This window comes from Notechis scutatus, chromosome 1 (genome assembly GCF_049901735.1).
Source record: "Notechis scutatus isolate UNSWTSFEM ecotype Mainland chromosome 1, rNotScu1.2, whole genome shotgun sequence".
Lineage (NCBI taxonomy): Eukaryota > Metazoa > Chordata > Lepidosauria > Squamata > Elapidae > Notechis > Notechis scutatus.
Window position 1 is genome coordinate 99,242,849 of NC_142009.1, and position 72,089 is coordinate 99,314,937.

Sequence of the window (72,089 nt, forward strand, 5' to 3'; positions counted from 1 at the left end):
ATCATATTGAACAGATTGGGACATCCTATAAAGTGTAAAAAGGATATATATATATATATCCTTTGTTGATTCTTTGTATTTACCACATGTATACTTTATTATTCCATTTTTAAATATATATTTACCTTAGGATAATCAATTAATAAACTTCAATAGTGAATTGGAACAAGGCTATTCAGGTAATTTTGTATCTCCTTTTCACTTAATATAAAGCAAATGCCCGAATTTGGAACATAAAAAAAGAACATGTCTTCAATTTACTTCAATTGTCTATTTTTGGTACTGCTATTATTCAGTTACATCATTAGCGGAGAACACAAAGAAGAATCTGACATTCCTCTGCCAAACCAATTAATTCTCAAGTACCAACTTGCATATCTTTAAGACATTCTTGATTGCAATTATTCTGTAATTTCATCTCAATGGCAAAATAAAAGGAATAAAGATTTAAAGTAACTTTCACACATATTCAAAAATTTCTCTTTATCAATATGAACAGTTTGTTCTATTGTGAAAAAAAGAGTTCAATTTATGGAGTTCCGGTTTGCAGCGCTTTGGGGCAGGCAGGAATCCGCGATCGTGTGCGGTTTCTGCCTGCGCTCGCCGCTGGAGTGCCCCGAGCCACCCGGCTTCGGGGCTAAGCCACCCCGTAGAAGGTGGTGAAGACAGGGGAGATCTGGCAGGGTCGAGAGGAAACACACCTCTCCTCCCCAGCCGGCTAAACTCCCTTTTCCAAAGGCGGTAGAGCGGCGGTCAGAAATGGCCGCCTCAAAGAAGCACTCAGGCGGAAAAGAAAGTGCAGGAGGAAGTTAAGAAGTGAAAGTTTTTGGCTGGCCAGGACAAAAAGCAACAACTAAGGTACCCTGGAATTTAAAATTTGCAAAAGATACATCGCTCCCAAAGACTTGCAAGCGGCGAATGAAAGTTAAAAGGGAAAGTTCTTTTTTTTCCCCACTCTCCTTCCTAACGTTGACAGCGAACAGAAATGAATGAAAAGTAGGAAAAACCCGCTTTGGCATCAATAGGTAACTAAACTGGATAATTAAAGGTCAAGGAGATAATAAGGATTTCTGAACATTTTAAAAAAAATTTTTTTACTGTAAGTGGGAAGGGAGAGGAAAAGAATAGGAGCAGGATTTGGAAGGCAGGAGGAGATTGCCTAGAACTTAAAAGAATCATTAAATACTAACAAGACTTCTAAAAGATACATTTTAACTGGAATGTTGTAACTAAACAGTAACCCCAGGAAGAGAAAGTGAAGAAAGAAGAAAGTGTTAAAAGAAAAAGGTTATTTGGACTGTTTGGTGACTTTGGGACTTTTGGAAATTATATTTGAAGGACTAAAAACATTTGGGTGGTTGTTTGGAAAAAAGTTTTTTTTTTCTACAATGGCATCACTTGTGGATGAACTGAAAATTGAATTCAAAAATACAAAGAAGAGGAACAAGAAGGGAAGGGCTCTCTTGGCTCTCTTTTTCAATTCTTAGAAATGGCGATTTGTACCTATGAGAAACTGACTGTGCAACAAGATGATTGGGACAAAGAAGAAGCCATCTTTGATGAACAAGTAACTTTACTTGGGGAAGAAAGGGGAAAGGAGGAAAAGAAAATGGAGACTTTAAGATCTAAAAAAACAACCAAAAAGGGGAAAAATAAGGTGAAAAGTGGATATAATGTTAGAAAACAACAGAAAGGGGGAATACAGAAGAGGGAAATGGAGGTGGAGAGACAAGGGAGTAAAAAGGGCAGGGAGAAGAAGGAAGGAAGGAAGGGATGAGAAGTTTCAATGGTGTGGAGCAAGATGTAAAGAAACAGGATTTATTTAGAGATAATGGGTAAAAACTTAATTGAAAAAGGGATTCTGCAAAGGTACATAAGATTGTATTGTTATATTTGTATTAGAAATAATGTTAGAAAATTGGAAACAACGTGTGATTAAAAAGTGGGATAAAATATTCAGTGTAATTCAGTGAAATTTTTGTGAACAAAAGGAAGGCAATGAAATAAATGAGAGAATTGAATTAGGAAGGAATGGGAACATTTTAATGACACAATGTTTTAAAATATAAGTGAAGTGGGGGGGAAATAACTATGGAATGTTTATAAGTGTTCCCCCATAAAGTATTACTGAAAAGTAATGTGTAAAATGTTCAAGATTTAAATGAATATTAATATTAATGATAGATTTGAATTGGTATGGATTGTTGTTTTAATTATATTACATATTTATAATCTTTTCTTTTTAAAAAAATATAGTGTGTAACTTTAGAATGTACTAAGCAGAATCCAAATGGAAGTTATGTACTATACTAAGTGTTATAAATTTAGGGGAAAGAGATAAAGGCGTCATACTCCAATCAGTGTACAGGAGAAATTTTGTTTAAAGGGAAAAGATAATAGATAGCTGGAAAAATGACAGACAAAGAATAATAAGTATAATGATCTGAACTGAGATGAGATAAATAAAATAAAATTAAGAAAGTTAAAAGAGGGGAGAAGCTATATAGAAAATGTAAAATGGCAATAAGATATGGAATGGTATATAAAATCAGCATGAATTTGAATTTGTGTCTGTACGAAGAGATGTAACCCGGGATCAAGCTGCTTTCAGAAAAGATGTTTTATGTTTTTATGTTTTATGTTTTGTTTGTTTGTGTATTGTTTTTGAAAATCAATAAAATTTGTTTTTTAAAAAAGAGTTCAATTTATATTTCAACCAAGTGGAATTGTTAAAACAACAAAATTGAACAGATTCCAACACTCTTCTGAAAGTAAAGATGTAAAGAAACCCAAAACTCAGTTGTGAGGCATTGGTAATTGATTCATTTAAATCTCAGATAAACATTTTTTTAAATTCCCAATTTCAGACTTAACCTTTGAAGATAATGGGCAGTACAATATGATTGATATCTACAAGCATGACCTAAAACATTAAGATTTATTTTTTATTTACTTAAGATGATGTGATTTCCTTCTGACTCAGCAGATTTATGTCTCTGATTTTAGAATTGGATATGACACCAGATATAATGAAAATGAAATACAAGCTTTGAGTTCCTGGAAGAAAAGCAGGCTATAAGGCTAACAAACATTTGAGAATAAGACAAGTCAGTAGCCCTTTAAAATCTTACAGAAAGGGGATGATGTGTCTATATGCAAAGTAGAATATTTTTGTTTAAAAATTTGGATTCCACCTTTTCCCTTTTACTTGCTATGTGTCATCAGCTGTGATTCAAAATTTTATTCTGGGTGAGACTTTACAAGAAATATATTTCCTAAACTCAGTAGTAAAGGTAGATGATGAAATTAAATGTAAATTTGGAAATACACATCCTCTCTGTAAACCAATTCATGTTGTCCTGTTGGGCAATTATATTTAGAATGATTCCACATCTGAGAGAGCCAGTTTGGTGTAGTGGTTAAGCATGAGGCTAGAAATCAGAAAACCCATCAGTTTCATTCTTGCAGTTTCGCTCCTGAGAGAAACCAGCTGGATAACCTTGGGCCACTCACTGTCTCTCAGCCCTAGGAAGCAGGCAGTGGCAAATCATTTCTGAAAATCTTTGCAAGATAACTATAGGATTAGCCCAAGCAGTCGCCAGGTGCTAATACTGACTCAAAGGCAATCCCTCTCCAAAATGCATAATTAACGTTCAGTTTTCTGCATTTCTCTATAAGTTATGTTGAAATGTTCCTTTTTAAAAAAAAAAAATCCACAGAATGATTTCTTGGTTAAAAAAAAGATCAGGTGAGATATATATCTATATAAAGTAAATACATTGGGAAAAATGGGTACATAAATAGATTTCCAATTTTGTGCTAAATGTATATTGATATTAAAATATGTATGTTTTCAAAGAAGACAGAAGCAATGCTCATTTCAAAAACATTATAGACAATTATGCATCATGTTGAATGCTTTGATGAGCTAAAGCAAGGGCATGCTACTCTAATAAAGCCAATGGAAACAGAAACAATTCTGTGAATCCTTTCTGTGGGGTCCTTGGTGCTCTTTGAGCTTGATGGTTGTCTTGTAGATTACCAAACTAAGTAACACTGCCAGTGCGTCAGTTGATGTTACCTAGTTTGGCAAAGAAATGTCTGCAAGAAAATCACTAAATTCAGAGAGCCCCAAGGACCCCACAGTACAACCCTGAGCTACAAATATTCTCTTCTATCAGTAATCCTTTCAGTGTAGAATTTGGTCTTGTCTATTCATCATTCTCCACAAGCATTTAAATGCAGATGCTACTGCAATAATGTTCTTCAGTTCAGTCAATTTAGGAAATAGGTGGACACTTGTCTGATATGAAATCAAAGAGTTTGCATTTTAAAAGCTACATTATGCAATGCTGAAAAAATGAAGAATACAATGTATTTGTCCATTCCTATGCATTAAGGGAGCTTTGCAGAAGTCTTCAAATACGTAATCATTTTTGCTTGACTTTGTCATGTTTTTATTCTCTCCTGCTCAAAAAAATATATATATAATTTACCCAACGTAGACTTCATCCCAAAGCTCACTTGTTTTATTGATCTGTTCCCTACAAACAATTTTAATATTTTAATCGACCAATCTACTTTTTTCCCTCTCACAAAAATATTTCAAATGTAATAGCTTCCACTTACTAGGTATTTCAGAGATTTGTTGGCCATTAAATTTAGGCCTGCATTTTGACTAATAAGGTTTAGTACTGGAGAACAGCCATGAACCAGAGTCAAAAATTAAGAAAGTCAAAAACAATTTGTTGCTTTTTGCTTCAGTTCTTCATTGTAATGGATATTTGAAAATAATGTTGGCTTACTCTCCATCTTCATTTTAGTGTACCAGTGTTGTTGAATCAGTCAATTTATTTAATGATGCTCAATTTTATTTCAGAATTTTTCTCCTGTCTCTTTTTTGATGCCAAGATAGTTTGGAATGGGGAGGTCTATAAAAGTCCATCATCATCATCTTCATCATCAAAGAGTGCCTTTGAATGGTATTGACTGCCACTGAACAAGCACCAAGGTGGTGATGTCAAGAGATTTTTTAGTTCACAAAAGATAATCTCTGGACATTTTTGATCTTTAGCTGATTTTAAAAATTAAGCATAGTTTGGAGACATGCCAAATTATCCTTTTGTCTAATAGGGGAAGGGAAAGTACTATACACACAGACTCAGAGCTATCTCACTAAGCAGGTATTATCAGAAATTGTTATCCAATAAACTGATTACTGGTCAAAATGTCACTTCTGATTAGACAATATCATAGTGAATTCATAGAATTTTTGCAAAAAATACCGAACATGCATTTCATGCTGCAAATTACATACATGTTCTGCAGGCACCTTTGTAGAGCACCTTTGTAAGAACAACCAGTTTAACATAATGGTTCTGAATTGGGACAACTCCAAAATAAATTATATATTATCATACATTACATTTCTGTTTAGAGGAGTCCCATTTATTTAAATGTGATACTTAGAATTGCACCTGAATAGCATTTTGATAGAACATCCACCAGGAGATCTGAAAGCTATAAGCAGGTTAGATTGGAAAGTCAAACCATGTGCACATTGCTGCCAAAAATCCCAACACAGACTTGTGAAGGAAATCACCAAAATTATGTGCCTTTATCTTAAGCCCTAGAAGCAATTGGAAGAATGACAGAATATGAATCAAAATACTAACAGCAATAATAATGTAAAATTAAAAGAGAAGAAACAAGAAAGTATAAATTGGAGCCATTTTGAACTAGTGGTTAAGGTACCAGGCTAAAAGACTGTGAATTCTAGTTCAGCCTTAGGCATGAAAACTGGTTGAGTGACTTTGGGCCAATTACTTTCTCTTGGCCCAACTCACCTCACAGGATTCTTGTTGTGGGGAAAATAGAAGGAAGAAGTATTAGGTATGATCACTGACTAGAATTAGGTATAAAAATAAGAAAGGTGGGATAAAAAAATCCTTTTTAAAAAAGTATTGCATGGCTAAAGACAACCATTCCCTAAATTATATCAAGTCCAATCATTGGTCCATCTAGAACAGGGATGTCAAACTTACGGCCTGTGGGCCAGATGTGTCACATGCTGGCCCCGCTCCTCCCAGTTTAGTGAAGGGGGGAAACGTCTCAATACATCACGTGATAACGCTGTGATGACACGACTTTGACACCCCTGATCTAGATCAGTGTTTCCCAATCTTAGCAGCTTTAAGATCATGGACTTCAACTTCCAAAATACTCCAGAAACATCCTGACAGGGGAATTCTGGGATTTTAAAATTGCAAAGGTTGAAGAACACTGATCTAAATTAATATTGATTTCACAACACCTAACAATGGCTCTGCAAGACTCCAGATAGGAATAATTCCCAACCCTACTCAGAGTTGTAGGCGAACCACGGGCTGGTTATTAAGCTATGGCAATCTTTCTTTACTCCATATAATTGTACGATAGGTCACAGAGAAGTATGGCAGTGGAATTTTCCAAGTCAGCATTTTCAAAATCCCAAAGCTATAGCACTTGTTTAAACAGATTTTTATCATGTAAGTTCAGAGCTTTGCCAAACTGAGAATACACGTGTAGACGGAAAAAGTTGTACATTTTTTTCACCAGCTACTAAAATATAACTTGTCAAGCAATGCCAGTATATTACTGAGCCATGTCTTATCAAATGTTGGAAATGTTTATTATGATGGAATGAAATATCAATCCAAAGTGAACCTCTTGACTGCACTCAAATCACATTTTTCATATCACCAACAATTTACCTTCCCTTTTTCCCATCTGCTCCTCTCTTCTTATTCTAGTCAGTTTGTATTCACTGTGTTATTTGAAATCTATATTAAATGAATAATGCCCACATTGAGATAAAATATGTATCTAGTGAGAGCAGCTTACACTTATCTGGATAATTTCAGGATGACGGGAATAACATATAAAGGAATTTAAGACTTGATTTAAATATGAAACTGGGTGACATTTGCATTTATGGACAAAAATTATAAGTGAGTAATGGTACAATTAATGACAGGTGAAATCTCATATTTCTTACAATTCATACCTGTTATTTGAATACCAGATATCAACGGGATACAAGTGACTGACAAACTATCCTAATTTATTAGCAGGATTGTTTCAAAATGTTACAAGGAAGCAACATTTATCCACAACTCTGTATTGCCTGGTATTTTGTAATGGGTGGAGTAGGACCTTTCCCAGCATTGCTCCATGACTAATGAAAGTCCCTTAGATGTGGTTTAAATAATAGCTTTTGGGGAATTTAATAAAGCAGCATTCTGCAAAAATAGCCGAGTTTAAGCCACTATGAAGAGACTAGCTAATTAAAGCAATGATAAATCCCCAATATTATTTCTTTGTGCAATTAGGCTGGGATCAGATTAACAATGTTTTAGTCTAATATCCAATTTTGACATTAAACTGTCCACTTAGAGAAGAGGTGGGGAACTACAGCTCCTTTATGACTTGTGGATATCAACACCCAGAATTCCTCAAGAAGACCACAGGTCATAAAACTTAGAAAATCAAGCTGAAGAGCCCCATGTTATTTTGTGCTTAGGAAAAGCAGAACTCCTATTCATTGGGGTTATTTGCACAGGAAAAATATCATTTAGAGATGTACTCATCAATGCTGTATGGTGCACATACACCCCTTTGTCTATTTAAACGTTCCTATAAGTACACATCCCCAGATTTGGAGATAAATGAAGCATGGGAACACTCAACCCTGCCATCACATAGGTTATTCTGACTCATTATTGTCCTCTAGGGCAAATAAACTTTGAAGTAATAGAACAGAGCGCTTTTGTATAATTTTATATACACAAAACCCTTTTTTAAATGAAAACAGTCAAACAGCAATGAATCAGGAATAGGTCAGGATAATGAAGACTTAACTGTTAAAATGACAAATTGCAAATACTTCATAGGTTTCCATATATCTCAAACAAAGCATGCATTTATTGTAACGTGTTACAGAATCAGCAGACCAATTTAGATGATTTTTAAAATAACCACTTTCTTTTTTAAAAGCTTCTTTATATTGGTAGTATGCAGTTATTTCTTAAGATATATGTGTATATTTAGAGCTTTGGCTTATACTGCTTTTGGATTAGAGTACTAGAGGAAAAAAAATGTTTAGAGGTAATTTAAAAGCTGACCAAAACTCATTTATCTGAGCCTTAAATTCACTTCACCTACATTCATAATTGAAGCACATGCATGCCTGAGCTTCTAATATAATCCAAGAGAATGAATGAATGCAGCAAAAATGTTATCACAGGTATCAGCTCTTCTAAAAATCAAGAGTGCAAGAGTAATCCAGATTTTTACCTCCTTCCCTCAAAACAAAACAAAAATTGATATGAAATTTATGTCAGTATCGGATTTAGTCTCAGCGCTGCTGCGGATTCCTTGTCATTAGATGGTTAAAGCCTTCAAGAGGCATCATATAATGTGATCATTATTATTGCTGAATTTAGATTAATTTAGATTAATACAAGTTTTTGTATTCAGGAGTATAGGAATAGTTTTTCTTTGGTTTGCAACAGTCTGGAATTTATTTCAGCAAAGTAGAATGGAATGAGATGCTAAAAATATATTTTCAGAACTTCTTTGGCTGCTTTATAAAAAAACCCACCACTTTTGATACAAATCCAGCTGATATGGGTCATAGCACAACATACACTTTTGGGTGTGAGCATAAAAATACATACCAAATTAGGTCATGTAAGTGAATGAACTTTAGCTGATCTCTGCTGCTTCTGTCTATTAAAAAAAAAAGCCTTTGGCAGACCCAGAATCAACAGTTGGTCACTAGGATGTGACTTACACACTTTCCTGCTTTCCTCCCTTATGACCACAAAACCAGATATTTAATTTTTTTATAATTTCCAGTGCCAGATTAAAGGTTTGTTTTTTTTTAGAAAAATCGTGTTCTATTCCTGCACAAAGTAAATTGTGTATCCCTAACAGAATACATCAAACATGTCTCCCAATTCCATCCTGTAATATACAGGATTTTAATAAGTCTGACTATCTCATCCCTCACAATGATCCTATCATCACTGGTAATAATTCACTTTATTATATAAAAAAAACCTGGAGTCAAGAAGGAAATTAAATCCATTATCATTGTCTATTATGTATGTATGTACAGTATATATGTATGTATGTACAGTATGTATGTATAACATATCTATGCATACCCACCACCGATAAACAAAATAATTTGTTTCAAACACATAATAGTGTCCATATTGTGTAGTATTGACAATAAGGTACAGATATATTAATAATACATAAATAACATATATGTTACTGTTTTAATATTAAGACATTTGGATGACAATATTGAAATTTATTCTTAACCTGAGTTCAGAAAAATACCATGATAAACGATAACAACTACTGCTGAGTAATCAAGGAAACCCAGGCTGGATAGACCACCATTATCCCTGTCCTGCTATAGGTAATTTACAACAATGAGTACTGTGCCTAGTTTGAAACCTGACTGGAGAGGTTCCAGATAATCTGCTGTCTCCAGAGCCTCTGAAATTGTGCAGAAATATGACAATTAGAAAATAAATAAATTGCACCTTGGCTATCTTCTCAACAATTTCCCCCCCAAAATGTATATGACACAGATGAATCATAAACTAGCTCTTTGTTGGGTTGGACATAAGGAAAGAAGCCAACAGCCACCAGCCAAATGTAGTGTGTGTGTGTATGTGGGGGGAGGGGGGAGGAACAATGGATGGAAGGGGAAGCATGCAGGAGGTGTGAGACTGGAATTTCTGAGAAGCGATGGGGAGGCCTGGACTCAGAGGGACTAGTTTGTGGTGTTTAACATCTTCAAGGCTAACCATCCAACTGTCCTGGGAATGGCTTGCATGAAGGAGGAGCAATGCATCTGGACCATAGACATTCCCAAAACATTCCTGGTCATGACTGAATTCTGGTTGCCTGGCTACTGTGAGTAGGCTCTGGGGTCAGTTTCATTTTGTTTGTTCACATACGTTTTGCTTCAGACCTTGCCTGACTTTCACTGTAAACAGTTCTTTCCTGGTAAAACTACCTTTTCTCTGAATCTATGGAGTCAAGCATTGTCTTTCCTAGGGATTGATCAGAGGCAGCCCTGACAACAGCATTGTAATGGTGTGTGGGAAAGACCTTGGGAAAATGGGCCAAGAAGCATTACCTCAAAAGCGATCAGATAAGGGACAGCATAGCCTGAAGCTGCATAGTGAGTGAAGCAAGAAGTTCATAAGGGACCTTCCCTGGTTCCTCAGGTTGTAAAGGAGAAGGCAGGAGAATTGCACTTTCAGATTTCTGTTAATGTAGCTTTACAATAAAGTAAACTTAGCTCATCTGGTCATGTTTCCTGTCTGGTCTACCTAGTAAGTTTGACAAGCACAGTGACCAAGAAACTGCAGCCATAAATGCAAGTAGGAGAAAGGTCTTGTCCCAACTTTTTGTATTGAGAGCCAGAAAAAAATATGAGGGGTTACAGTGGAATTCCACATTTCTGCTTTGAGATGCCTGTGTAAGCAGGAACCCCTAGCTAAATGTGGAAGTTCTTCATATTAGCATTCCCTCAAGATATTCTTGGAAGTCCTAATCTTTGCTCTGTGTGAGAGAAAGAGCCTGAGAGAATCTCAAAATGCAGGGAAAGCACATAATATGCTAAGCCAGAATGTTATTTTTGGTTTTGTCTTAAGCCATTGTTTGAATCTGCCCATTACAGCTGGTAAGTAATGCTTTATAGTTTAGTACAATATAGGATCCCAGCTTGCCAGGAATTGCTTCTGTTAAATTCATTCTACATCCTACCCAAAATGAGTATGATTGGAAATCTAAAGAAGTGTCTTAGTAACCCTATTCTCCAACTGGAAGCCAGCGCTGACAGCTACAAATTCCTTTCTCCCATATTATAAGGATTTTTTAAAAATAGAATATTTGGGGAGAATGTGTGTTAACTTTTGCAGCTTCATTGTTGGCACCTGAATCTCTCAATTGTGTGGCGAAATCCAAACAGAATTCACTCTGCTTTGAAGGAACCTCATGTTATTTTGTATTGGATTTTGCTGAAACTGATACTATTAGTCACTAGATCCCAAGTATAACAGTGTTTCTCAACCTAGGCAAGTTAAGATGTGTGGACGAGCTGGCTGAGGAATTTTGGGAGTTGAAATCTACCCGTCTTAAACTGCCAAGGTTGAGAAATACCAAATAATACAGAAAGTAGTATGTGTATAACAAAAAAAAGGGGGGGGGGTAGGGAAATGAGGGGAAATTTTCCAAGAAAAAAAGAACTTTTTAACAAAACAATATATTAGGAATTTTTTTTCCCCCTGCACTGTTGTACTTGGTATTTCCAATGTGTGACATGAAGAATTGGGTATTAGCGACAGAAGACATAAAATAGTGACTCTTTTTCCCCAGCTAGATATAAATCTTTTAAAAGTAAAAGTGTTTCAATTCTAAAGCAGGAAGCCATATGCAAGAATGTAAATGAATTATTTCTAGGTTTAAAAAAGTAAGATGCAGGAATTTTATGTAAAATAAACTTCCAGTCAGCTATGTTTATTTGAAAAGTGTGAACATGTGGTCTTTCTCTCTTTTACCCTGAAAGCTTATGCAAACATTTTGGCAAGTGTCATTTGCTTAATGTGGCTTGTAGAAGCTTGCTCTTATTCTCCAGTGTAGATACATTAAAGACCATGCTATATCTTAGCATTTCCATTGCTAGAAAAGAAATTTGTTTGTAAACACTGAGCTGTACCGGGTTATTTTATTCTGCAGAGGAATGCTATGCTCTGATTTCAGTTGGTTATGAGAACAGTCTTTCTAAATCTGTTGTGCTCAAACCTTCTGTGAATATTTAGCAAAGTCAATTAGAAATGTTTACGACTCTCTTTTCAGTTGTTTTGTTTGAGGGTGGTGTTGGAAGAGATGTTCATCTGGGTTCAGTTCCAAGTGGGGAGAAAGACATTGGAAACATAGAGGCTATTTGGAAAGATGGTTTAATGGTGGACAGGACCACATGATTTGAGGACTTGGGCAATTGAGCACATGGGTGAGAGAGGGAGAGAGATTTATACCCACTCTTGGGCTTTGAACTTGCTTCCTGTTCTTGTGACAAGGGCATGTATTCTGACTGGTTGTCAGACTCTCATGGGGCCATGCAGAGGTAACTTTGTAGGTTGTCTGGAGTCCCAGGCTTGGTTGAATCTTGCTGGGTGATGATGTAATGAAGAGGATTGTGTTCTGAAAGGATGTTGGGCAATTCTTATTATGGTTTAATGGCTTTGTCCTCATTTGGATCTTGAGTGAGGGCTAATCCTATCATCCTGGAGGTGAAGGTCTTTTATTTTGTAGATAAGCTGCCCCAGCCTTTTATCTTGTAGATAGATTGGCACCAAAATATCTGTTGGGAGGGCAGGCGGGCAGCGGGCTGAGGCTATGAGTTTATGTCTTTAGAAACATGTTTTTCCTTTAGGGAAAATATAATATTCTGCCTTTTTAATATTTTCTAGAATATTTCATTCTTCTAGGAGAAGGGTGGGTGCTAACATTCTACAGTGGTGATAGCCAGTGTTTTATGGAGTTGTTGTAGTAAGATTTAACCATGTAAACCAGTTATAGAGAATAGATGGCTCTCCAAATGTTGAACCATAATTCCAAGCAACCTAACCAATCTAGGAACAGTAGGAATTCAATAACATTTGGAAGGCTACAGGTAAATCCATCCTAACCCCGCCTATTCAGGTAAGTGGTATGTAGTTACCAATGGTATATGCTAAGTGTTATTACTTGTTATTGCGTTCTCATAACATAATCAAGGAGCTTATATTAATGAAATCACAACTTGATCAGGAGTGGGACAAGAATGTATGTTGGCCTCCTTGTTGTTTAAACTATATATTCTCTTGGGGCCACAATGCTGCAACTACATTAGAGCACCAACCCAAAATTAGCCTATAGGCATATTGCCACTGTGTTACATGCAGACAAGGTAAGATTTCTGCACAAGCATCAACTGAGCTAAAATGAGCCCCAAGTACCCCACGTAGACAGATACAGATAATCAGAGTTGGAAGGGACCTTGTAGGTCATTTAGTCCAACTCCCTGCCCAAGTGGGAGACCCTACACCATTTCTGACAAATGGCAGTCCAATCTCTTCTTGATGGTCTCAAGTGATGGCACTCCCACAACTTCCAAGGGCAAGCTGTTCCATTGATTGATTGTTCTCACTGTCAGAAAGTTTCGCCTTATTTTCAGGTTAAATCTTTCCTTGTTCAGTTTCCATCCATTATTCCTTGTCTGGCCTATAGGAGCTTTAGAAAATAGCTTGACCCCTTCCTCCCTGTGGCAGCTCCTCAAATATTGGAAGACCGCTATCATGTCTCCCCTGGTCCTTCTCTTTACTACACTAGCCAAGCCCAGTTCCTGCAACCCTTCATTGTATGTTTTAGTCTCCAGTCCCCTAATCATCCTAGTTGCTCTTCTCTGCACTTTTTCTAGAGTCTCAACATCTTTTTTATAATGTGGTGACCAAAACTGGATGCAGTACTCTAGGTGTGGTCTTACTAAGGATTTATAGAGTGGTATTAGTACTTCCCTTGATCTTGACTGTATCCCTCTGTTAATACAACTTAGGATTGCATTAGCTTTTTTGGTGGCTGCTGCACACTGCTGGCTCATATTTAGTTGGTTGTCGACTAAGACTCCAAGATCCCTGTCACAGTTACTGCTATTGAGCCTCGTTTCACCCAGTCTATATGTGTACTTTTGGTTTTTCTTGCCTAGGTGTAGGACTTTACTTTTCTCTACATTGAATTTCATTTTATTAGATATGGCCCAGGGTTCTAGTCTGTCAAGATCCATCTGAATCTTGAGCCTATCTTCTTGGGTGTTAGCTATTCCTGCCAGCTTAGTATCATCTGCAAATTTGGTAAATTCCCCTTCTATTCCCTCATCTAAGTTGTTAATGAAGATATTGAAGAGTACTGGGCCTAAGACAGAACCTTGTGGCAGCCCACTGCTTACTTCCCTCCATGTAGACTTAGACCCATTAAGGACTACTCATTGAGTACTGTTTGCCAGCCAGTTGCAAATCCATCTAATGGTGGTGCTATCTATTTCACTTTTTTTTCTAGCTTACTAAGAAGTAGGTTGTGGTCTACTTTATCGAATGCCTTGCTGAAATCTAAATATATTATGTCCACAGTATTTTGCTGGTCTGACAATTATTGTTTTGAGGAAACACTTAAAATCAACTATTCAATCAACTAAAAACCATAATTTTTGCAAAATGCTTTAGTCTTTGGCAATTAAATCGACAAAATATAGAACAAGGGCCCAACTCATCATCTCCCATTTAATAAAATTTCCAGGCAGCTCCAATTTATTTTGCTGACATAAAGTTCTTATTATAACCGTAAAAGCCTCTCTTTCTGAACATGGCCAAATTTTGTCACACTGTCTGCAAAACTGGAATACTCTTATTGCATCAATCAAGTAATCATAAACTGTTTTATTTTCTTCCATCTGCTGGTGATTGTTGCATTCTAGTTAGTAACCATAATAAAGATATGCATGTATGCACTTTCTCATAGAAAAAGGGGAGAGAGAAGAAACACGTTAAAAATTTGTGTACGCCCCCCACAAGCAAAGTATTTGTGGATTATTAAAAATAAACTTTGAAACTGCCTATAATCCACAGATATTCATTCACTGAAGAAGTTTTCATATAACCGCCTACCCCCATCCCCAGGTCCCCAAATCATCCAGAAAAAAAAAAATCTTTGGAATTTATTATTTGATTTTCACTCCAGATTTGGCATAGTAATCATTATTTAGGCAGAACTGAGCAAATTTTTAAATCTGGATCTATACCAAGATTCTCCAAAGTGGTCAATATGAATCCTCAAGGATGGATGGGGCTATCAAGGGATTGATCTTATTGTGGTTAGCCAGATGTTTAGTTTGGATCTGGCAATTTTATCTACCTATCGAGTCCTTCCCAAGGATCTGGGACAGGCAGAAGTTGTTTTTTAAGGGTGTTAAAGGTATCACTGAAGGACATAAGCTATTCCAAGTAAAACTCCCTTCTGCAATTGGCTAATAGTGATTTTGTAATTTTAGTTGATGCTGTTATTATTATTCATAGAGCTATTAGGTAAAGTAATCCAGCCACAGTTACCCTGTGGTAAGACGGGCAGCCATTAAATTTAATAAATAAGATACAGTAAAATATAAAATAAAATAGTACTTATGAAATTATTTTCATATAATAAATATTTAGGGTGGTACTGAATAATCTGAAACTTCATGAAGAGTTGATAAGGTGGATAAACAGAAGTAAAAATGTGAACTTCAATAAGTTTGGATAAATTTGCTAATGTGAGTTAAAGCTTCAATAGAATCTATTTATACAGTGCCTATAAAATCTGATCCAACATATATGAAATTAGATTAAGGTATAATGCTAGGAAAAGTATGTCTATTTAGGGGAGGGAGAATTACACCTTTATTTTATTTTTATCCAATTTTTATACCCACCCAACTCAACCAAGTGACTCTGGACATCTCTAGAATTTAATCAGTTCTAGACTTGTATCTAAGCTTGGAGAGAATGTGCAGTTTCTTCTACCAAATTTATCTGTTTTTCATTTCTTTTATTACATTGTAATAAATTGAATGAAAAAAAAAAAATCAAGTGACAAAAAGTTAGTGCATCCATAAAAATACTAAACCATAATGGTTACTTCATGTTCTTCACAAAATCCTGAACAAACACACTACATTTCATATACATAAATGCAAATAAACATAAATGAGATAACAGGAAGTGCTTCCTGAAACCCAAGCATAAGAATAAACTCAGAACCAGGTTCCCTTCTATTGGAACTCATGCTGCAGTAAGTGTTGAGTGCTGAGTTGATTTATTTCTACATCATTGGGCAGAGTATTTGGAATGATAGCAAAATTAACCTTTTTCTTGAAATGGAACATCTCTTTGACATAATTTTTTTTTCTGTTTCCATTTGTTGCCTCTTGGTTCCTTGGAAATTGAATAGGTACAAATGTAGCTCTCTCTCATAGAAATGAGATTTTTATACTTTGGTGATGCAGCGTTTGACTTTTTTCCCCTTCTATGTTATTTTGCCTCCCAGATATTCAGTTTTAACTGCAGCTGTGCTGTGCATCATCATCATCATTGTTATCCCTTTATGTTTAAAAAAATATTATCTATGAATAAACATATAATTACTGACATAATTCCCTTTTTTAAAAAATTGCAGAGATTTCTCCCATTTTCTTGTCATAAAAGTTTCTATGGAGAAAGAAGAAGAAAAAGTAAATTATCAATTTAAATTATTAAAAATGAATCAAATTGAGTTCAACAATGCTTTAAACTATTTATTTAAATACTTAATATAAATTATTAAAGATGAGTCAAACTGAGTTCAAAAACTCGTTTAAAATATTCCCAAAAATCTTAACTAGCCCTTTCAGTTTTCCTTAAACTAATCCACAAATGAGCTGGGCAGATGGCCTACAAATTTTTTTCTTCCGAGGCTGAGGAAATTTGAATCCCACATTTTCTTCAGCAAGTAATTGTTGCTGACATACTGTTCACTATCCATACCATTTTCTTTTTGTGGAATATTCTTCCAAAATCCCAGCCAAATGTTTCCAATCCAGCCCCCTCTCCCCCCACAAAATATGTTTGCTTATTCAACAGTAAACATTTTAATCCAAAAAAGTTTGGTTGTTATAAATTATCCCAGAACTCTGTAAGTATAGGAGTAGACTGGAAATCTGAATAATGATAATAATTTATTTTGCAGCAAACCATCATATTTGCCTCTGGACAGCATTGAAAACAAACTGGAGCTGACAGTGTCAGGCCTATATAAACTAAATTCAGGATGTTTCATTGCTGATTGATCCCACTGTGTGCTTTTAGTTATGCAACTAAGTAAACCTAAAAATGGACAAAACTGCAAAATGTGTTCAGAGCCATTTGAACACGTGTCCTGATACCGCATGATGAGCTGGCAAATACTTTTCAGGCTCCATAGTGCTGTATTTTGTTTAGCATAATATTCAGCTTGAAGAAAAGGACAATCACATAGCTCATTTGGATTGCAGCAATAAAATGTTATCATTGCTTTAGCTATTTTATTAAAACAAATTAACATGACTGCAAACATGTATAACTAGACCTAGTCACTTTCCTGTGTAATTTTCCTAGCTTTTTTATTGCAATTTCTCTTGTGAGACTGTGTTTAATATATACAACACCTTGATGGCTTTTACTTTATTTTACTTCTCTTTGTTAGGTTTTTTTTTTTACATTTTGGCTGCCTGAGTTATAGTTAGAGGTGATCATGGCAATATGGTATGCATATGCACTGAATATTTTGAATCTGTAAATCAGCACTTTAGGTCCTTATTGTGCTTACACTATTGTTGTAATATGTTCTTTTTTACAATCGAGATCAAGTGAGGTACTAATACCACTCTATAAAGCCTTAGTAAGACCACACCTAGAGTACTGCATCCAGTTTTGGTCACCACGCTATAAAAAAGATGTTGAGACTCTAGAAAAAGTACAGAGAAGAACAACCAGGATGATTAGGGGACTGGAGACTAAAACATATGAAGAATGGCTACAGGAACTAGGCGTGGCTAGTCTGCTGAATAGAAGGACCAGGGGAGACATGATAGCAGTCTTCCAATATTTGAGGGGCTGCCACAGGGAGGAAGGGGTCAAGCTATTTTCTAAAGCTCCTGTAGGCCAGACAAGGAATAATGGATGGAAACTGAACAAGGAGAGATTTAACCTGAAAATAAGGAGAAACTTTCTGACAGTGAGAACAATCAACCAATGGACCAGCTTGCCCTCAGAAGTTGTGGGAGCATCATCACTTGAGACCATCAAGAAGAGATTGGACTGCCATTTGTCAGAAATGGTGTAGGGTCTCCCGCTTGGGCAGGGGGTTGGACTAGATGACCTACAAGGTCCCTTCCAACTCTGATTATCTGTTATCTTATCTGTTATCTTTTGTCAAACTTGTGCACATGGAATTCTGGGTACAGGAAAATAGAAGCAAGTAGATCAGTTGCCTGAGCATTTTTACAATGTTTTCTCTGTTCATTAATATAATTGCAGTGTGTGCCAACACATAGATCTCTGGTTCTATTCAATGTATACTTCCTTCCCCAATAATTAGACCTTCCCCGTAATATAATTCCTATGATAGTTATTATGTCATTGATGGCTCTTTTTCATAGTGACCAAAATCGGCAGAAAACCCAGCAATGGACCAGGGCTGAGATTAGCTCAGAGTATTCTTGTAGAAAAATAATACAAACATACCTTTCTCTATTATAAAATGAGACTTCCCAATATGAATGTGCTAGTTTTTCAAATGGAATGGTGAAAGCAGAGAGGTAGGGTTAGAGACTCACTCCAAGTTGTCTAATATTTGTATTAGAAAATTCACAACATCTCATTCTCTCTTGAGGCAAAAGAGAGAAGCTAATGGAGACCTCCCTGAAAAGGCCAAAATAGATTTCAGAGAAATATTTTTAACAGACAGTGGCAACGAAGAAAAATATGTAAGCTTCTCTTGGCACTTCATGCCCCCATTCCTGAGGCTGTTCAGTATTTCCTATAGTTATTCTTTGCATCGTCACCACCACCACCATCATCATCATCACAATAAAAGATGTATGTTAGCGTATTACTGTGCTTGTTAGTTATACAAGTAGTCTTTGACTTGCAACAGTTCATTTAGTGACCATTCAAAGTTACAACAGCAGTGAGAAAAAGTGACTTATGGCCATTTTTCCACAATTACGACCAAAGTAGCATCCCTGTGATCACATAATCAAATAGGTAAATCAACTCACTTAGCCACTATGTCACTTACTTAACAATTGCAATGATTCGCTTAAGAAGTGTGGCAAAAAAAGTCACAAAATGATGCAAAACTCAGTTCACAACTGTCTTGCTTTGCAACATACATTTTGGGCTCAATTGTGGCCATACGTTGAGGACTACCTGTACTGTACATTAATTACATTGACATGAAAACTGACCTCAATATCTTCTGGGAACAATTTAGGCATGACATGTATGTCTCATGACTAAGGACTAAAGTGTGAAATCGTTTTAGTTGATATGCATGAAAATGTGCTGCTGCTTGTCTTCCCGGGCACATCTCTGCGTGCATCTACTTGCTAATAGAAGATCGCAGTGCCAGCTCTGAAGCACGGCCTGCCTGGGTCACGGAGGCAAGCCTGAATCATTTTCCCTTAGGATGAACCTCGCCTAGCATGATGCAACATGTTCAATTTGTATGGAAATGTGGGATCCCAACATGATTGTGCTTTACTTTTGAATCTCATTGCTTTAAGATATGTATGCTGGGAAAGCACAAACTGGGAGTCAAGACTAGCAAGCTGCCTTCCACACACATACCCCTTTCCCCCAGAAAAAAGACCAATCTTCCAGAGGGAATATTGTCTGTATCAACAGCTGGGATTGTGGTTGAAAGCCTACACCATAGGAAATATTTACTGAGATTGACACCAAGTTCTTAAAGTTCTAAGTAATGCAGGATTTTATTGCATTTCTACAGTGACGTGGGTTGTTTGGGAGATTGTTTAGTTTTGAAATAACAGTTTCTCAAAGATTTGACTAACTATTTCAAGTAAACCCTGCTTTATGAAATATATCTTCAATGTTTTTAGAAGAGCAGCCACAGATTATAACCTTTCCTTTTCAGTTTGTGATTATTTCTGTTTAGCAAAAAGGACAGTGGTGAACAGAGAATGTGAGACAACAGAGTCAAATATGATGAAATGTTTGGTCCTTGAAATTCTTATTTCTAAAGGAGAGACATATTATTCAGTGACATGCTTAAAAAATGTTTTCATTGTGGCTAACAAATTTCCAAAGAGCAATACCTACTTTTTTGATCTTTCAATGAAACTGCATATTTGATGATTAGGGTGTTGTCTGAATCCCTTTGTTTTTATTGTTGTTTTGTTGTTGTTGTTTTTGAGATACTGGCAGAAAGGAAGAAAAAAACCAGTAAGTGATTTATATCTTACACAAAGCATCTTCACTGCGACTGCAGTTCCCAATGAGGAAAATTGACGATTTTCTAATAAGTAGATAAAATTTAAATTCAACAAAATCTGGATGATTGCACAGAAACATAAAATGCAAATAAGACTACAATAACAAAGCTCTATCAAGAGAGAGAGAGAGAGAGAGAGAGAGATGTTTTATTCAGCTATTTGGCCCCAAAACAATATAATTACATTAGGCAACACCTGCAGGCTTCAGCCAAACCTATGCAGTTGGAGACAGACTTAAGTATTCATTTGCAATTGCAAAAGGGGAAAAAAGGTTATATTTCACATGGCACTGAAAATGAGAGAGAGAATCTAGGCACCCCAAAATATTTCAGTTGCATTAAATTGTGCTCAGAAAAGACTCAGAAAAGGACATTTCCTGGTTGTTCTGTTGCGGGAAAAGACCGGAGTTGAATTCAGCTCTTTATTAGCTCTCAGTAACTTCAACTAAACCGGAGCCGCGGCAGTCTCTTTTATAGCGGCTGCTCGCAGCTCGCGGCCAATGACATCTTTTTAAACTTCCCGCCGTCAGGCGGACCAATAGCAACTGTTGTTAAACAACCAATCGATAGGCGGCAGTGGTAGTCCAATCAGAATGCAGTATTACGAGTATGCAAATGTCTATATACAACACTGGTCACTGAGATAACTTCATAGTTCCTATTCTTCCATGATGACTGGAAGTATCATTGCTGCATTTCTATGTAATGTTATCAGACTATAATTCTCATGATACACTGTAGATCAAGATGTAATCTCATTATTTTCAAGTCATAGGAACATGTGTATGACAGATCTGAAGTTTCCTTCTTCAGTCACCAATCAATGGAATGTTTGTGCAGACATTTCTGTCCGCCAATTGTTTGATTATGAGGCTAACATTCTTCAATTCTTTGAAAGTTTCAAAAGTAATTGTTTAACATCAGAATGGAATTATTATTTGCACATTAGCCTCACAGCAAGTGCTGTCTATGTTCTAAAGTGTCCTGTTTCAATTCTAATGTCTTTCTTTGGTGTTCTTGAAAATATTCGCCTTGGCACAAGAATAATATTTAATATTAGATTATTTATTAGTGAAAACATCTTAATAATACTGTTTTGAGTTTTGAACAATACTGTTTTGAGTTGAAATGTTGTGTTTTATTCCCAGTTCTGCTGCAGAATGTTCGGGGGGCATGGTTGTGATCCACGCTTGGGTAAAAATTGTTGTCTAAGTAAAAAGTTGTTAAGGTAAACCTTAGTGACACTGCAAGCGATGGGTGTCAAACTGGTGGCCTACAGGCCGGATGCATCATGCACAGGCCACGCCCACCCCACTTCCACAAATGAGAAAAACGTGGCAAAATGTCATGTGAAGGCAATGTGATGCATCCAGTTTGACACCCAGGGCTGTAAGCCATTAAATCAGGATGATTTGGAACGATCTTATTCGTGAAATAATCATCTCTTTCTAGTCATTCGTCCAATTGTGAATGACTAGAAAGTAGAAAACTCAAGAGAAAATTATTATAAAATGCATTATTCTTGACAGGATATTTGAATATAGCTGACAATAAATCAACAAGTTCGAGTTTTTCCACAGATTCTCTGTTAGACACTGTCTTGCTTCATATTATTACTATGAGAATAAATAACAATTGAGCGTTACTTATATTTTCAAGGTATTATATCTAACATTATCTGGAGGGTGCAGTGGTCTAGAGATGAAGACACTCGCCTCCCACTCGTGAGGTTGAGAGCTTATATCCAGTGACAGATGTTTCTCTATCAGGGCACAAAGAGACTATACCTGCTGCTAACTCACCATAAGCATCCGGAAGGGTATCCAGCCAGTAAACGCTCAGCTCCAATCAATCATCCCAACCTCTTCTTAAAACAAGGGATTACAGGATCATACAAAGAGAAAAAAAAATATTCAACATTGTCTGAAATGGTATAGGGTTTCCTCAGTGGTGGGATTCAATTTTTTTACTACCGGTTCTGTGGGTGTGGCTTGGTGGGCGTGGCAGGGAAAGGATACTATAAAATCTCCAGTCAGAGGTGGTATTTTCCGGTTCTCTGAACTACTCAAAATTTCCGCTACCGGTTCTCCAGAACTGGTCAGAACCTGCTGAATACCACCTCTGGGTTTCCTGCTTGATCAGGGAGTTGGACAAAAAGACCTCCAAGATCCACTCCAACTGTTATTCTGTTAATCCTGAATTATTTTGCCTGTTCTGACCAAGGCTTCCTAAGACAGTAACAACCACACGCTGTTCCCAAAAACCTTGTTTTTATTTCAACGACTGTGAATTATATGCATTCACAGCCTGTAAGGAGTTCCAAACAATTTATGAATAGTCCAACAGAAGTCAGCCACAGTCTTTCGGGATAAGGCTGATAAGCACCCACCTTTATCTCTCTTGAAATGCTGCCAGCGACTGAATTGCCAATTAGCTGTAGAAGGCCAAACGGAGCACAAAGTCAACACGGAGCTTCAGATTTTAAACCGACCAGAACGAACAAAGTTGCTTCCTGCAAAGGCTTTGCTCCCTTTGCTCCTCCTTTATGTCTTATGGGAGGGGCAAATCATCTCCAAGCCTTACTCCCGAGTCACCCCTTTTGTCTTAATTGTTCTTGCCTTCTGGCAGCTCTGTGTAATTGCACACTGGGAACAGGCTCCCCCTGTTCCTCAGCCTCGCTGATGTCAGATTCTGGAGGCTCCAGAGTCATCACAACCCTCAGATGGCCCTGGCCCTATCTCTGTGTCGGACGCAGATCCCTCATCTGAGTCCTCCCCAGGACTTGGCTGGATTCCAGGACTGGCCCATGTTCCTCCCTACTGTCCAACTCTGCTGCCAGCTCCACAGGCTGCCAGCAGACCACAGCACTGCCATCATCTTCCTTCCAAAAGATTATGGATTTTTTAAAAAAGGCATTGCTTTTTCAATAATATATTTAAATATTGTCTATTTTTTCTGGGGTATAAAGAACCAAGGAAAAATTTATATAAAGGTATTTGATAAATTCCTTGGCTGGATTCTGAACTTTACCAGCAAACAAAAAAAACCTATGAAGTGCCAGTTAGGATTTCCACCAATATTGGAAATCCTAATTGGCACTTTATGGACTTTTGCAGACTTTTAAAGTTATGCTTAGATACTTTACTACAATTCATCCTTATTCACAAAAGGATTTGAAAGTATTATAGGGAACAAAATGGCTGGTATTATTAAAATAGCAGAGGAAGAATGGAATAAAGGAAGTATTCAATATTCCTAAAGTGCCATTCATGCCTCATTTTTTAAGTATAATAGAAAAGTGCATGATATAAATCACGCTCTTTTCCACATGAAGGCACATTTTGTTTGCTGAAAGAAATGATAAACAACATGAATGGCTAATCTTTCCATACCAAGCCTCTATTCTTTTCTATTTATTGGTTACAAATGCTTTGGAAATCAATGTCACATGCCCTCAATATAAAGAAAAATCTGTGAAATAATTCAGTGTTTCACTCTGGGATTTCTGAATTATAGCTGACCAGGCCATTTCTGTAACAGGATATATAGTTTCACATAGAGGTGGTATTCAGCAGGTTCTGACCAGTTCTGAAGAACCAGTAGTGGAAATTTTGAGTAGTTTGGAGAACCGGAAAATACCACCTCTGACTGACCCCCCCCCCATCTATTCTCTTCCTCCCGAGTCCAAGCTGATTGGTTGGGTCGTTTTTGGTTGCCCTGCACAGGAGAATGGAGCTGGAAAGCAGGTTAGTGGGGTGGGGAGGGAATGGGATTTTGCAGATACAGATAATCAGAGTTGGAAGGGACCTTGTAGGTCATCTAGTCCAGGGGTCCTCAACCACCGGGCCGCGGACCGGTACCGGGCCGTGGAGCACTCTTTACCGGGCCGCAAAGAAAATAATTTTTTTTAAAATGGCGGCTTTCTTCGCCTTCGGTGAATGCTGCTGGGATCGGGGATCAAGGACACAAATGAAAGAAGGGGAGGGAGGAAGCAACCGAAGCCTGTCCTGCTCTCTGGCTCAGCTCTCTCAGTCGCTCTCTCGCTCCTCCACCAGCCCAGGAAGAAACTGCTTCAAAGAAGCCGGGGGGTGGCTTTTCCTGTCGCCGCAGCTTCCCGAGCGCCCGTTTCACCCCACCCGCCCGCCCACTCGCTCGCGGTTCAATCCACAGTGCTCCGTTCTGCCTGCCTGCCTGTCTGGTTGTTTGGGAGCAGCTTCGGCTGAGAATAATAACTATTCGCCTCTTTTTATCAGCCGAAGCTGCTCCGAAACGAAGAAGGCAGGCAGGCAGGCAGAACGGAGCACTGTGGATTGAACCGCGCGCGGGCGGGCGGGCGGGGTGGGGGTGAAACGGGCGCTTCGGGGAAGCTGCGGCGACAGGAAAAGCCACCCCACCCCCCGGCTTCTTTGAAGCAGTTTCTTCCTGGGCTGCTGGAGGAGCGATAGAGTGACTGAGAGAGGAACGAGGCAGACACCTGAGGGAGGGAGACACCTGAGGGATGGGGCTGAGGGAGGCAGGGCCGAGGCGCTCCCTGAACTTGGTGGTTTGCTGGCAGACGTTTTATTACCCGACTAGGTAACAACATCAGATGTTACCTAGTCAGGTAATGAAACGTCTGTAAGCAAACTACCAAACTCGGATCTCTCTCCTCTCCCCCCGGTCCTTGAAAAATGTTTCTGCTTGAAACCGGTCCCTGGTACAAAAAGGTTGGGGACCACTGATCTAGTCCAACCCCCTGCCCAAGCGGGAGACCCTACACCATTTCTGACAAATGGCAGTCCAATCTCTTCTTGATGGTCTCAAGTGATGACGCTCCCACAACTTCTGAGGACAAGCTGGTCCATTGGTTGATTGTTCTAATTGTCAGAAAGTTTCTTCTTGTTTCCAAGTTAAATCTCTCCTTGTTCAGTTTCCATCCATTATTCCTTGTCTGGCCTATAGGAGCTTTAGAAAATAGCTTGACCCCTTCCTCCCTGTGGCAGCTCCTATCATGTCTCCCCTGGTCCTTCTCTTTACTAGACTAGCCAAGCCCAGTTCCTGCAACCCTTCGTTGTATGTTTTAGCCTCCAGTCCCCTAATCATCCTGGTTGCTCTTCTCTGTACTTTTTTTAGAGTCTCAACATCTTTTTTATAACGTGGTGACCAAAACAGATTGCAGTACTTTTTTACAGTATCCTTTCCCTGTCACGTCCACCAAGCCATGCCCACCAAGCCATGCCCACAGAAACGGTAGTAAAAAAAAATTGAATCCCACCACTGGTTTCACTGACGTATAATTCCCATACTCAGTGTCTTTGAGAGTGATGTTAAGATACCAAGTCCAGCTTTGCTTATTTTCACATATGATTAAAGGACTAATACTATCTTTAGGCAAGGTCATATAAAATTATAAAGTTTCTTTAAAAAAGAGTATCAAGGATGCAACCAAAATCATTTTTTACCTATGAACAAGAACTCTACAATTGAGAGGAGTCTTGGACTTGCATTCCCCCAAACCCTATCCAATATTTACCCATTATACATCCCTGTCTTTCAAAAGGTGCTTGGAAAGCTTTGCACTGAAATTCACAGCACTGTATAACAATGCCATCCAGATGTCAAGCAAATCATTTTTTTTTTAGGAATATTGCAGTTAATTTTTATTGATCTGGAAAAGCTAAAAAGGATCACACTTAATATCTGTAGGGGAGGCCAGGACTATAAACTAGACTGGGAAAATAAAAAAAAATATCCTGGGAGCAAGGAATGGTGAACCCTTTCTGTGTTGTTGCCTGCATGGCTATTTTCATAAAGTTACCAAATGTTTTATCCCAAAGGTGATTTTTTTTTCCAAAAGGCAACTGGACTTTCTTTGTTTTGCTTGAAGTTGTTTTGCTTTTCATCCTAGAAACTTCTTTAGTCCCAGTTGCCCTTTGATAAAAGCACCATTGGGCGGTGGTGGGATTCAAATTATTTTACTACCAGTTCGGTGGGCGTGGCTTGGTGAGTGTGACAGGAGAAGGATACTGTAAAATCTCCAGTCAGAGGTGGTATTTGACAGTTCTCTGAACTACTCAAAATTTCTTCTACCGGTTCTCCAGAACTGTTCAGAACCTGCTTATAATCACCTCTGGCTTTGGGAACAGTCTTGATCTGGATGACTGAGAATCTCCATAGAGTTGTTTTGCTCAACTCAAAGGAAAGTGAGAGCAATCAACCAATGGAACAGCTTGCCTTCGGAAGTTGTGGGAGCTTTATCACTGGAAGCTTTCAAGAAGAGACGGGACAGCCATTTATCAGAAATGGTGTAGGGTTTCCTGCTTGAGCAGGGGGTTATATTAGATGACCTACAAGGTCCCTTCAAACTCGGTTATTCTAGAAACTCTTCCTTTATACATTTAGTTGAAGTACTGTCTTTTAAACACATTCATGAAAGTAAAGCACCAAAGTCTAAGAACTCTGCTTATGAATCAATTTTGTTTTTCTTTTTTTAATGATATTTTTTGTATGCTTCCTGTCATTATACACTTACTTCTAGGTAACAGAAGGTAATAACAAACTGCTTTTATTTTGTATTTGCTCATAACTGAACTAAAATATTCCTTCAGATTTCCCTAGTTGATTTCAGCAATAACATTAATGACAGAACTTAAACATTTCTGCCAATATTTGAGTTCAGTGAGTTTTCAAAATCTATGAATAATGTTGGTTGTAATAGATTCTATCAATGTCCTACAATGCTGGCTTCAGTTTAAAAATAAATGTCCATATATATTATTAAAAATTTTAAAAATGAAAATCCTCCAATATCATTGTTGTTACTGGTAATTGTTAATACATTATAAGTATTATTAGTAGCAGTGCATTTGTATGCAGTAATCAGCAAAAGAAAGATAATGCAAACATAGGGAGGATAAATATTAGTACGTATATACATGTGTCACATATATTATAAACACAGTGGAATAAAACTGTAGCACTTGACATTGTAAGTTTTAAGTAGCCGAAAGATATTTGGTCCAACTTTGTAATAGTTTACCATTTGTTAGAACTCATTTCATCCACACTGTAAACCAATGTGTAAGAAGTATTTGGTGCTATATACTGATACTGATAGAACACCTGCACCTAAAGAGTGCATGCAAATTGTTCTGTGTTTTTCAGAGAAAAGTGAGCTTCCCCAAGACTTTATCTTTGGCACAATCCTACTTAATGTCTTTGTAGGCAACTTAGTGAATGGAATGGAAAGCATGCTTCTCCTTCCCAGACAAAAACAAAATTGACAAATTCCTTGGAGGTTAAAATAACAGTTCAGCATGACCTCACTTGGCTCTAACTTTCAATCAAATTCAATAGGATGATTTCCACTGTGACAAGAATAAAAGTTGGCATTTGGGTAGGGAAAATCAAATGTATAGGTATTGTAATAGAAAGCCTTTCTTAGTATCCATGTCTGTAAGAAAGATCTAGATCAGATGACTATTAACCATGTGTTGAAGTACAGGTAGTCCTCAAATTACAACCATAATTAAGTTCAAATAAGAAATTTGTTAAGTGAATTTAGTCCCATTTTACGACTTGTCTTGCCACATTTGTTAAGTGAATCACTGCAGTTATTAAATTAGTATCCCTGTTTTTTAAATGAATCTGGTTTCCCCGTTGACTTTGCTTGTCAGAAGGTCCCAAAAGGGGGTCACCTGACCCAGGGACACTGCAATTGTCATAAATGTGAATCAGCTGTCAGGCCTTTGAATGTAAATCACATGACTATGGGGAATGCTGCAAATAAGACTGGAAAATGGTCTTCAGTCACTTTTTTCAGTGGCATTGTAACTTTGAACGGACACTTAAGTGAACTGTTAGGGCTATCTATAGTGTTGAAATTCAGACTGAGCATTGGAAAAGATATCTTGATCAACAATTAATGGACATTTTCACATGAGATCTGGATGGGTACTTGAGGATGACTTAGTGGATTCCTACTCTGGAGACCAGGAGGCTAAATGACCTAAAAGACCAATTTATGAATGTTTAATGCTGTGATTCTTAGAGATTACCTGTTTTGCTGGATTTGTTTTTTATACTTCTCTTATACCTTGATTTTCTATCCCAAACATACAGTTTATTTAGTAACCTATTAAGAAAGGTGTAGGTTGAGTGGAAAGTACTAAGAGAAGAAAAATATTTATTTTCTTGATCTCTTCTAGAATTCCAAGCAGATATTTGGTAAAATCAGATAGAATAAACGCACACTTTGAAAGGAGCAAAATTCAGGATTCAGAAAGGATTAAAGAAGATTAGTCAACCTTGAAAGACATTCAAAGTAGCATGCCCTGACAAATGGCAACTATGTAAGAATCTCATTGCTGTTCAGAACCATCCTTTGCTATAAAAGTAAGAATGTGAAGGTGCGGTTAAGGGAGGGTTTTATTTCCCATTAGATTACGGAAGAAGGTGAGGTGTTATGCCTCTTATTTTCATTCTGCAATAACTCACAACAGCATTTTCCCATCAGTCTGCTCCATTCCAAGTCCCATAATATCATTACACTAGCATTTTTCCAGATCATCTGTCTTTGCTCATAGAAACAGCTTAGGCACCTGTACTTTTAAGAGACAAGACATTACATGATCATCTATTTAATAGCTCTTATGCCCTGTCATGTACAGTAAGTGCAACAAATTGCATGCCAGCATTCAGTAATGATGAAATCTATTGCAATGGAGGGAATCTATTGCAATTCATGGGACAGCCCCAGTAACCTTCCTGGTTCTCCTGACTCTTTGTCCAAGATTCTGTTGTTTTGATGATACAGCCTCAGTTAAACAGCCAACATAACGGGGTGGGTAAAGTCCTAGTTATTTTTCAGACTAGAAGTAAGGAAACCTAAGGTCAGCCCCCCACTGCCCTGCTGTAAAGCTGTCTTAATAGTCATGAACCAGTGGTGGTATGCTACCGGTTTGGCCCAGTTCAGGCGAACTGGTAGTAACAATCACTACCAGTTGGGCAGAACAGGTAGTTAAAAAAAAACCTTCTGATCAGCTGACAGGAGGAAAAAAGGGTTCCAATAATCAGCTGAGAGGATAAAAAACCAAAAAGTGCATGGGAGGGAGGGTCGCTCATAGCTTTTCGTTTCTTCATCCTCTCAGCTGATTGGCTTGTTAGGGGCACAAGCATTAGGGGCGCACATGTGCGCATGCATGATCACCACCGAACTGGTAGCAACTAAGATAGGATCCCACTATTATCATGAACCATTCTCTTTCCATCTTGAACATTATAAACTGATATCCATATACTGTACTGTATAAAAAGTGTGTTATGTTTATTGTCCTTAATTCCTTGATAATAGATAATAAGGATGTGGATATATTAAAAATAAACAGAACAGAGCAGGAAGGAGACTGAAGAATGGTTCTTAAGAAGCATTTTAATGGGTTTGGGCATGTACAGTTGATTCTTCTGCTGGTCAAACAAAAGATCAGAACAACATTCTGCTGGGATTAATTCTGAGATTATCTAACATGTTTTAAGCTTTACTGAAATAAGTAAGAAACATGAAGGCATAAGTGACTTGCTGTGTCTGATCAGCTGTTTGTGTCTAGACGCCTATTTCTTCCAGCAACTAATTAAATGTGTGTAATTAATTCACTAGTAGAGCAAGTGTTTAAGATCCTTCTGTTGCTACTACTGTTCAAATGAATGGCATTTAGCATGCATTCACTCAAGAACAATATCTTTGGTAATGTATTGATGAGAGCTATTGATATCATCACTCAATTCTCCATGAAATTGCCTAATCCTTTTCAAAACTAAGTTGATGGCAAGCATGACACATTTTCCTACGGAATTCCATGGTTTATCCATGTTAATTATTTGCAGCTTTTTATGTCAACAATTAGTTCACTGGATTATTATACAGAAAAATAAAACATAAAAAATATGAAAAAAATGCAAAACAAACATAAAATGAAGAATCCATTGAACCAAAATAAAAACAAGATATGTAAATGAATAAAGCACATTGTAAAACTGAAAAACTGAGGGAAAAAGTGTTTCGATATAGTGCTGAAAATGATAGTTTCTAGATGAATTGCCCTCCCTATTACTGTTAAATCCTTCTTTTTAGCAATTCTTATTTGTTCCTCAGTGGTGGGATTCAAATTAGTTTACCACCAGTTCAGTGGGCGTGGCTTGGTGGATGTGCTTTGCTCATGCCCCCGCACTTTGCGCATGCGCAGAGGCTTTCCTACTGACCTTCTCCTGCACTCTCCCTGTCTCTTCAACAGCTGACACGTGGCAATCTGCTGTGCCATGCAATGCAGCTGAGCATCAAAAGCAGGAAATAAAGGTCAGTATGGAACCAGGGAAGGTGGGTGGGCCCAGCAGCTGATCTTTGGAGTGAACTGGTTTGCTCCCAGATGATCTTCAGGGCTACCAGTTCATCCAAACCAGGCCAACCTGGTAGAATCTCACCCCTGTTGCTCCTCATTTGACAAGTAAATTCAGTAAAAGCTCTTTAAATTTATTTTAGAATCAGGAGAAAAAAAATAATGCTTCATAACAATCTCCAAGGTATTGAATTCTGAAGGCTAATATCAGCACTTCATTACCACTCTAAAATGGATTGGAGGTTGATATAAGACACACAGCATAAGTGCACAATCGTGCCTTACCATCCCTGTCCTATTGTCCCCAATTATTAGTTTCTATTTCTTATATTTAAGCTTATGTTTATTCTTATTTCTATTGTATTGTAAGCCTTTGACAAAATAAATAAATAGAAACAGTGTTCTGATATAATGAGATGGTTTCAGTCAATTCTTATGAACAATTTCAGTTTGTTTACTGTCCATTCCATAGATAACATGTTTACATTTTATACCAATGTTGGGATGGCAAATTTTTGATTCTCCAGATGTTGCTGATTTATAACATTCTTTATCATTGACCATTTTGTCTGGAACTTATGGAATAGCATCTCAGTGGTTCAATCCAAGCAAAGTTACTAGACATGGATGATGCAATTTTGTTAATCTTTTTTTGCTTTTAGCATCCTAAAGGTTAGTGTTCATGGCCAACTTGGGTTTTTCACTACTCAGTTATAATTCCAGATTGTCTATGAACAAGTTGTAAAGCACTCTTTCCAAATCCCAATACAGACCCTTGAGGATCTCACTTCTTACATGATTCCATTATATGAGATTTTTCAATTTAGTCCATCTTGTTCTTTAACCAGCTACCAGTCCATCTTCTGGTTCTTATCAATACTATTGCTGACAACCCTTCAAGACAAGTTAGCACAAGAAAAGGTTTCCACAAGAAATCTTCTTTGATACTATTTCTCTAATAAATCAACACTTTTTGATATAAGCTGTAGTATGCATTAAAAAAAAGAGTTGGAAGCTTGGTGGTGTTTTCCTTTTGTTCTCTCTTACATAAAAGATAACCAAGGGGGAGTTAGTTTAAGTTTCTTTCAATGTCTTCTTCCCTTCCTGAGATTAATTCATGTTTTGCTAACAGTCTCCACATGCCTTCTCCAAGTTCAATATTCAATTAAGGAAAAAATTATTCTGAGAATCTACATATTTTTCTGACTTGCTAGTTCAGTCTACTTTAGGGTTCTCAGTGCTTGGACTTTCTTGTTTTTTTTCCTTGAAAATATCTCATGTCTCATCCAAGAAGCTTCTTCAGTTCTCAGTTGAGAACCTTCATAGATATAAATAAAAGAACAGATTGTTGAAAGCTGATGGTGCATGATTGTGCAGAAGTATATGATATGGCAAAGCATGGGGAAAATAAATATTATGCCCAATCATCGTGCTTGTACCAAAGAAGAAAATAGCTTCCTTCAAGATTTTGTAAGTTACTTGTTCATGCTGCATATGAAAGAGCAAAAAATTTGGCAGGGTTATAATAGTAATGGAATGAAGGATGGAAAGGCCTGTCTTAGACTGACAGTAATCCTAACCACTGGCTTTAAATTTGCAACTGTCTTGTATTTCTTCAGACATCTTCCTAATCAAATTTTAGCTAAATTAATTTAATGTTCTAACTCTTCCTATGCCAAATACTTTACTTCCCCAAAATAACCACAAATAAAGAGTATGGGATTATCATATACACCTTTTGTGTTAGTACTAAACATAGAAAATCTGCAATAAATGAATTGTTCATAAATTTTCTCAAAGGAAGTGTGAGAGGAGAATCTAGAGTTTTGTATGGAGTTTAATTTACCTTTCCCCAATATAATACCCTCCAAATGCATGGGACCACAACTTAACTCCATTACCTCTAGCCAGCAAGTTATATACATTAATTTTAATGTATTTTTACATAATTTGAGATTTTTGGATGAGCAGAGGTTAGAAATAGAAACAATTTCCTAAAAGTTCAAATTATTGTTTAAAAAAATCTATTTGGTTGGATTTTTAAAAAGGAAAAAAGGTGTAATGGATAACTGATATATACAACAATGAACATATATGTATTATATTGCCTTCCAAATTGTAGATGATAAGTATATTTTACTTGCAACAATTGTCAGTTTGTGATTGACTGAATATCAACCTGGGCCATTTTAGAAAACATCTGGAGAGAGTCATTATAGTCAATCAGAGTTGTATAGAACAAATCATGTGAAAGTGTGTATAAATCTGACATTTCAGTAACAATGTACAGGAGAATAGGTCTTTCACTCTATCCAGTGTCATTCTATGTAATACTGCAGATATAATGCTATTACTTTATTTAAAACCTAGATGCTAAAGGTCAAGAAGCATAATGATTAATGGAAGAAAAATAGGGGAGAGATCTCTAAATTGCAAGGTGTGTAAGGCAGAGTTGAAGGAATTGGATGTGTTTAATCCAGAGAAAGTATAATTAGAGGATAGAGATCTAAAGTGTTTTTAAAAAAGAGCCAGCTGAGCAGAGGTGGTATTCAGCAGGTTCTGACCAGTTCTGGAGAACCGATAGCAAAAATTTTGAGTAGTTCAGAGAACCAGCAAATACCATCTCTGACTAGAGATTTTACAGTATCCTTCCCCTGCCACGCCCACCAAGCAACGCCCAGAGAACCGGTAGTAAAAAAAAATTGAAGTCCACCACTGCAGCTGAGTGTCTTATGGTAGGTTCCTTACCAGACTTTGCAGAATTAATAGATGCTAGGAGGATTTTGGAAATATGTGATATTTCTAGAAATATACCCAAATAAATACAAACACAAGTTATAATGGGCGAGAGAGATTGATGAGATGAACTAACAGCATTTTCCAACTCTAAATTCATGTTCCTCATTGAGTAATTACCAGGATGTATGAAATTGTGGTCAGATGAGGTACCTTGACCTGAATTGTGGGAGGTACTGGTTATATTAAGAAGTATCTCTATAATGGAGATCAGCATAAAATCATGCAATCTTTCATTATTGTAACAATATGGTTTTGAGCTTCTGTAATTATATAAATTGCAGCTGCTGCATTTTTATTTATTTTTATCCTGTCTATCCTTCAAGAGCTCCAAGAGGTGATAGCCCAATTTTATCTAATTTTTTTTTCTTCCCATACCAACCCTGTGGAATATGCTGGATTGAAAAATAATAACTAACCCAGGACCATTCAGGGATGGTCCATGTTAAGATCTAGCTTGAATCTACTCTACTTAGTAAAAATTCAGTGCCTCATCATTACATAATAAGAGATTGACTGGCCATGATACATTAACTGAGTATGTGGACCTTAGATATCCTATAGAAACAACTGATTTGTGTATGCAGAGATATAAATGCCCAGATATTTTCAACTTAGTGATTGATTTCTTGAAGGTTCATTCTTCTTGGAGTCTTGGACTTGCTCTTCCTGGAATTTCCAGCCCAACTGGAACTCCTTGAAGGAAGAAGAAGAGTTGGAAGAGGGCCAAATTTTAGTCCTTAGAATCTTAAGTTTTAAAAAAATCTAAATACAGTATTTGAACTGTACTGTTGGAGGTAAAGTTATGTTTCACCTAGTCTGAGCAGAATCCAAAACGGTGCCTACTGCAGAATGTAAAGTTGAAAAAAGCTTCTAGTTCGAATGGGAAAACACAGGGCAAGGAAAGTCTATTAATTTAATGGGCTATTACTGCACTAACTGCAATATAAAATTTTAAAAAAAATGGTAGCTGCTGCTCAGTGGAGAACCTAGGTACCCAGCAACATAATGACTGCATAGAGCACCATTGAAAGACAGGGGATCTGCCAGCCACTGTAGTCACTGTAGCTGTCATTAGGTCAGAAGGAAGCACTGCTGACTGTTCTACTGGTTGAACAGGCTTAAGTTGGTTTAAATAAATAAACAGCGATTTTGAAGCAGATTAGTCAGGCAGTGTTGGTGACCCATACTGATGATAACGCAAGTAAATGTGCCCCTGTGCCTTTAAACTTTTTTTAAAAGCAGTGCTACAGGGGTAGCCTTTCACTTTCAGCCACAATTGGAACTGGAATTTCTGTCACTAAGGGAGGTGCTCAGTGCTCACTAGTTGTAACTATGAAGATGAAACTTGCTGAAGATTCCTCTTGCTGGAAAATCCATTTATAAAAAGGACCAGATGGGACACATAGACTTTGAAATGATAATCAGATGGCAAGGCTAGGGAGAAATAAACAAACTGGAACAATGACTTCCATTTTCCCCCCAAACTTCATGAAATGAAAAAAAATATCTCTAGATGCAACTTTTTAGCTCAATGCATTTTCAACAAGTTTCTTAAAGATTTGAAACACAGTGCAGATGATTATTTGTTAGGAGTGTTATAGAGTGGCTTTCTTTAACGAATAGAAAGATTGGAGCAGCTGATCTTTAAGGTTCTTCCAGTTCTATAATTTCATTCCTCAGGGACACTCTTGAAGAACCATTTTCACATTAGTATGAATGTGTACATGTGTGTGGTGTGAGTGTATGTGTGTCATGTTTATTAAGTTGTTTTTAGAACTAAAAGGTAGTATGAGCACTTTAACTCTTAATCTGAATTTGGACTTAAAACTGCAAGAAGAAAAATCCTGTTCAAAATATATTGAGCTTAGTTTATTTCTTCTTATGTTCTTGGAAGTCTCTGACCTTTCTCTGGAACTGATACATTTCCATTTTTTATCCTGTTTTTTTACTTCTTGGCTAAGGCAGTAGGTGAACCAGCCAATCCTGCTTTGTGGCCAGATCCTCAGCTTCAAATGTGGCCAGGCCCATCTTATATTGGCATGATATGCAACCTGTCCTGACTCATTCCTTGTTCTGGAGCATGAATCAAGAAAAATGGAGCTCTACCCTCCCATTATCTAATATGTGAAGAATACAAACACATAATAGTGCAAATAATATTTTTCTTTTCCATCAGATGGGAATGAATTTTGCCAGCAATTTAGAGGACTATGAAGAATTAAGAAATGCCACATTTCACATAAAGAAATATCAAATGTTTTAAGTTACATTCCTTTAAATTGAAGTGTGGTTTATTAAATTGCCAATAAAGTCTTTCCATTTCACCAGAATGGGCTGTGATTTATGGGAAAGCTAGAACATTAATAGGATATGAAGTAAGCTAAGAAATTAATACAGAAGTTTCTATATGTACGGTGACTGCTTAATCAAGCCACTCTCATAGTATTCTTTCCACCTACCTATTATTCCTAGAGTAATTGACTGAGCCTCACTGCAATGTACCATTCTCTCTCTCTGATGAAATTTCCTAATGTAGTAATGCATGTGGGAACATGTGGATACATGCACAGCCCAATGAATAAAATCAAATTGGAACAAGAGACATGCTGCCTACAAGGTCAAAAGACAAGGAAAATTTGTTATTTAAAGTTTTGTTCAATAGAAAACAGAATTGAATCAATTTTTGGAATGAAAGAGAATTGGACTACTATATAAAGTAGTATAATAGAATAATTACTGTCCTTAAACAAAGTAAAAACAACAACAATATAAGATCCTGAGACAGGAAAGGTGAGGAGGAAGGGGAAGAGAGGAATGGAAAGTCGGAGGGAACAAATTAGCTGAAGTGGAATTAAAAAATAGATTGTTTGGGCATTTACAGTAGATCACATTCAGAATCACTCAAATAGGATGACAGCATGACAATCAGATATGACTGCATGAAATTTGTCTCTGTCTCTCTGTCATCTTTCTCCACAGGGAAAAATGGGAAGATAGAGTACTGAAAGAGCTCCTGAAAGAAAGGTGTGAATGCAATGTTGATCACAAATGCACACAGAAAGACACACACATAGGACTTTGAAGTAAAGATGGGACAAATTAGAGATGTCTTGTCCATTTTGAATGGGTTGACAAAAGTCACCCTGAAATTGCTTTAATCTTGTTCTGAGTTCAGCCTTTTTCCTCAGTGAGGTCAAAATCTCATTCTTAAGCCACCATTGTATGATAGAAGATTTTTTTTTCAACCTTATGAGATAGTAGCAGCATGGAAGCTTTGAGATTTTTGAAAGGATGGGAAAGTATAGCTCAATCCTAGGTAGGATATTAAACTGTCCAGGAGATGTACTGAATTTCAGAAAACCGCTTTACTTCCATGCTGCTGTACTTCCACTAATGACAAAAGTGTCACACTGAAGTTCAGCTGCAGTTCATATAGCTGCTGGGATATATAAACCAGGTTACAATTTATTTGATGCTCTCCTAATTTATTCCAGCCAAAATAAGTGCACTCATTTTCATGCAGATTTACCTGGGAATAAATTCCATTCGTTAATCGTGTATAGCATAGATTTCCATGCATTTTTTTTCCTTATAAAATTTAGAAAGCTGCACAACTCCAGGAATAAGAGTCTTTAATCCTCCCAGTGAAACAAGGGGATTTAAAACCATTCATCTTTGGTTGGATTGTGTCCACATATTTTACTGATTCAGCTAAATCTGTATCCTTTCTTTATTAGATGTATATTTTTATAAGATACTTTCAAGGGAGAGAGTGAGGTATTTCAAATACTATCAGGTTGTTTATTTATCTTTGATTCCTCCCATTTCATCCTCTCATAAGAGGCCTTATTATTAGAGCAGCCCATGAGGTCTTGGGTTTCTATGAAAATTCTAATAAAAAAATCCATTCCTTTGCACTTCAAGTCTTGCTATCTTTTTGAAACGTCTGTAGCTTTGTTCTTCCTGCTGGGCTTAATGATTTCTGAGTTCAATAAACCCATAAACAGCTTTATTGCATTCCTATCTTGGCAGAATTAAATGATCAAAATTAAGTCTAAAATAGCAATATTGTTTAAAAGCTATCTACAATATGCACTAATAATAAAAAATAATTGGCTAGAATAGCTTTAATTGTATTCATGAGACCAGGGAAAATAAAGTTTTTCTGCCTCAAAGTATAAACAGTGCTTTTTATTATGTTTCAGAGGCTAATTCTTTAAAGAGAATTAATTAATGTTTCATTTTCCCTTATCACAATGTTGTTGACATTGTTTCAGCATACATCATCACACTTTTAAAGTAACCACAAAATGGTCTTGTCAGGATTTATTAACTGACCAAGTTAAAAATGCTTGTTGCATGATGTCTGTCACAATTAGTTCAGCAGCCACAATTTATTTTGAAATGAAAAAAAAAATGTTCCCATAAATCTGGAAATCTCCCAAAACCCTTTTAAAATAAGATTTTTTATGAAAAGTTTATTTTTTGAGCACTGAAATTTGAAGACCAAAGTGTTTGGTCATCCTAAAGTGTCTTCCTTTATAACTTCTATTTGTTTTTTGTCTCCTGGGAGAAAGTAAAAAAGAAATCTGAAGTTTTGCAGTTAGTTTGGTTAAACTGTGGAAGAAATTTCCTGGCACAATAAGCACATTTTTACCACTTCAAATCTTTTGCGTTTAATCATAGCTTGATCAGATATCAAGCTATGATTAAACACAAAAGATTTGAAAGAGCAAATGTTAAAGAAAGAGGAAATGTTAAGGGATCATTCTACATCTTTTGAAGTTGCTTTATTTTTATGTTAAATACATTTTTTACCAACCACCATTATACTTTGTCTCAAATGGTAAAAGATATGCTGTTAAACATCACTTGTATAAGTGAGGGTTTTTATGAATCCCTTATATGTTTCCTTCCACCTCTTACTTCTTTTCTCATACCGTAGAACAGTGCTGTCAAACTCACAGCCCATGGGCCGGAAGTGGCATGTACTGGCCACACCCACATCCAGTTTAGCGAAGAGGAAAAAAGTCACGATACGTCACATGATGCCGGAATGATGGTGCAAGTTTGACACTCCTGCTGTAGAATATCCTTTAAAAGGAAAGATGAGGAAAAACAGGCTGTATTAGAAGCATCTGAAAGCAATTTCATTTAAATTAACTAAGAGAAATTAAAATAAAACAGCAACATTTTAAGAAGGATTTACAATGTTGAGCTTCATCACAGAGACAAAATGAATTATGACAATGACATGGAAAAAGTAATAGAGAACTTTATCATCCATAGCATGTGAAAGCAAACAAGCAAAAAATAGTCAAAATAAAGAGAATTTGAGAAACAAATAGTGAAATCAAGTCAGCTTTTGAACATGTAAGATGCTGTATGGATATTTTTCCTTTACCTATAAACATCTTTCTCTACAATTTAATTTTGTGAGTACTTTCCATCTAACCTGTATCACTCTTAGCTTGACTTCTTTTGGTTTCTCTTTATTGCAACAAAAGCTTTTGAAATCATGAAAAAATGGCATGGATTTGTGCCCAATTTGAATATGATCTCATAGAATAATGTTTTAATTTACCTATACTTTTTTAAGAAGCAAACTTAGTCAATGTATTTTGTCTATTATGAAGACATTCAACTTTCCTTCTTAAACCTGTGAGTGATGTGTGTATGGAAACTCTTTGCTACGCAGATCAATATAAGAACTCCCTCTGCCATAATGTTTGGTAGCTGTGATTTGGGTTTTCTTTACAAGTCTGTCCTTTTAGTTTTTGAACCAAACTTGGGCACGCATTTCAATAATAAAGTTTGCATTTCATTTAAAGCATTTTTTCTAAAAAATTTTTTATAAACAATCATATTCATAGTTTCTTTATGTGCTCATGGAATATTTACTTATATCTAGGATCCAAGGGGTTTTGTACATTTGATTGAGATCCATGGGGAAGCTTTAAATGAAAGCTTAGGTGATCCAGCACACACTGTTGATGACTCAGTAGGCTGGCCTCTTCACTCTTGGAATTAAGGCCTCAGCAGGCTGTTATGAGACTGCTGTAATTGGACAACTGAAAAATGTCAATAGGAGGAGAATTGATGTGGTTCAAAGATGAACAAAGATGAAGAAAGATGTCGGGAACTTCCGGTTTGAGCTTCTTCAGTGACAGACCAAAACCTCATCTCTGCGAGGCTTCGATCCGTGCTCGCCGCTGGAGCACCCCGAGCCGGCTGGTTTCGGGGCTAAGCCACCCCGTAGAGGTGGTGAAGAGTGGAGAGACTGCCTGCAGGGTTGAGGAGAGCCGCATCTCTCCTCCCCAGCTGGCCATTACTCCCTTTCCCAAAGGCGGTTGCAGCGGTGGTCAGAAATGGCCTCCACAAAGAAGAACTCCACCGGAAAAGAATGTGCAGGAGGAAGATAAGAAGAGAAAGTTTTGGTTGACCGGGTCAAACAGCAAAAGCAACAAATAAGGTACCCTGGAATTGAAACTGTTAAAAAACAATAACATTGTTCCCTAAGTAGATTTTTAAGCTGCAAAGGAGAGAGAAAAGGGAAAAGATTTGGTTTTCTCCTTTTCCTATACTGACAGCTAAGAGACTTAAGGAAGAAATTGGGAAAAAAATCCACTTTGACATCAATAGGCATTTAATGCTGAAAATAAAAAGTCAAAGGGATAATAAAGATTTCTAGATAATTAAAAGCTTTTGAAAACAGGAAAGGAGAGAAAAAGAATAAAAGGGTAGGATCTGGAAGGGAGGAGACTACCTGGAATTAAAAAAGAACTTACAGCAAAATCTCAACAAGACTTCCAAAAGATACATTCTAACTGAAATATCGCAACAAAAACCCCAGGAAGAAAAAGTCAAATAAGAAATAAGAACATATAACTCGGGACTATCTGGATTACTTGATGATTTCTGGATTCTTGGTTATTGTTTTGAATGACTAAAATCAATCAAGTGGTTGTTTAAAACTGTTTAAAATGGCTCCACTTTTAGAAGAACTGAAAATGGAACTTAAAAAGTACAAAGAAGATGCACAAGAAGGGAGAGGTTCTTTTGGCTTTGTATTTCAGTTTTTAGAAATGGAGATTTGGAATTTTGAGAAACAACAAGAAATGCCTGCACAACAAGAAGATTGCAACAAAGAAGAAGCCATCTTTAATGAACAAGTAATCTTAGATGGGGGGAAAAAGGAAAGGGGGGAAAGAGAATGGAAAGTTTAAGATTGGGAAAAACAACTCCAAAAAAAAAATATATATATATATATAGAGTGAAAAATAAGTATAAAATCAGAAAGCAACAGAAGAGGGAAATGCAGAAGAGAGAATTAGAAGTAGAGAGACAAGGGGGTAAAAAGGGGAGGGAGAAGATGAGAGGGAAAAAAGAAAGGAAAAGAAGTTATAAAGGACAGAAGCAAAATATAGAGAAACAGGGCCTATTTAGAGATAATGGGTGAAAACTTAATGGAAAGGGGGATTCTGCAAAGGGACATAAGACAGTATGGTTATATTAGAAGCAGAAATAATTTTAGAAAATATGAAACAATGTATGATTAAAATGTCTGATAAAATAGCTATCGTAATTCAGTGGAATGCTTGTCAATAAAGAAATCTAAGAAACGGTATATTTAATGATTTATAAAACATATGTGAAGAGAAATAAGGAAAAAATTATGGAGATTATATGTGTTTTTAAGGAAGTATGATATTTAATTGAACAGAGGTGTTAAAGATGTTAAGATTTTAATGATTATTAATGATAGAACTGAACTGGAATGGAATGAGGGCTTATAATTACATATATTTACAATCTTTCTTTTTCTTTTTTTAAAGAATATAGTGTGTATTATAAGAATGTACCAAGCAGAATTCGATTGGAAGTTATGTATTATGTATGATATTGAAGGTCATAAACTTAAGGTATATATTGAAGTTTAAATAAGAGTTGAATGGATGTAATTAAAAGATATAAAGGTGTCATACTCCAATTAGTAACTACAGGAGAAAATTTGTTTAATGAGAAAAGATAATATGAAATTGAAACAGAACAGACAAAAGTATAAATATAATGATTTGAATTGAGATGAGATAATCAAAATAAAATTGAGAAAATTAAAAGAGGGGAATAACTATATAGAAAATGTAAAATAGTATAAGATATGGAATAGAATACAAAAAGGAGCATGAAATTGAGTTTTGTGCCTGTATAAAGAAGTTCAACCCGGGACCATGCTATTTTCAAAAAAGATGTTTTACTTGTATTTTGTATGTGTGAAAACCCAAATAGAACTTTATTTAAAAAAAAAAAAAGATGAAGAAAGATGTCTAGAGTACCGCCTAAACTTTTAGAACATCAAGGAACAATTACAATTACAACTGACCTGAATATAATTTGGTACAATTTTAATTCATATGGTCAAAATTTGGCTCAACAGATGTGAGAGAACAATTGTTCTCTCTTGCAATGGATATCTTTGTAATGTTCTTTTTACATCACACAGACTAGCCACTATTAATCTTTGCAGCACACTATTTTATTAATGCAAAGCATAATTTAGGAGTGAACTAAACTCAGTTCAAAGCATGGAAGAATAAATCAGCATTCGCTTCCTCTCTATCTAAACTTTATGAATGAGACTGGGAACAACTGAGTTTTGCCTGTTAAAAATCTAAGTAATGCACAGCATTAGATTTGAATTAAAAATATGATATTATATATAACAATTGCATCAGCTATAATCCAAATTATTTGAATGACTTTTAAAATTTGTTCACAGCATATTCCATATCTTTTAAAATAATTTATCTAGAAATATTAATGACTTTCATTTAATTTAGGAATATATAGAATGAGATCAGTGAAAAGTGATTTTGTTTTCCCCATCATAGGAAACTATATTGAACACACAGAGAAGTTTGTGAGCTTATTGTCACCATTCTCTTTTATCTGTTCTCAATCCCTTTTGATTTGCAAAGGTGCTTTTCAAGACAAGGAATAATGGATGGAAACTGAACAGGGAGAGATTCAACCTGGAAATAAGGAGAATTTTTCTGACAGTGAGAACAATCAACCAATGGAACAGCTTGCCTTTGCAAGTTGTGGGGACTTCATCACTGGAAGCTTTCTAGAAGAGACTGGACTGCCATCTGTCAAAAATGGTGTAGAGTCTGCTTGGGCAGGGGGGTTGAGCTAGATGACTTACAAGGTCCTTTCCAACTCTGTTAATCTGTATCTGTATCTGGCTGTAAGTGTGAAAATGGTCATATATCAGAGGTGGTATTCAACAGGTTCTGACCAGTTCTGGAGAACCAGTAGAGGAAGTTTTGAGTAGTTCGGAGAACTGGTAGCAGAAATTTTGATTAGTTTGGAATACCACCTCTGACTGGCCCCGCCTCATCTATTCTCTACCTCCCAAGTCCCAGCTGATTGGCTGGGTCTTCTTTTGTTGCCCTGCACAGGAGAACAGAGCTGGAAAGCAGGTTAGTGGGGTGGGGAGAGAATGGGGATTTTACAGTATCCTTCCCCTGGAGTGGGGTGAGAATGGAGATTTATAGTATCCTTCCCCTGCCCCACCTACCAAGCCATGTCCATCAAGCCACACCACGCCCACCAAGCCACATCCACAGAACCAGTAGTAAAAAACTTTGAATCCCACCACTGTCATATATGTACCTTTTCTTAGTGCTGTTGTAACTTCGAACAGTTACTAAATGGACTTTTGTAAGTCAAGGACCACTTGTGCAAGGAAGCTGGTTAAAGACATTGCAGGTATGTATTAAGGGAACAGAAGTTATTTTCTGTCACTCATTGCAGAATCTCTGACTTTCCTTTATGCAGAAAGAGTATTCAAAGAATATCAGATTTTTGTGATCCTTTTGCATTCCTCGTTGAACATTTTTGCTTGCTTCCAATGTTTGGAACTGTGAGGACGTTGCCTGTTTCTAACCACAACAGATGTTCTTGCTTCTTTAACAGCAATGTGGCAGAATCATAAAGTACTACTTGCCTTTATTGACCAGAACTTTAAATCATCCTATAACTGGAGCTATGAACCCTATTATTAAACATATTTAATTATTAGGATGGTGGTTCTGAATTCTACAGTGTCATGTGCACACTTTACTAATATCAACGTGAGTTATACATGCTGCAATGAGCTTGCAGAATATTTTGATGGTTAAATTGCTTGCATCCATCCAACCTGGTTTTTGCGTTGAAAGAAAATTCTAAAGTGATGATGGAGGCAGTGACTTTCATCTTCCTAAACTGGAGGTCAGAGAAAGTTTTCACACGAATGAGGCAGTAGGCTCATTTATTAGACTGTTGTTTGGAGTAGAATTTGCCAGTTGACTAATAGAGATGTTAAATGTTTCCAGGAGATAGGGATACCTGGATGAAAGGATCTATAAAACCTCCTTTGAAAGAAGTTGTGATATGACTGCAAATCATTGGAGACCAAAGGCGAACATGCTGCTTTCAGTGAAAAATGAAAGCAGACATGTCTTTAAGAATACCCATGCAGCAACTTTAGTTGTGCTATATGCATGCATGATGGACATTTTTAATAAACTGATAGAAAAGAAAAAATGCTGTGCGTACTTACCATACATCCGCATGTCTAAGCTTGTGTCTAAGCTATTGCATTTAGTTATGAGTGATAAGTTTGATTTTAGTTGGTTTATCAATCAGAATAGAACTGGAAGGGACCTTGGAGTTCTTCTAGTCCATCCCGTGCTCAAGAAGGAGACTCTATCATTTCAGATAGGTGGCTGTCCATTCTTTTCTTAAAAACCTCCAGTGGTGAAGCCCCTACAACTTCTGAAGGCAAGCTATTCCACTGTTTAATTGTCCTCACTGATAGGAAGTTTCTCCTTAATTCCAGGCTGCTTCTCTCCTTGATTAGTTTTCATTCATTGTTTCCTTTCTTGCTTTCTGGTGCTTCGGAAAATAAGTTGACCTCTCTTCTTTATGGCAGCCCCTCAAATACTGGAATACTGCTATCATGTCACATCCTAGTCCTTCTTTTCTCTAGACTGGCCATACCCAATTCCTGCAACTGTTCTTCATATGTTTTAGTCTCCAGGCCTTTAATCATCTTAGTTGCTCTTCTTTGCACTTTTCCCCAAAGTCTCAACATATTTTTTGTAATGTGGTGACCAAATTGTAATGCTCTAATCCTCATGTTTTGGGGTCACCACTTCCCGTAAAATATTGCATTTACCCAGCTGAATTGTATCTGATCAGTATCCCATCTGTCATTTCTCTGTATGATTCTCCCCTGGTCTATTCTAGGGAATTCATTTTTTAAACCCCCAGATAAGCACAGAATTAGTCTGGTTACTATTATAAAGGTATATACGATAAGTAGAGTTCTCTGACTTCTTATCCCTTCTCTTCATCCACCATTTGTCCATTAAGCTAGTTTCAGAACCAATTAAGGATAACATTTTCTGAATTTTCAGTTTTTAAAAAATTATTTCAAGTGCACATTTGTATATTAGCTGTCATTAGATGTCTTCTCACAACAAAGATATAAAGGAATCTCCTAAAAAACCTGTATATATTATAAGCCTCTTTCATTTCTCCATTGTACAGATAACTTTACCATGAGTATTTGACTCCAAGCTTCTTACACAAATATATCCGCTGAAATAAAAATTGACATTTTTCTGACTAATTTTCATCATTTATGTTAAGAAATCATCAATGTATTCAACATTGGTAATAAAGAAACCCATACCATAGTATCACTGTCTTTCAGTGATGTCATATTTTTTTGACATTTCTGGTTTGTTTTCATAGTAGTTGTTCCTTAAATAATAGTCAGACCTGACACAACCTTTTTTTTCAGAATACAAGGATACAAGGATTTTAAATCTTAACCATTGCTTAAGCCTTTCCTTCTTTCCAGCAGGGTTACATGTTTTCTCAGGGATTACTGCTTTCTCTGACTAATCCACATAATTAAATACTCTCCTTGCTTCTGATTTGTTAACTCAATATGGTTATTGTTTGTATTCCAAATTAATTGATCTGTTATTTCTACCACTTTTAACATAGTGTACTGGGACAGATATTTAACTTTTCCCTTCAGGTCACAAGGTAACCATTAATAAAAACTAGTGTAACACTACCAATTCTGTCATCTTCTTTAGGAAGTTCATTCTAGCCCTTTTCCCTCAGGTTCTTATGAGTTGAGACTCAAATTCGCTAAATGTTTTCCCTCCCTTAGGCTAAAATACCTTAGGCATTTTCTTCTGAAAAAAACAGGACCTGTTATAGAATACTCATCAAAATTTGCCCATTGGGGTAAAAATTTCTATTCACTCTCCTTGAACATATTTTAGAAGCTTCTCTTCTATGTTTCATCTCTTCTTGGCTCTTTCCAAATGATTTGAGAAAGTGAACAGTCACCATAAGTAATATATGAGGTTAAGGGTTTAGGAGTAATTTTCATAAGATGTTATATGTTTAATTATAATATTTCCCTTTCATCTCTCCTTTGACCTTCTGTTTTCCAGTTTCTAGTGGACACTATACCTTCTTTCCTCAAAAATTCCAAATATTCTCTACTAGATGGTATCTGCTTTTTTCCTTTTATCTACACCTGTAGTTTGTTTCATGAGAAACCTCCTCTCTTCTACAACCCACACTTTTATAAAGAAAACTTTGCTCCTGACTTCCTTTGCTAGAGGCTCTTATTCATTGACCAAAATTTGCCATACTTACTTGCCTGTTTGTTTGTTAGCTTTTCTGTAATATAGCAATAGACTTATATACTGCTTTACGGTGCTTTAAAGCAGGGGTCGCCAATCTTTTGGACCTCAGGGACCACCAAACTCATAATTTTAAATCCCGCGGATCAGAGACCCTGGGAAAATCCCAAAAAAAAGTCTGCAAGAAAATCCCCCAATATATCATTTATGTTGTGATGCAGCCAGAAGACAGTGGAAAAAAATATTCAAGTGAGCATTTTGCTCCCAGCCTCTCAGAGTCTTTAAAAATGCCAGAATGTGCAGGCTCTTGAAAGCATAATGCCAGCATGAAGCCAGACATAGAACAGAACATGAAAATGAAAAAAATTCCAAGAGGGATACTTAAATTTTGGGTGCTGATCAATGATGACACTCATTCTCCTTCCCTCTCATATGGACCTCATTCCTCTTTCTTGCTTTGCTGTAGAGCCAGAGATGCAAAATATGTCCACTGGGGGAAAGGACTGGTGTGAGACTGCATCACAGAACAGCTGTGAACATTTTCACAAAATGACTAAGTGAACATCTGGACAGATTTGGGCAAGAGCTTTCTTTTCCAAATGATGTTTCTATAATATGTACCAAAACAGTGGGGGCTGGAAAACTACTGGAAAACTTATTCCACTGTGCTACTGACAGACAAAACTTGTTTCATGAAAATTTCCAAGAAGAAAAGCTTTGGTTTGATTTTGCAAAGCGTTGATAATTAGGATTTTGTAGAAGCTCCCCTTCCTGTGTGAGACAATCAGCTTTTCAAGGCAGGAAAGGGAGGCCTCAGAACTGTTCAAATGATTCTTTTTTTTTTTTTTTGAAAGTTTTATTTGGGTTTTCAAAAAAAACAAAATACAAATAAAACATCTTTTTTGAAAATAGCATGGTCCCAGGTTATCACTTCATACAGACACCAAACTCAATTTCATGCTCATTTTTATATTCTATTCCATATCTTATTACCGTTTTATATTTTCTACATAGTTTTTCCCCTCTTTTAATTTTCTCAACTTTATTTTAATTATCTCATCTCAATCAAATCATTATATTATTCCTTTTGTCTGTCCTGTTTCAATTTCATATTATCTTTTCTTATTAAACAAATTTTTCCCTGTAGTTACCAATTGGAGTATTATATATTTTAATTTTATCCATTCAAACTCTTATTTAAGCTTCAATGTATACCTTTAATATTATAGCATTCAATATAATACATAACTTCCAATCGAATTCTGCTTGGTACATTCTTAAAATACACACTATACTCTTAAAAAAATATATATATATATATATATATATATATATATATATATATATATATATATATATATATATATATATATATATATATATATATTTGTTTTCTTAAGTTTTTGGGTACCTACATGTATGGTGTTCAGGCTTGGTTCGGGTATTTTCCACGTCATTGTAGTTCTTTTAAAGTTGTAGCAACGTTTCAGCAGAATCTCATCTGCCATCATCAGGCTTCTGTATTGCTTCTTCAATATATATATATATATATTTGTTTTCTCAAGTTTTCGCTGGTACCTACATGTATGGTATTCAGGTTTGTTCGGGTATTTTCCCACGTCATTATAGTTGTGCTTTTAAAATTGTAGCAACATTTCGGCAGAATCTCATCTGCCATAATCAGGCTTCTGGTTGTGTCCGTCTGTGAGTCAGGCACCCATAGTTGTTTCAGTTTTAAATTTACAGACGGACACAACCAGAAGCCTGATGATGGCAGATGAGATTCTGCTGAAATGTTGCTACAACTTTAAAAGCACAACTACAATGAAGTGGGAAAATACCCAAACAAAGCTGAATAACCAAAGATCCACATACAAATACCCGTGAGAACCTGAAAAATATATATATATATATATATATATATATATATATATATATATATATATATATATATATATAATCACACATTCCATTCCAATTCAATTCTATCATTAATATTCATTAAAATCTTAACATTTTAAACATTTCTTTTCAATTAAATATCATACTTCCTTGGGAACACTTACAAACTTTCATAGTTAATTCTTTTTTTTCCATATTTCTCACTTATATTTTTATAAATCATTACTAATAATTAAAAATGTTCCCATTTAATTCTCTCAATCATTTTAATTCATTTATTTATTACCAAACATTCAACTACATTACAGTAAATATTTTATCCATCATTTTAATCATATTTTCTAAAAAAAAATTTTTTAATAAAAGTTTTTATTGATTTTAACGACAAACAAAAACACAAAAAACATAAAACATAACATTTTCTAAAATTATTTCTGTTTATAATATAACAATGCTATCTTATATACCTTTGCAGAATCCCTTTTGCAATTAAATTTTCACCCATTATCTCTAAACAAGCTTATGGTTACAATCCTTATATCTTTTCCCTGTTTCTCCATTTCTTGTTTCTGTCTTTTACAACTTCTTTTCCTTGCCTTCTTCCCCCTCTTCTTCTCCCTCTCCTTTTTACCCCCTCGTCTCTCTACTTCTAACTCTCTTATCTGTAATCCCCTCTTCTGTTGCTTTCCAATATTATACTTATCTTTCAAATTCTTCTTCTTCTTTTTGGCTGTTTTTTCTAGTCTTAAACCTTTCACTCTCTTTCCCCCCTTTTCTTTTTTCCCCCCACTTAAAATTATTTGATCATTAAAGATGGCTTCTTCTTTGTCCCAATCTTCTTGTTCTGCAAGCGTTTCTTGTTGTTTCTCATAGTTCCAGATCTCCATTTCTAAGAATTGAAATACAAAGCCAAAAGAACCTCTCCTTTCTTGTGCATCTTCTTTCCATTTTTAAAGTTCCATTTTCAGTTCTTCTAAGAGTGATACCATTTTAAAGACTTTTAAACAACCACCCGGTTAGTTTTAGTCATCCAGATGCAAAAACCAAAAATCACCAAGTAATCAAAATAATCCAAGGCTGTTTCTTTCTGCTTCTTTTTTCCACTTTCTCTTCCTGGGGTTCTATTATTTTGTTACCAAGTTTCAATTAAGATGTATCTTTGAGGAATCTTGTTGAAATTTCACTGTAAGTTCCTTTTAGTTACAGTTCCATTCCTTAGTTCCAGGCAGTCTCCTCCATTTTTCCAGATCCTGCCCTTTTATTCTTTTTTTTTTTTATCCTTTCCTGCTTTTAAAAACTTTTAAATATCCAGAAATCTTTATTATCCCTTTGACTTTTATTTTCAGCTTAGATGCCTATTAATGTCAAAGTGGATTTTTTTCAATTTCTTGCTTAAGTCTCTTAGCTATCAATATAAGGAAGGGAAGAAAAAATAACCTAATCCTTTCCCTTCTCTCTCTCCTTCGCAGCTTCAAAATCTTCTTTGGGAACAATGTTATCAAATTTAAATTCCAGGGTACCTTATTTGTTGCTTTTGCTGTTTGACCCGGTCAACCAAAACTTTCTCTTCTTATCTTCCTCCTGCACATTCTTTTCCGGTCGAGTTCTTCTTTGTGGTGGTCATTTCTGACCACCACTACAACCACCTTTGGGAAAGGGAGTAATGGCCAGCTGGGGAGGAGAGATGCGGCTCTCCTCAACCCTGCAGGCAGTCTCTCCACTCTTCACCACCTCTACGGGTGGCTTAGCCCCGAAACCAGCCAGCTTGGGGTGCTCCAGCGGTGAGTACGGATTGAAGCCTTGCAGAAATGAGGTTTCGGTCTGTCGCCGAAGAAGCTAAAACCGGAAGCCTGAACTGTTCAAATGATTCTAAGGAGGTCAGTCGAGCAGTTCTGTATCCTAAGCAATTGGTGTTATAAATAATTCAAGTAGGCCTCTGGGTTTTAAAAAAATCACATCTCCCTTTGCTTAACAAAAAAGATTTCAGATTTATATTGGTAATATTACTGTAGTAATCATTAGAAGATACATTAGATGATAGAAGGTAGACAGATAGACAGACAGACAGATAGATAACAAGTAAACAAAACAATCTGAAAAGCACTCTTTGGTCTTCTTGAATTAAATATATTTAAAAACAGATTTTCAGATTTGCTAATGCTGTCTTCTCATTGTCAGATATATTTTTAATTGTCATTTAATTTTCATGATATTGTAACAAAAGTAATTTACTTGTATTTTTTCTTTATTAAATAAATTTATATGACAGCCCAATCAGACATAGACGAGTCTGGGTGGATTACATTAAAAAGCCACAGTATAAAACTCCTACCTCCCCCCCCCCCCCCCCCACATACAGATGGCAGCAGCAAAAGAAATTAACCAGTTCCTGATTGGCTCCATCTCCATTTGAGGTCCCCAGAACTGCTGACAAAACAACATCTTTCGGACCTTTTGGAGGACGGGGGCCAACCATTACCTTGAGGGGAATGATTTTCTCTAGAGAAGGGAATAACAACAACAAGGCCCTTTTTCATGGTGTCAACAGATATATCATTTATGTATACCTCCTGTGTTTCATTATGCAACATAAAGTGCAATGATATTATCTAAAAACAATTTACCTTACTGAAGTAGAATGGCAAGTAGTTCTTTTCTGCAAAGCAAGAGGCAGCAGGGTAGCCTTGAATAACATTTTAAAGTTAGCAAACTTTGTCGCTAGGGCTACATGTGGACCATTTCAGTGATACAAGTGCCAAAACCTGGCTTCAAAGTTCCCATCATTCTGTGACTGATCATGCAAAAAACCTGTGGGGTAAATCCAAAACAAACTTACAATTCCCCACCCCACCCCTTCCAGACAAACACATCAGTTATCCTGGGGGTGGAAAACCCAGTAAACCAATGAACAGAAAAACAGAACAGAATAAGAGAATTGAAAGGGATCTTGGGGGTCTTCTAGTCCAACTCTCTGCTCAAGCAGGAACCCCTATATCATTTCGGAAATGATTGTCCAGTTTCTACTTTAAAACCTCCAGTTTTGGAGCACACACAACTTCTGGAGGCAAATCATTCCACTGATTAATGGAATGGTCAGGAAATTTATCCTTAGTTCTATGTTGCTTCTCTCCTTGATTAGTTTCCATCCATTGCTTCTTGTCCTGCCTTCATGTCCTTTGGAGAATAAATAGCTTGACTCCTTCTTCTATGTGGCAGCTGTTTAGATATTGTAACACTGCTGTCATGTCACCACTAGTCCTTCTTTTCACTAGACTCAATACCCAATTCTTGGATCTGTCAGTGCGCCTGACATGGCCCTTCTCACTGTTGCCTTCTGTCCTCTCTCCAGAAAATATTTAAGTGCAGCTCTTGGCCATTCTCCTAGTCTATTCTTAGAAATTAATCCAAAGAATTGAGATGGATCCAGAAACAAATATTTGCTTTAGGAGACTTACAGAATTAAATATAGTTCTTTGCCTCTTCTTTTTGCTACATTAATTACCATTGTTGGATAAGCTCAGGGTGTTCATTAGAGAAACAGGTAGTCAATGTCTACTGTGAAGAATACATAATTTGATTGGATAAATGAATAAACCAAAAATTATCAGTGTCCTCAATCACGACCTGCCACCTGGATTTTTCTTCCAAATCTTTCCAACTGGTAAGGCCAATCATAGAGTGTCTCGTCTAGACACCAATCAAATCTAAATCTGCTTCTCTGTGTTATTTCTGGCCATAATGCGCTTAGGAGCAGAACACAAATGAAGTAAAAAAAAAATGCTTACATATAGGCCCATTTTTTCACAAATGCTAAATTAGGCATCTAATTTCCACAAAGTGTTCTCTGTCACAACTCAAGTATGTCTGCATCCTATTAGGTTAAGAGAGTTGCATACTTTTTTGTGAAAAGGGGAAAACAACTCCTTATTGGGTTTAGTAAAACAGATTTGTTACACCATACAGACTGCCATTTCAATTTCCTTTTTAAGGCAGTTACTAAAGGTACAGATCATAAGGTATATTTTCTGCTTTGGGGCTTATCAAAATGAGCCCTTTTGAGCACTCCAGAGTAGATTATTGTTATTTTTTGACAAAATATAAATGTTCTCTTCAAAACTTCTTGTGGCTGTTTAAAAAAATAATAAAAAGAGCTGACTTAAAAGTCTTAATATATATTTCCTTTACTTCCAAATCTCTGATGCACATTAAAGATTTGAATGGCATGAGTGGTTTTTATACAACAATTATTTCTATAAATATTGGATGATATGAGCAAAGAGGCTGGTGCCTGGTTTGTTAACAGATATTTCTAATTTGTTTATTTTGTTTATTTCTTTGCTGTCATTTGTATTCTGTCCTGCTCTAAAAAATTTGGATGGCTAACATTTAAACATTTAAACCAGAAATAAGAATGATTATTATTATTATTATTATTATTATTATTATTATTATTATTATTATTATTATTATTATTATTATTAGACAGGCACCTGCCACATTAGACCCCAGACTTAACAATTGTCGATAAGAAAGACAAAAAAGTCTGAATAATGGATGTGGCAGCACCTGGAGACAGCAGAAGAGAAGAGAAAGAACTGGAGAAGATAACAAAATACAAAGACCCACAAATATAAATAGAACGACTATGGCAAAAGCAAGCAAGGGTGGTACCAATAGTAATAGGTGCCTTGGGTACAATCCCAAAACAACTGGAGCACCACTTGAACACCATAGGCATTGATGAATTTGCCATCAGTCAATTGCAGAAGGCAGCTTTACCTGGAACAGCTTCCATCCTGTGGCGATATCTGTAACACCATCAAACATCCAGATTTGCCCATCCCAGGTCCTTGGTAAGGACTTGATAAGTAGACAAAAATGCCAAACCGTGATACCCACTGTCAATGGGGCACTTGGTACCATTTACAAGAATTTTATAAAATACATCAAGAAATTGCAGCTTCCTGCAATAATATCAGCGGAACTGCAAAAAACTGCACTACTCAGAACATTGTGCATTTTAAGAAGGTACTTGGTTGATACCTAGGATGCTGGCAGCAACCCGTATCAACTATTAGCACCAGTCAATGGTATTTGTGAAGCATATTTGAATGTTCAGTTGACTGAGTTTCATGTTTAGTGAATAAAGTAAATGATGATGATGATGATGATGATGATGATGATGATGATGATGATGATAAGAATAACAACAGACTAAAAGTGGTGGGACATAAATAGTGATTAAAAATTTAAATTAACTCAAATTTTAACATTAACATATCAACTTTCAACTTTAAATAAACAATAAATACATTTTATTAAGTATTATTTTTATTTTTTTTAAAGAAAGTCCAATTGCCTTTTGGAAAAGTACCTTTGGGACAACCATGACTTGGATTATTTAGAATCTCTATAGACTCTTATCATGTCAGCTAGGGAATTCTGGGAGTTGAAGCCTACACATCTTAAGTGGTAAAGGAAAAACACTGCCTTAGAACTATCAGATACCTGGTCAGAGCATTCATAGCATCACCTGCTCAGCTTAGGTTATATTTAAATGGGTATTGTCTACATGTTGATGATACATCATCCTCAACAGACAGATCACCACTCCCAGAAGTTGAACAGAACAGCAGGATAATTTTTTGCTTTTTACCATTCTTTTTGTAGGTCTTGTGCATCATTTCACAAGCCTGCCATAAATAAGTGTGGCTGGAGATGATCATAGGGAAGGTACTCGCCCAGGGAAAACTGCTAAGACACCCTTGTTATCAGAAATAAATTCTGCTCACTTTGACCTTTATAAGTTTCTTGTTCAAACCCATATGTTTATATTTAGCTAAAATGTAATCCTTGGAGGGGGGGGGGACTATAAATCTGAAATATTATTGAAACATTTGAACAAAGAAGAAACTTGATTTAAACACAGAATAATATGGATTTTTTTTCCAATATAACGCCTTGAATTTAGATGTAATTTCTTTGTTTGTTTATTTGACTGGAGATGATGTATGTGCCACATTTGTCATAACTCACTTTGAGTAACTTACCATGTCTTCCAAAATAAAAATAGATCAAGTAATGAACAGGACACAATTGTATTCCTGGGACAATAAATAAACTCATAACACCAGATTCCAGGAAGGAATACTTGTCCCCAAGCCCAGTGAGGTTGAGACCAATAGATTTCAGAAGAAAGCAATTCCCCAAAAGGGGACCAACAGTTATAAAGTATATTTAAAAGGAAAAACGGTGGGACGGAAAAGAAAGAAAAAAGAAGGAAAAACTTATGGAATGCACTGAATTATGGGAACCTAGATAAGGCTCAGTCAGCATCACCTCATTTGGAGGAATTGCTTATGTTTGATCATAGCTCTACCACCATTTTATGTGGATGTTAAACAGAGTGGGGAAACCTTTGAGCCCTATGGATGGCAAATAGATATTGATATAGGATATCTCACTCCCCCATTCCAGTTAGTGTAGCAAGTCATAACCGAAGTAGAAAGGTTTGCATAATCCAATAACTGCTTGGATCAGGGGTGTCAAAGTGGATTTCTTGGAGGGCTGGATCAGCATTGTAGTTGTCCTCCGTGGGCCCATGGAGTAGGGGGGGAGGAGATGGGACGGACACCCTCCTGCAGCACCCTGATGGACAAAATGGGGCCCGAGGGGGCCCTGGGCTGCTGCAGGAGGCTGTCCAGGCAGAAAGTGGGCCACGTGGGGGCCACCTGTGCCCCCTGTGTCCCATTTTCACTAGTAGAGGCACCGTGGGCCAGTCCTTTGCTATTTCCAGGCTGACGCCATGGGCCGGATATAAGCACCCCGCAGGCCTTGAATTTGACACACCTGGCTTGGATGGTTGATTGTTTATTTATTTGTTTATTTATGGAATTTTTATAGCTTTTCAAGAACAATACACAAACAAACAAAACGTAGAACATAAAAACATAAAACATCTTTTCTGAAAGTTGCTTTATCCCGGGTAAAAACTCTTCGTACAGACAGAAATTCAAAAATCATATTCATTTTATATACCATTCCATATCTTGAAAAATGAGGTGAAAGGTGGATACAAGGTTAGAAAACAACAGGAAGGGGGAAAGCAGAAGAAGAAAAGGGAGGAGGAGAGACAAAGGGGTAAAAAGGGCAAGGAGAAGAATAAGCAAGGGAGAAAGGAAGGGATGAGAAGCCTTAATGGTGGGAAGCAAGATTTAAAGAAACAAAATTCATTTAGGGACAATGGGTAAATTTAATTGAAAAAGGGATTCTGTAAGGTACATAAGATTGTGTTTTTATATGTGTATTTAGAAAAAATGTTTAAGGTATAAATGAGTATTAATATGTATGATTAGTTTTTTAATGGCATTGATAGTGGTCTTTTATACTTACAAATATGTTTTTTCTTTGTTGTTGCTGTTTTATTTCTTATAAAATACATTGTGTAATTTTAGAATGTACTAAACAGAATCCCAATATAAGTTAAGTGTTATATTAAGTATTATTAAGTTAGGAGAAAGAGTTAAAGGCGTCATACTCCAATCAGTGTACTGGAGAAGTTTGTTTAAAGAGAAAAGATGAATGGATAGCTGGAAATAGAACAGACAAAGAATGATAAGTATTATGATTTGAACTGAGATGAGATAAATAAAATAAAATCAAGAAAGATAAAAGAGGGAAGAAGCTATATAGAAAATTGAAAATGGAATTTTTATAGCTATCCAATTCACAAAGTTGTAATTCTAGTAACTTTTGCACTGTGGCACTTCCAGGTTGAAAGGATTAGCCGGTAACATCACTGTTGCCCTGTTGTCTACTTGGGGGCACCTTGTCTCTAGCAGGAGCTGGAGTGACGGTCGAGAGCTCTATCCCACCCTGTGGCAGCTCTCAGGTGGGCTTGCTAACCTCCTGCCCAGCGTTGCCACTGTGCTCCATTCTAGCAGCTAACGGGATTAAAAAGACAGAATAAAATAGCAAATCAACATTTAAAGAAAAAAACACAGAAACAAAACATAAAATACAACAACATGAAATACAACAAGGCCAAATTGCAGCATAGTCAAATTCCCAAACCATGTACTAAATGGGCACATTCAATATCCCAGCCCAATGTCTGGCAGGGAAACTATGTTTTTAGGGCTTATGGAAGACCAACAGGATTGGTGCCATCCAAATGTCTAGGGGTATATTTTTCAAAGGGCAAACACTTCACAGGCTTCATTAGATGACATTGTTTCCCAGAGGGAACCTGAAGCATGCCCTCGTTGTTGGATCTTCTGGGATGGGCAAGACACAGGCAGAGACAGGCAGTCCCACAAGCAACAGAACAACTGTTGCAATAACAGATGTGTATGTGCAATAACATGGGCATACAAAAGAGGCAGAATTTGCCTCACGTGGTATAAAGCTCATATGCCTTCCCTTGTTTCCTGAAGTTGTCTGAGGCTAGAAATAGCGGTTAAAATATCTGTAAAGTAAACTGCCTACATAGCGTCATTTTACCATTACTTCTTGCAAGAGGCTATTAAATCAAATACAGAAATAATATCTTTGCAGCCAGAAAGTATCCTTTCATAGCGGATTTATTTTGTTTTGTTTTAATTATCAGACAGACGCACTAGGCATATACTAAACACTTGGATTGCGTACGAGACACTTATTTTATATGACTCTCTTTTATTTGGAATGTGGGTAGGAGATTTTTGTTACTCCAGGATTTGTCATCGGTCAGGAACATGAAACACTGCTCAGATAATGCTTTGTACAATCTTGCATTAGTCAGCTGGAGGGGCTAAGTAATAGCTGCTTTGTGATGATGTTCCTTGCATGTCTCAACATTTTATGGTTAGCATAAGGATAGGTGAATGAAGGTTAGATTGAGTGAGATGTTGAGGATATTTTGCCAGTTGTTAGAGAGTGGAAAAAGGGAGAGATGGAGGAGGTCCTGAAGATGTTAAGATGGCTTGTGGGAAAATATTTTTTTAAAATTTTTAAAAAACATTTAATAAAGCTTTGCAGCCAAAAAAAGATTTGCAGCCAATTTAATACCATCAAGAAATACTGTCAAAACTCTCCAGATCCTTTCTGCCCCCCTCCCCCCACAAAAAGGACAGTGCTACTATCAAATGCACTGACCTGTTTTACAACAGAGCTTTGATTGTTTCCTCATTAAAGTGACATCCACTGGGAACACTGTGATTACAGCCAGGGCAGTTTAGTTACTGCCTATGTTTTCTTCAGAGACTCTAATGGGATTTTTTTTTTAATTGAGCACTAAAATTAATCAGATTGCTCAGTTGGCAGGACATTATGACAACTTTTTGTATATGTCACCTATCACTATACTGGTTTGATGTAAACTGTAATAATGCCCAGTGGAGATCTATTGCTTTCCAACTCACAAATGGCTTACTGAAAATTAAATATTTCTCCTCTGCTGAATGTGAGAAAGCAGCTTCACATCTCCTAATAGCACAGCAGCTGTTGTGGAGACACAACTCTTTCCATATCAAGACCAAGATCCAGTTTTTGGATGGCTTGCCAGGTTAGAGTTTCTACCTTTAGTAACTTTAGTTGTAAATACAGACAAGGCAAAGAGGAAGGAATGAGTAAAAAAATGAAACTAAATTGACCAATATACATGGTGTGCTAAAGATTAACATTTGATGGCAAACTTTGGAAGGGTTCTCACACAAGCTTTTAGTACACATCATACAAGCTGTGCACTGCATTTGGAAGTTGCAGTGTGATATAGTATTTTGCTGTTCTTTTAAGTGGCTTTCGGAAAATGTCTTCTTATTTTGGTATTTGTCATAACTGTGTGTGTTTAAAAGAGCTGTTCCTTGGACTTCTACTGGCATTGTGTGGCAAAATTGAAAGCATCCATGGATGCAAGAATTCATTCACTCAAAGAGAGAGAGAGACAGAGACAGAGAGTCAGTGTGGAATAAATATTACTGACTTAGCTTATGGATACTGAAGTCTTTGGAAGACACGAACAAGAGCTGTCCGAGGATTTGGCTGGAGCAATACTATGTGAGGGGAAGAAGCCCAGACCAATGATTTATCGTACTGTAAATGCTGTCTCTAAGCTTTGGGGGGAAAACCCTGCATATCTAAATTAATACTGTTAAAGCTACAGTTGAATCTCCTCTGCTGTTTGGCAAGGGTTAGCACATTTGAAATAAATTAAACAAACAAACAAACAACAATAATAATAATAATCCATATCAACCATCAGTGCCAGTCAATGATATTTGTGATAATTTTTTAAATGTTCAGTTGACTGAGTTTCATGTTTAATGAATAAAAGAGACAACACCAACACCAACACCAACAATAATAAATAATTTATAATTATAATGTGATATAATTATAATAATTTATAATAATATATATAATATAATATATTATAATATATAATATATATATAATATGATATGATATATATAATATATAATAATATATAATATAAACATTGCTGCAACTTTAAAAGCACAACTATAATGATGTGGGAAAATACCCGAACAAAGCTGAATACTATATATATAATATAATACATATAATATGTTATAATATAATATAATAAATATAATAATTATAATAATAATATATTATAGTAATTTAGGCACACTGGGTGCTGTGCCTAAAGACCTAGGATCTGCTCGCATAATCCGCCAATTCATCACACAGTCCTAACCACTTCGGAAGTGTTTGACTAGTGATTTGTGATATGAAACCCAGCATGGTTATCTCGTTTGCTGTGTTACTGTCATTTTTGTGAATAATAATAATAATAATAATAATAATAATAATAATAATAATAATATCAAGAGACTTGCAGTTTGTGCAAAACAACTTTTATGGTAAAGTCCTTGGCACATGCTGAGAAAGAAATAGATATCCAAAAGTGTTTGGCAGACAAAGAAACAGCATCCAGTATAACAATATGTCAAGTACAAAAAGTTAGGATATACAATATAGAGTGCAATCGATAAAAATCCTTTCCTATCTTAGAAACATTAAAAACTGAGATGAGTGAACAGCTGTGCCTTTATGCAACTCCACTTTTTGTTTCTGAAGTGGAAATCCTACCACACTGAACTATTATACAACTTTCAGAGAGCCCTTTTTGGGATATTATATCCAGTAGCTGTGCAGCTTCCTGTTATAACATCTGGGATAAATTCCTCTTTTTTTTCTTTCTAATGCAAACTAGGGGGAAACGATAACGTTTCTTGTCCAGGAAAGTATTTTAAGCATGCTGATGATATAAATATTTGCTAGTGATGAAACAGGCTGAGGTAATTTCCATGATTTAGGCAAATCTAAATCCACATTATTTTTCTTCTGCAATCAAAACATCCTGTTTATGTTGTGTTTCTTATTCATTGATTCCTTTAGCCCAAGAATATTATTATCTTCTTGACTTAAAGAGACACTGTGTCATTATCATATGGAGTGAGATAGTTATCCTACTAAGCACATTCTGTTTTAGGAAGTGAAACAAATTGTTGGTTTTGTGGCTATTTTTACAATTTTTTATAATTTTGTGGCTATTTTAGATACAATTTACTATTTTTCAGAGGAGATCTATGGAGGAAGCTTAACCCTCTAGATCAAGGCTGTCAAACTCCTGCTCCAAGGGCCAGATGTGTCATACACTGGCCAGGGCCACGCCTGGTTTAATGAAAGGGGAAAAAGTCCCGATATGTCATGTGACTCTGCCATGACAATGTCAGATTGACACCCCTGCTTTAGATAATCTTCTATGGTCAGAGAATGCCAAGGATGTGAAGGAAGAATAGAAAATAGAACTGGAAGCTTCCTTTCAGCTTCCCTTGCTTCTCGTAGAATAAACATGCAAGTTAAATGGAACCCAACTTGGTTCCCTCCAGATATGCTGAAAATTCCTAGAATTTCTGGTCAGCATGTAGGGACATCTGGAGGGATCAAATTGGGGAAGACTACACTGGGATTTTAACCTTCCTTTTCCAGTGTATATAACATCTGTTCAAGGGAAACAATAAAATATACCTTCTGTTAAATATTTGCTACTTATAGTTACACAGTCTTATTATGTTGCTTCCATTTCAGATGACTCTAAGGGGTCATAATTAAGATTGCCACTTAAATATATTTAAGACATGGTTAATACATGTTGACTTGCAACATATCATTTATCTTCTTTGCTGCAAAGTACTCTGTTCTGAACATAATTTGCGCTTAAAAATTTCAATAGTATGTAGTAGTACCAGGAAAAAGAATATAAATGCTTCAGACAATTTCTTAAAGTCCAGCATATAAGTGAGGATATGCCAATTCGCTTTGCCAGTCATTATAGGTTGGTTAGTGCAGCTGATAAAACTTTTTATCTCTTCTGAAAGTTTGGGGTCAGGGTTAAGATTAGGGCTGGCAAAGTTTGATAGTAAATGTGTCAGAGTATATGAAGAACATTTGCTTCTGAATCACGTTCAGTTGCAATGACTAACTAATGCTCTATGGAATAAAGATCAATTGAAATGATATTTGGAATAAAAATGAGTCTTGCAGAAACATTTATTACAATAGAATCTCTGGAAAGATCAACCTTAGGGTGCTCTTTTGCTGATTCAGAGGATTGATAAGATTTAGACCTGTTATGCTGCCATTCTGTCTTTTCTCATATATATATATATCCTTCCCTGCATTTTGTTCTTGTTGTGTGAGAAACCTAGTGAAGAAGCTCTAGCTTTCTTGCACATTGCATAGAGTTAAATTTGATGGACTTTGGGATCCTTTCCAACACCACAATCTTTGATTTTGTGATTTGTTAGATATCTCTTTTTCCTTATCAGACTATCCCCTCTGTCCTGTTTTTTCTTTTCTTTTCAGGAAAATCTTGAAGACTGGATTATTTCAGATGATATTCTTTTATGATTATATAAAAGGACCATATTTTCCCCTCTACTTTTTATTTATTTTATTATCCTTTTTTATGCCAGTTTAAAAAAAAATCAGACCATGGATGCTTTAACTTATTTTATATTCTGTGCAAGCTATCATGTATCATTTGATTGCAATTAGATGGAGGATTTACAAATAAGCAAACAAATCAGTAATGAGTGTTTTGTGGCTGGATTACCACCCCTAGTAGCCATGTTGTAAAAATGCCCATAATAATGCTTTCATTACCTCAAGCAGGCCCAGTAGCCCAAAGCTGGCCTTTCTAATACCACACTAGTTTATTATAGCAGAATTCAGAGTTAGATTCACACGACAACTAATCTAGACTAAATTGGGCTTGGGCAAGTTGTAGGAAACCTATACATTTGTTCAGATCTAGCAGGTTATATGATGACATTATGTTTTGTAACTAAATTGTAGAGTTAAGTGTGTTAGGTGAGCCCAGGTAGATTCTCTTTAGATTTAGGATTCTGAATCCTTCTGCTACAAATCCAAAAATTGTTGTTCATCTATTTGATCTTTTCCTCTTCTTTTCCTAGAATAATCTGGCTGATTTCGCAATCAATGCTTCGTGATTAATGTACCCTTAATCTGACTGTACATGTTCATAAACTCCCTTTAAGCTTTACCAGATGTTGAACACATGAGGTTTTCTTTTTCCTCAATCTGAAATATATAACGCTCTTGACCAGATTTGAAACTCTACAGAAATGCCCCTTTCCACGGACATGTCTTCTTGACGTTCAGGCAGTCACCAATGATCCAAATAAATCAAACCTCACTAACTTTCTTTACAGTGAAAGGTTATAGGAGTCTCTCTCTTTCTTTCCCCCCTCTACTATTCCCCACACATATTCCCTTATTAAAAACAGAGCTTTGCCTACCCTAGTTTTTCAATGACAAGAGCAGAGGAAGAAAGTACTAACACCAGGTAAAATTGGCATCTCGATTTCTGAATTGAATTGAATTTACAAATCAATTGGTTTGGACAAAAGTTTTCTTCCATTGCAAAATTCTGAAGCTTATTTTTCCCATAGCAAATCAGAGGGAAATGTAGATTCTCTGGTAATTTTAGAAATTATGTTGAATATCTTTTGGCAGTCCATGTGGTTGATGCAGTGTCAGAGAAGATGAAGTCACGATTGTTTTTGGTTCTGTGTTTTGTGTAATTCGGCAACTACCTTGACTACATAGATTTCCTCATGAGGTTTTTTTTCCCCCCTAATAGGAGCCAGGAAAGTAGCAACTCATTCGTAATTTAGTTGCAAAACACTGGACATTCATAAGCACACTCAGTCTTTCTGTAGAATTTAATGGAAATTTCTTCTCTGGAAAAAAAAGGGGGGAGGGGGTTGAAATCCATTTAATATTTTAGCAAAGATTACCTATATAGCCCTGAGCTTGGATGATGAAGATAGAAGGATTTTGGAACGGAACAGGAAAGAGAAAAAGGGAAGAGAAATCTGAAGCAGAGAGAAAGTTGGAGGCCCTTTCCTGTAGAAATGAGAGGAAAATATTGGTAGAAAGTGAGACAGAGGTAGAGATGGCCTGTTCTCTCATTCTTGTTTATGCAATGGCAGGCAGGTAAGCAATTCGCAAGGGATAGCCTGTTAAGGCAATTAGTTCTAATGTAAATTCCTGATGTCACACAAGAAATCAATGGGGAAAAAAACCCCACTTTCTCGTAAAGAGGCTACATTTATCTCTTCTTTGCTTTAGCAAAAATAAGCTTCAATAAGTACTTCGATATAAATAAATTTATGTCCCTTCCCTCCCACAAAAAAAATCAAAGGAATGAATGAAAACTGTGTGCCTGTTTTCCTGAAACAATGGAAGACATTCAGTAGCCTATTGAAAACAAAGAGATTCTTACTGTTTTGCCAATGGGAAGTTTGCCTGTATGACTGGCAATGTAGTAACAGTCACACAGAATATGTCTTGTAAATACTGAAAGGTCCCTGTTCAGCCCTCTCTATTAAATATGATTAAAGTGATGGAGAATGGTCGTTATCCTTTGTGTTTCATGTGGCTGAACAATTTCTTCTTTGTTCTTGTCGGAGATCATGAGGTTTTGAAATTATCATATGTAAAGATGATGCTGTGCAACTTTCATTACATAAGAGATGCCAAACACTTTGAAGATAAAAATACCTCAAGGTCAAGGTCAAAAATACCTTTGGTCAAGATGAGTTATTGCCATGGACATAGGTAGCAAGGCATTCTTTATGGGGCTGCTGCTTCTAAAGCCAATTGGGATGCCCACTGAATGGAAGACTTGGATGAATCAGTTCACCCATATTGCTTTTGTTAAAACCAACAAACTAGAAAATGCAGATAACTAGCACCGTAAGTGCCACTTTAATTATAAAGTGCGGCAGAAACTAAAAGCCCAGTCAAGTTTGTTCAGCTGTCAGGAGAGAGAGAAAGAGAGAGGGAGGGAGGGAGAGAGGGAGAGAGGGAGGAGAGGGAGAGAGAGAGAGAGAGAGAGAGAGAGAGAGAGAGAGAGATTCAGCTATTTGGCCCAAAACAATATAATTACATTGGGCAACACCTGCAGGCTTCATCAAAACCTATGCAGTTGGAGACAGACTTAAGTATTCATTTGCAATTGCAAAAGAAGAAAAAAGGTTATATTTCACGTGGCACTGTTCTAAAAATACCTTTGCATGCCCATGGAATATTTTCATGAAGATTGAGAATAGATTTTGACCCAGGAAAGAGTCAAAATACTGTTGCCTCTCCCTCTGTGTCTCTGTCTTTCTTTCATTATCCTTTCTGTTTCCATAATTCAGAAATAGTAACAACCAAGCACAACAGGTTACAACAGCCTTAGGAAAACCTCATGATTTCCAGAAGAAGAAAAAAACCAGCCATTAATGGGAGAGGCACTCTAAAAATAATCCAATGAAAATTATGAACCCCTAATAGGAATAAATTATAGTCATTACTTGAGAGGAAATAGGTATTTACTTTAGAGGAATAGAAAGAATTATTCTCATCATTTCACGAATTCTATGCTGACTCTACTTGTTGGAAGGTTCCATAATCTAATTCAATTTGATCAAAGCTATGACTGTTCTTGACTTACATCACAGGTCTTGTGGCAATTAAAATGCCTTCTCTCTCTTAGTATTTCTGTGTTGTTAGGTTCTGCTAGCTTTTTTCTATTCCTGGAATACAATTCGCAGCCTCTCATCTTTTTTATGTGTTACTGGAAGATTTTTCCCTTACAGATATTTTTTTTCTTGAACATTAATATTTTTGAAATACCTACTTTATACTTTCAAGCATCTATGGTTCTGGGAGTTCTAAAGTTTTATTCTCTATGTCAGCATGGGATAGGACCCTGGTAAATTTCAGGATCCTCTAATCTTTTTCTATCATAGGACTTTCATTCCCAGACAAAAATAGATCGGCATTATTTTCCCTATTGTTTTAATTTCCAAAAGAGTTTGTGGCACTGTACAACAAATCTGCAGGTTCCTCCAGCACCCAAATTTCTCAGGAAGGCTTTTAGAGGAGTGAAGAGACTAACCTCACAATTGATACAAAAGCTATGAGTGGTGCAAAGAGCCATGGAAAGATATGTGCTCGGCATTAAAATACAAGATTGAAAGCCCTGCACTTAGATTAGAGAACAAACAAAAGTATACAATATTATCAAGAGAGTAAAAGAATTGAAATGGAAATGGGCTGGTCAAACAGCAAGAAGAACTCATGGCAGGTGGACCAAGGCAATCATACATAGAATGGATCCCACTTGATAAAAAGCATCCATGAATGAGACCTAAAACAAGTTGGATCAATGTCATCAGCAAATAGTTGGTCTAATTGGAAAAAGAAAGCTCAGGACCTGCATGAAAACAGAGGCTTTCATCCTGCAGTAGACAGAAAATAGTTAAAATGATGATGATGATATGTACTGAAAAAATTGCCACTTGAATACCGATATGTCATGAATTATTTCCAAGCTTATATATCTGTATATGAATGAAAGAGTTAGGTGGACAAAAATGCTTGAGTTTAGGTTGAAAAACTAAAACCAGGGAATTGTGGGTCAACATCTGGCACAGTAGTGTATTTTTAAAAAAAAATATTTACCATAGTAAAAAGTATTATTCAAAAAACTAGATTGGAAGAATTTAACGAGCAGCTTAATGCTCTATTTGACTAAAATCTTTTACATATTTTATGATTCAGGATGAAGTAGAAGCCAGCTTTGAACGTGTGTGCATGCTGATTATGTATTAATCATTAGACTGGCTTGTTTCTTTTGCTGTAGGATGGAAAGAAAGAAGAGCGTAGAGATAGGTATAATATAAATTACATAATCTGAAGTAGGACAGAACAAAATGAAAGAACATTAATCACGTTAAGCTCATAAGAGCATAAATTCTCTTGCTGAAGGGGAGAGAGTATGTGTTTCATGTAGCCTATTAGTTCTGCTTGCAACAATGGATTTGTAATGTTCCAGATTAGAAACTGGAACACTAGTAACCTGGATAATGGGCAAGACAGAAAATCAGTCTGAAAGTGTAAGTTGTTTTTATTCAAGACAACCTTTAAAACATAGATACATTCATGCTCATGTTTAGTTTGTACCTATCCAAAGGTTAGTTAAGGTTGCTGACCTTAAAAAAAATATTATACACTTCTATTGCATGAGACAGACAGGTAAGGACATCCTGCATTTGATGTCACTCAGCAAGTCAAGGAGAACTTAATGCCAAACAAATCTTCAAAAGTACAGATTCTTCCATATAATCATGATGGGTAATAATTTCTGACCTTTTATTTAATGGTGGGAAAATGCTGTTACTAAGGAGCTCAGGGTGATCATGACATGAAAAATGAAATAAGGATGGCATTTGAAGGGAGTGGGTTATACTAATAAGGAAAAAAATTCAAGAGAGAGTGGAAGTAGATAAGTGACCTAGGATCTAGAATGAATTGTGTTGTTGAATCAAATGGGGAAAAAATGCTGCTATCACATTTAGTTCTTTTTAAATTAAATGAACCTTTACAAAGAGAACAGAGATAAATGGACAGTGCTTAACTTGGAGGGATATAAACTGTTGAGCTTATGCTATCTTTTAGCCATAAATTATCTTGACTTAGGGCTAGTTGCTGGTCAAATTTACTTTTAATACCAACCTTTTTTTAAAAATGGCACAGTTCCAAAATTCCAATCTCCAGATTGTAGGAAGGGCTTTAAAATGACAAATTCAGTTCAAAATGACAAATGCAATTCAGTGGTTTGAACTGGTGGTGACTGTCCAAGAAGAGTGTTTATTTATTTTTATTTGATTTGATTACAAAATAATAGGTATAAGTATAAACATGAGTAAGAATACAAAAAACAGGTACAATTAAATAGGGACAATAGGACAGGGATGGGAGGCATGATGGTGCACTTATGCACGCCCCTTACAGACTTCTTAGGAATGGGGTGAGGTCAATAGTGGATAGTTTGAGGTTAAAGGAGTGAGGGTTAGAGCAGTGGCCCCCAACCTTTTTTGTGCTGCGGCCCGGTATCGGCATCACAAAATCATCCGCAGCCCAGTACCGGCATCACAAAATCATCCACGGCCCGGTACTGGCATCAGCACGCATGGCAAGGCGAGCCGAGCAACCGGCCAGCCAGCCATCCCCCGCTTCTCCCCGCCACCTTCAACTCCTCCTTTGTACCTGTGTCGATGGGCTTCATGACGGCTTCGGGACGGTCGCTCGGTTCGCCTTGCCATGCGTGCTGAAAGAATCCTCGCGCCTTAGTTTTGTTCCGCCCCCCTCGATGAAACTAAGGCGCAAGGATTCTTTCAGCACCCAAACGCCGCTTTCTACCCGGAAAAGCTCACCGGAAGCACTTTTTCATCAAAACAAGATGGCGGCGCCCAGCAAACCGGCGACCCGGTAGAAATTGTTCCACGGACCGGTACCGGTCCGGGGACCAGTGGTTGGGGACCCCTGGGTTAGAGGATGTAACTACAGAGTCAGGTAGTGCATTCCAGGCCTTGACCACTCTGTTGCTGGAATCGTACTTTCTGCAATCAAGTTTGGAGCGATGAACATTGAGTTTGTGTCTGTTGTGTGCTCTTGTATTGTTGTGGTTGAAGCTGAAGTAGTCATTGACTGGTAGGACATTGTAGCAGATAATTTTGTGTACTACGCTTAAGTCTAACCGTAGGCGGAGTAGTTTAAGATTGTCCAAGCCCAACATTTCAAGTCTGCTGATATAGGGTATTCTGTTACCAGCAGAGGAGTGTAGTACTCTTCTCGTGAAATGCTTCTGGACTCGCTCAATTGTATTAATGTCTGATATACAGTGCGGATTCCAGACAGATGAGCTGTACTTGAGTATTGGTCTAGCAAAGGTTTTGTATGCCCTAGTTAACAATTCAATATTTCAAAAGGAGACAATAAGCTATTATTGCAAAAATTATTCAATAAACTCCATGTTAAGGATTACTGAGGAAGAAGGCAAGAGTAGAGATTTAAATATAATCACATATTTGTAGAAACCTGTGGAGTGGCCATATTTCTGGAAGCTGAAGATTTAGCTGTACAAAACAGCAACTGGAATGATAAAAAAGTGGCAGAGCAATTCCTTTGTGAGAAACGTTACACTGGCTGAGCTTTCTAATCTATACTAAAAAAGCAAAGGAAGATTGACACGATAGGGTTATAACATTTGAAAGCATGCAGAAAGTAAGAGGAAGTAGAAGCTGAGGTCAGCGGTAGAAGATTCAGAATGGCTGAACAGAGCTGATCCCCCCAAAAAGATATACATAATAGACAGAGTTCATCTCACAAAATGAAATAAGGAACACAAAACTGGATTGGCTTTAAAAGGTAAGTGGACAGTTTCACAGAAGATAAAGCTATTAATGGCTAGTAGCCATGACGGTAAATATTTTCAGTGTCAGTGGCAGAATGTCTCTGAAAACCATTTGGTGAGGGAACATAAACCAGAGAGTGTTACTGATTGTTGATATCTCTTAGATATATAATTATGGTCTGTGGTAGGAAAAGGCAGGACAGTATAGGCCTTTGGTCTGATCCAGCTGGAACCACCAGGTCCTTTTCCTCTCTTAGTTTTTTTCTGCATTAACCAAGTGCCTCATTTAAATATTCTCTACCCACACAAACTTTTGTCTTTTCTTCAACAACTTCATCAGCTTCTAATCCACTATGCATTACAGAAGCTGTTAATGCCTCTGTGGCCTTGAATGGCTAAAAAAAAAAAGAGTATGCAATCTCTTCCATATGAAAACAATGTATTCATTACAATTAACTGGAGAAGTTCATTTATCCAAAACTTCTAAATCTTGCTAAGTAGTGGTACTCAAAATTTTTTACTATTGGTTCTGTAGGCATCGTGTGGCTTGGTGGGTGTAGCAGGGGAAGGATACTATAAAATCCCCATTCCCTCCCCACCCTACTTGCTTTCCAGCTCCCGTTCTCCTGTGCAGGGCAACAAAAGAAGACCCAGCTGATCAGCTGGGACTCCGATCAGCTGGGACTCGGGAGGCAGAGAATGGATGGGGGTGGGGCCAACCAGAGGTGGTATTTACCGGTTCTCTGAACTACTTAAAATTTCCGCTACCAGTTCTCCAGAACCTGTCAGAACTGGCTGAATACCACCTCTGATCTTGCTGATAGCCAGGCTTGGACCAAAAAACATTTTTCTTTGGTAGTCTTACTTGATTGGCTTTTTGGGGGGCCCTAATTCATTTATCTGTCTGGCCAAATTTTCCTCCACAGCCCATTAGTTATTGTGAATTTTTAAAATTATTTATATAAAATTAATGTAACTTCTCCCATTATTTTATTTTTCACATGTTTATTCTGTGTATTATTTCAACATTGTAATCAAACATTAAGGAAATTATAATCAGATAAGCAATGATGATCCTTATTGTTGGTATAGTTAACAGATTTTTAACCCACCTTTTTAATATATATAAGTCACCCAGTTGGCTTCCGTGATTAAGGCAGGCATAACTCACAGTCTCCTGGTTTCTATCACAGCACCATACACATTGTACCAAGAATACAATTGCTAGGAAATTTATTCAGGTGTAATTCTTCTCTAAGTTAAGTAGGATTTACTTTTTTTTACAGATGTACCACCAGCTGATCAGTAGGTTTGGGATATATAGGTACTTTTAAAAGGTATTACTGTATGGACTTGCAGCTAAGTCCATTCATGAATAAGCTAACTCTCAAATTTACTTATACTCAAGTATAGATGAGATATATGGGTATTTTTTATAAAAAGGTATTATCATATATAGTCACAGATAAGTCCATCCATAGATAAGTGAACCAGGTTTTGGGGCGTATTTTGGCACATAAAATTCTTCTCTTATCTGTGAATACAACATCAAGGTGATTTTTTTTAATGTGAGATTGTGGTAAGTACACGTGAAGCAGGAAAATGCATTGCCTGCTTTACAATGCATTATAGGGTACAATGCACTGACAATGGCTAAATAGCTATCACCACTCCTGTGATTTATGTATTGATATTCTGCTTTATGGCCAGGTACAGTGGATTTGAGCCTTGAGCACAGCGACTTACCTCCTGATATTGCAGTCATTTCTATCAGTACAGAATACAAGCATTTCATGAGGAATAAAGCACACTGGTTGTGATTCCTCAGGCAAAGAAAGGCAGAATCTGCTCAACGGTCAAGGGAGGCAGAATCTAGGTATGAAATATAACATGGTCAGGCATGTTTTGACTACTTAGCAGGAAAAATAAAGTCATAATAGCACCTGAGCACTTGATGAAAATGTAATCTTACAAGTCTTCCAATCTAGAAATCACAGTGTGGAAGGCTAATCTTCAGGCAAGTTAGAACAGCTTAAGCAGACAAGGCAGCACTCCAAAATTACAGATTTTCCACACAGGGACTCCTTTCTTCTTTTCCTGTCAGCCCAAGGGAGTAATAATACAGGTGTTTTTCTGTATTGGGGCCAAAAAGGAATTTCTTTTTCCCAGCAACCAAATGGGGCCGATCTACTTTTGCATTCAGAAATATGGACTCTTTAAAAATGCCACATGGCATATTGCAAAGATTTATGATTGGCATAAGGTTGCTATTTTTATTATTATGGTTGGTCACACAGTCAATCAAATGTTTAGACTGCATTTTGCATTTTTATCCACCTACTTACTCCTTCCCAAGCGCCTGGGATAGGATGTTGTTTGACAGTGTTAAATGTATCATTGTGGGATGCAAGCAGCAAAATAAAGCTGCCTTTTGCAATTGACTGACAATGCATTTGTTAATGGTGAAGGAGGTAGCAGTTGGTGTGTGTTTTCTTCTGGTATATGGTGTGTCCTAGTGTGCCATCTGTTTTTTTGTAGATTAGTACATCTAGGAATGGTAGTTGTTTGTTTGTTTCCATTTCCATGGTGAATTTGATTTTGGGGTGTGTGCTGTTTAGGTGTGTTAGGAAATTGTTTAGGTTTTCTTTTCCATGGGGCCAAATCACAAATGTGTCATCGATGTATCTTAACCATAGTTTGGGTTTGTGGGTGGCATTAGCTAGGCTCTGGATTCGAATTCTTCCATGGACAGGTTTGCAATGACGGGTGACAGTGGTGATCCCATAGGGGCTCCTTCAATTTGCTTGTATCTTTGTCCTTTGTATATAAAATATGTGTTGGTTAAGCAGTGTTCTGCTAGTTCCATGAGGTGTTTAGCTGGTTGGTATTTATTTTTGGTGATTTCAAGAGTTTCTTTTATTGGGACTTGAGTGAATAGTGAAACCACGTCGAAACTTACAAGCAGATCTTCTTGTTCCACGTGTAGATCTTTGATCGTTTCCAAGAAGTGGTATGAGTTTTGTACATGTGAAGCTACTGCTTCAGCATGGGGCTGTAGCTGCTTTGCTAGGTATTTGGCTAGGTTTTTTAGTGGTGCTCCTCTGGAGCTGACTATGGGTCTGAGAGGTATGCCTTCTTTGTGTATTTTTGGGAGGCCGTATAGTTTGGGGCATCTGGAAGATTTTTCTCTTGGGATGATCGTTTGTTGGATCTCTTTGCTCATGTGGCTGGTTATAATTTTCTTCTTGGTTATTTTTTCCAGATATGTGGTTGGGTCCATGTTTATGGGTTTGTATGTGGAGTCTTGGAGTAGGTCTGTCAATTTTGTTTAGTAGTCTTTTATATCCATTACTACTGTGGCATTACCTTTATCTGCTGGAAGTATGATTATGCTGCTGTCGTTTTTTAGGGTTTGCAGGGCTTTTAGTTCCTCTTTGTGCAAGTTGCTTTTGGGTGGTTTGCTTGTGCATAGGATGTTAGTAACTTGGTGTCTTATTCGATCAGCTTCATCTGTATTTAATTTAGTTAGGCTGGATTCTACTGCACATATGATGGATTCTGTGGGGATTTTTTTGGGTGCTATATCATAATTGAATCCTTTGGTTAGGACATCTGTTTCTGTTTTGGTGAGTTCTCTGTTGGAAACATTATATACTAATTGTTTCAGGTGTTGTTGTGAGTTGTTGGGGGCTTTCTTGTCATGTTCTAATTTCTTTAGTTTCTTCAAGAGTTTGTCATTTTTGTAAGTGGTTTCAGTTTCAGCTCTCCAAGTTGTAAGTTGTTTTATCTTGTCCCAAAGTAGAGGGTGGATTTTGCTGCTCAATTCCAGGTGTAGTGTTAGCAAATCTTTGTTTAACTGATCCAATTGGAATATCTTTCTGTGGAGCTTTTATATTTGTTTTATTTATATTTGTTTTCGTAGATTTTCACGGGTACAGGTATATAGGTCTAGGTGTGTTCGGGTCTTTTCCCATGTAAGATTAAGAGTATCTTGGCGACGTTTCGACGAGGTCCCACTTGCCATCCTCAGGCTGGTGCTTTCGGCTTCGTGCCAGTGCAAGCAGTGTGTGATCGGAGCTGCTGTCTCTCTATAAATACTGGTGGTGGGGGCTGGTGTGCTGGGCTGGTTGGCTGCACTGCTACCTCTTGATTGGTTGATAGAGTTGATGTTGGTATAATGGGCTGTGTGATGGCAACAAACGAGTTCCAGTCACGAAAACCAACACCAGACCCAAAACAACATGGGACACCACTGCCAATCCCCCTCATCAGACCCAGGCCCAAGCCCATCCTATAAACAAAGGACAACCACCCCCAGAAAACAGACCATGGCTGCTTCGCCAGCTGTCGCAC

General features: G+C 36.7%; 1 long non-coding RNA gene across 1 annotated transcript; it reads left to right on the forward strand.

Moving 5' to 3' along the window:
* The first annotated feature begins 2,136 nt into the window (after positions 1-2,136).
* Positions 2,137-40,523, forward strand: LOC148132920 (uncharacterized). Its single transcript, XR_015746982.1, has 2 exons — positions 2,137-2,698; positions 40,452-40,523. It is a non-coding gene; the product is annotated as an uncharacterized LOC148132920 (long non-coding RNA).
* Positions 40,524-72,089: the final 31,566 nt, after the last annotated feature.